Genomic DNA, 72,089 nt, shown 5'->3' on the forward strand with positions numbered 1-72,089 from the left:
TAATACTTATGAAGTATGCTTTAATTTGTAATATTTATGAACTATGCTTTAATTTGTAATATTTATGAACTATGCTACAATTTGTAATATTTATGAACTATGCTATAATTTGTAATATTTGTGAACTATGTTATAATTTGTAATATTTATGAACTATGCAGCAATTTGTGATATCTTTATGCAGATATGGCGGCTCGATAGTTGCTCGATCCACTTATTGATCGAAACATCGTGCATCGCACTTGGAGGCTGACCCGCGAGCATGGAGCCACTTTGCGGACCCGTACTCCAAAGAAGAAGCTGGATGATACACCCTCAATGGGAAGACAGGTACTTGTTCAATTGTTTTGTCTCAAATTTATAAGAACTACATTGGACCTGCTTTAGCTTGTGTATTATTTGTTTTGCGAGGTTGAAGTGGGCAGGACTACTACCTTTCGCTCGATTAGTGGAGGCCCGAGATCACATTTCGCGCACTTTGAACTACGATGCTGCTTTGATCACCCGCTTAGTGGATCGATGGAGGCCCGAGACCCACACGTTCCACTTTCGCCGGGGTGAGATGGCGCCTACTCTACGGGGACGTGTCTATGTTGCGGGCCTTCCGTTGGCAGGTGAGCCCATAGGCCCATTGGAGGAAACCGTGGGCTGGATGCACGGCATGGATGCACGTTTCCGGGGTGTTCGTGCGGACGTTGGGCCTATGACTTTTGAGGCTCACGGGCCTCGCCGAGCATGGCTACACGAGTTCCAGTCCGTAACGGTTTCGTCTTTTTTATCACAACTTATTTACCTCATAATATGTAAGTTCTAACATTGAAATATACCTTGACAGATCGAGCGATTCGGATTCCCCGGATGTACCGATGTTGCGGTTCAGATCACTCGCAGCTTGGAGGCGTACCTCATGTGGCTACTCGGGAAGACGATGTTCCACGGACAATCACGGGAATACGATCGGTGCGCGGTACATCCCTATAGCTCAGGAGATAGCGAGGCCACCGGCGAGCACATCATTCGAGAGGAGCTGGGGTTACGCGGTCTTAGCCGCTACGTACCGAGGTATGTGTAAGGGTTGCCAGCTAACCTCGCATGGTTACGGCATCGTTGGTTGTCCACTCTGTTGCAGCTCTGGTCATGGGCGAGGTTTCCCATCGGCCGTCCACGAGATTAGAGATGGATCTTGGCCGCCGACGAGTTGTACGACGCGAGAGCGCATCGACATGCCGACGTTTGGTTCTCTATGGACATCGCGGAAGGTATTCGCAATATTTACTCCTTCTTTATATTTTTATATAAGATGTAACACTAACTTAGTTGTGTTATGTTATGCAGAGACATTTTGGGCATAATCAGCTAAGGAATTGCTACCCAGCATTCACAGAGCAGTTTGACCTACTACTAGAGAGCGATGTCACACAGGAGCCATACGGTGAGGACCACCGCGACGAGGCATACCCAGGCGGTATATCGAACATGTGTACCAGAGATTGGGCCTACTGGATGACGAAGGCGAAGATCATCTTCGATATCTTCGTGGAGGAGATGTCGCAGCAGAGGGTCATGAGACAGTTTGGACTGCGTCAGCTGATCGAGCCACCACCTCCCACAGTTCCTCTACCACCACGCGTCCACGCGTGAGTACAATTTAAATTTATCCAAAGTTATTACATCATGTTGGACAATCATAATTTTATCCTAAGACATGTTCGTCTTCATTTTTCGAGTACAACGAGAAAAGGAGCGAATAAGGCTGCTTTGGATGGTTGCAACTCCTCGCTCCATACATCACCGGTTGGGCCAATGCGCCGACAGTTTCATGGGCCACCATGGAGGCATTTGATCTTCAGGAATTTGAGCACTACTTGCGGGCATACATGCCTAGGACACGACTTCGGCTGAGCCAGGCGTGTGAACCAGTTCAGAGGGATCCCTCGACAATGTGGGACACCTACCCTCGTCACTCCACTTCAGGCACTCGGCATCACGCAGTAAGTCAAATATATTTTTTCTACATTTGGCCAACACATAACTAATTTGAGCTCACAATTGTAGGCCGTGTTGACGGCGGAGCTGCAAGATGACGCCGCCCAGTATGCACGCTCGCTCTCCTCCGGCCCACTTCTTGGACGGTATGAGCACCACGCCTCCTTTGCACAGCGTCTTCAGGACAAACTACGTCGTATCTACGCGACTATCACATGCACGCGATCTTCGGATGTTGCCGAGTACCGAGCAGCACAGCGGCCACCTCGTCCCTCTTTGCGGGTGCATCGGCCGCGGCACGCCCGCGCCCACGTATGGAGGTACCGCCGAGCCCGAGGCCACCATCTCCTAACCAGGCGGAGGTTACGGGTGGCAAAACCAGCAGCAGCAGGAGCCTACTTACGAGTATTGGCAGCGTGCCGGTTTCGGCATGGAGCAGCAATTTCCCATGCCTAACTTCGGGTGGCGTCCGTATGGATGAGCCGGAGGGTACGCAATTCATCACTATCCATATTAATTGTGCACCATGTGTGAATTTCCTCATGATCGACTAACGGTTTTTATCTAATCAAAGGTGAGGGACATATGTCGACGGGGTCCGGATCACGATCCTTACGGTCCGGTGCTCACGATCGGGACGAAACACGACAGAGCTATCAAGGCGGATTTCAAGTCAACAGCAAACTCCACCTCCAGATCCCACGCAGTACAGTCAGCACGAGCAGGGGTACATGCTTCCTCCCCGACATCGCCAGCCACCTGTTCGTATGTACTCGCCGTCACCTTTTCAGGCTCGACCGCCACCGAGGCGAGGTGGAGGGAGGGGCCGTGGTCAGTGAGATGAGTACTATTTGTATGCACCATGTATGAGTACTATTTGTATGCACCATGTATGACTACTATTTGTATGCACCATGTATGACTACTATTTGTATGCGCCATGTATGACTACTATTTCTATTTAACAAACATTTCATATTGAACTTCAAGCGATAATTAAGATACAACTTACTACTACAACATAACTCTCTGCTAACATATTAAATGGTACACCATCGCTACAACATACTACAAGATCCATGATTACTGATAACTAAAACACTAAGAACGCAGCACACCCTTTCCCTTGCCCTTCGACGATGCAGCTTTCATGGCCTTGGTGGTAGGCTCGAAGTCGTCGTCTGAATCGACGACTGGCGGTGCAGCACTCTTGCCCTTCGAGGACTTGTCACTCTTGCCCTTTGACGATGCAGCCTTCTTCGCCTTGGTGCTAGGCTCGAAGTCGTCGTCCGAGTCGACGACCGGTGGTGCAGCACTCTTCCCCTTCGAGGACTTGGCACTCTTGCCCTTCGACGATGCAGCTTTCTTCGCCTTGCTGCTAGGCTCAAAGATATCATCGTCGTCCTCACTCTCAACCGTCCACAACCATGGAAAGTTGTAATCTCTTTCCCTATCTCGTTCATTCTTCCAAGTTAGTGACTTCCACTTCTCATTCAACCTGATAAGCTCACACCTTATCTCCCGTGGGCTGCGAGCAGGCATCTTCTTCAATGGCCACCCATAAGAATATTTCTCAAACTCCCTACCCACCTTACGGAGCAAGGCGTCGCCTGCGATGAACTCCTCAAATGTGTCTACCTTACTCTCCCTCATCACTTTGCGGGCCTCGTCTAGAAGAGGTTTGGCCATGGATTCGGTGAAAAGATGGGGGATTCTTATATGGGGGATCCATCTTCCGAGAGAATACACTTTGAAACAGAAGGAAACACTGGGGGGTTTTTATAGGCTAGAAGGGACGACTTTCGGCGGGAAAAGGTGAGCGGGAAAAACTGGCGGGAGATTAGGGCGGGAGTAAAAGGCGGAAAAGAAGTGAGCGGGAAAAATTGGCGGGAGATTACGGCGGGGGTAAAAGGCGGGAAAAAACTGAGCGGGAAAAATTAGGCGGGAAACAATAATACTAAAACAGAAATGAAGATACATTGCAGCTGAAATAAAAATAGGATTTATCACTACAACGGAATTTAAGATACAACGACACTACAACGGAATTTAAGATACAACTGAAATTAAGATACATAGCCAATACGACACATCACACTACTTTCCCTGCGTCCACCGTGGCCATTTTCCGGACTTGTCGCCGCGTTCTTCTGCAGCTTGCGCTTCGGCGACTCTTTCCCTTAGTCTCTTCCTTTCCGCTTCACGAGCCTCCTGCGAACCTCTTCCTCTGCAAACCTACGTGCAGCCTCATCATCCATCCTCTTCGATTCACCTCTCGGTTACGAGCTTGTTCCGCCCTTAGTTTACGTATACGCCTCTCTCGCTCTGCTTTCTCATTAGCACGAACCTTTTCCCAACGCTCCTCCTCAAAGAACGTTGCCCACGCACGGCGCTGTTTCTCCTCAACCTCCTCGCGCGCCCAATCCGGCTGCTCCGTGTCTATCCAGTGAAACCATTTGCATAGGGGCGGGGGAGACTACAACACAAACAGTAAGATTAAATCAAATTCACAAACAAATTTAAGCCAACATACAATTATGTCGAAACATACCGGCGGCCTGGTGGACGACGAAGCTGAACTACGGGGTGGATCATGCTCATAGCTCGCACACATGAAAAATTTCATGCCGAACTGGTCGGAGAAATCCTCCACCTGCTTAACCTTACCAACACGGCCGCACCAACAACGCTCATGATCACCCGGGGGCAAACTTGCAGCCTTCGCCTTCACCGGCCTAAACTCCTGGTCAGAGCACGGCACACTCATGATGGCTAAGAGTGAGCAAACGGGATAAAATAGAGATACAAGAACTTGTGCAATCCAGAGTAGCGATGCCTGCTTTTATAGGCAAAAATTCGACAGTGTGGCGGGAAAATTTAGCGGGAGATAGTGGCGGGAGATGATGGCGGGAAGGAGTGGCGGGAAGGGTGGCGGCAAAGGCGGGAGGGAAACACGGCGGTGCGAACGCGAAAAGGCAGGAAAATTTCGTGCTGGGCAGAAAATCGGGTTCAATAAACCCGATTTATTGAAGTCGGGTTCAAATTGCCCGATTATTAGGTATCGGGTTCAACTTACCCGATTTTCAGAAATCGGGGTCAACCACCCCGATTATTACTTTTTTTATTTTTGTTTTTCCATCACGGCGCAGAAGTGGCAGGAGAATCTTATTTTCGGGTTCCCCAACCCCGATTTTGTTTATTCGGGTTCCTCAAACCCGACTTCGTAAATTCGGGTTCCACCACCCCGACGGTGTATTATTTCTGAAATTTGCTGAAAACGGCTATTATTCCTGGAATTAATATTAAAAAGTGTATTATTTAAAAAAAAATCGAGACTCCTCAACCAATAATCCTAGACTTACAGAAATTTGCTTACGGGCTTATCTTACGGGATTACGTGGTGCTACACCATTGGTGCTTATCCTGGATTTCCTGAAGTTGTGGGCCACGATCTGAAACTGTTGTGCCTGGGCTGTTAGTCCGTAAGACTTTTTTTGTAGAGTGTGTCCGTAGATGTAGCATTGTTGCTCCTCAACTGAGTTGACTTGTCTTCTACAGCTGCATCCTTGGCCCGGCAGCAGCAGCCACCCAGGGGAAAGAAAGAAGGAAAAGAAGTGACCTTTGACTCCGTCCATCCACTCGCACCGCCGTGCGTTCCTCACATACACACACCCGGCCGCCGCACGCTATTCGCTTCCCCACCCCTCCCGACCAGTCCCCTTCCACCGCAACCCAGACAATGGCCGCCGCCGCGCCACGCCCGCGCGGGTTGGCCTCCGGCACGGCGGCGCTCGCGCTCCTCGTCCTCCTCGCCGTCGCGGCCCCGCGGTGCCGCGTCGCGCGCGCGCAGCAGGGGTACGAGGCCAACGCGCAGGACGACTGCTACGGCCGGAACGACAGCACCGTGCTCGGCTACACCTGCAACGCCACGGCCGCCGCCGCCGCCCCCTGCTCCTCCTACCTCGTCTTCCGCTCCTCCCCGCCCTTCTACCAGTCGCCGGTCTCCATCTCCTACCTACTCAACCTCTCCCCGTCCGCCGTCGCCGACGCCAACGCCGTGCCCACCGTCTCCCCCGTCGCCGCCTCCCAGCTCGTGCTCGCGCCGGTGCCCTGCCGCTGCGCGCCGCGAGGCTACTACCAGCACAACGCCTCCTACACCATCATCTCCAGCAACGAGACCTACTTCATCATCGCCAACATCACCTACCAGGGCCTCTCCACCTGCCAGGCGCTCATGGCCCAGAACCCAACGCTCGACAGCCGCCGCCTCCTCAAAGATAACAACCTCACCGTCCCGATCCGCTGCGCCTGCCCCTCGCCGGCGCAGGCCGCCGCCGGGGTCAGGCACCTGCTCACCTACCTCGTCGACTGGGGCGACAGCGTCGCCGCCATCGCCGACCGCTTCCGCGTCGGCGCCCAGGCCGTGCTCGACGCCAACAGCATCACCGAAACCGACACCATATTCCCCTTCACCACGCTGCTCATCCCGCTCAAGAACGCGCCCACACCGGACATGCTCGTCTCGCCGGCGCCGCCGCCCGCGCCGTCGCCCCCGCAGACCCAGCCTCCGCCGCCGTCCGGCGGGTCGTCTAGCGGCGTTGCCGTCGGGGTCGGTGTCGGCGTCGGCGCCCTTGCGTTGGCGGGTCTTCTTGGCCTAATTTTCTTCTTTGTCCGGCGGCGCCGCCTCCGCCGCACACGGTCCGTCGATGGGGAAAGCGGCGGCCGTCCGGGGAAGGTCATGGTTATGGACGCACCCTCGTCCTCCGATTACGACCCGCTGGCGTCCGGCAAGCACACCACGGGCACGGCGACGACCTCCTCGTCGTCCTCCTCAGCGCTGGTGTCCGGCGACGCGCGCGCGGCGGCGGAGGCGATGACCCTGTACAAGTACCCGGATCTCGACAAGGCGACGGCGGGGTTCGCGGAGGAGCGGAGGGTCGCCAACTCGTCCGTGTACCGCGCGGTGATCAACGGCGACGCGGCGGCCGTGAAGCGGGTGGCCGGCGACGTGAGCGGCGAGGTGGGCATCCTGAAGCGCGTGAACCACTCCAGCCTCGTCCGCCTCTCGGGCCTCTGCGTCCACCGCGGCGACACCTACCTCGTCTTCGAGTTCGCCGAGAACGGCGCGCTCAGCGACTGGCTCCACGGCGCGGGCGTCGGCGGAGCCACGCTCGTGTGGAAGCAGCGCGTGCAGGTGGCGTTCGACATCGCCGACGGCCTCAACTACCTCCACCACTACACCAACCCGCCGTGCGTGCACAAGAACCTCAAGAGCAGCAACGTGCTCCTCGACGCCGACCTCCGCGCCAAGGTGTCGAGCTTCGCGCTGGCGCGGTCGGTCCCCGAGGGCGCCGACGGCGCGCAGCTCACGCGCCACGTCGTGGGCACGCAGGGGTACCTCGCGCCGGAGTACCTGGAGCACGGCCTCATCACGCCCAAGCTCGACGTGTTCGCCTTCGGCGTCATCCTGCTGGAGCTGCTGTCCGGGAAGGAGGCGACGTTCGACGGCGGCGACAAGAGGGGGGAGACGCTGCTGTGGGAGTCGGCGGAGGGGCTGGTCGTGGAGGGCGAGGACGCGCGCGGCAAGGTGCGGGAGTTCATGGACCCGCGGCTGCACGGCGACTACCCGCTGGACCTCGCCGTGGCCGTGGCGTCGCTGGCGCTGCGGTGCGTGGCGAGGGAGCCCCGGGGGCGGCCGTCCATGGACGAGGTGTTCGTCAAGCTGTCGGCGGTGTACAACTCCATGCTGGATTGGGATCCCTCGGACTACGGCAACTCGCGATCTTCCATCGCCGGGAGATAGATATCAGATTTGTACTACTGTAGTTGCATTTGTATTTAGGCTGCAAATTAAGATGCATTTTCCGCTCATGTACAGATTATTTTGGGTACAATCACTTCACTACAGCGAGAGTGATAAAATAAACATCAGAACTGAGTACGGGATTCAGTTATTGGAGATGAGGGCATTTCTAAGGACACGATGTCAAGATGAACCTATAATTAAAAAATGTATTTTAAATCTATTTAATTTAAAAAAAAATGGAACAAATTTCTAAGTGTACATCCTGTTAGCTCATAAAAGTTTTGCATAAAAAATATTTTGTGTGACCCATAAAAAAGAGCAAGAAAAATATCTCATGAAAAGCTATTTTTGGAGCATAGGCCAATGCACCACCGAGTGGGTGCCAATCACTCAATATGAACCTATCCAACAAGGCATATACAAGCACCGCAGCAAGAAAGGTGGTCACAAATCCTTTGCTATGTTTCATTGCTACAAGGAATTTGAGGGCATTGAGAAGTGGCTTAGGAGAAACTATGGGACCACACTAAAGAGGGCAAGAATTAGCATGGCCAATGCCGTCGAAGATGATGATGATGAAGACCTCAACAAAAGGGTGGAAGGTGTCAGCTAGCAAAAGGGAAGAAGAAAAGAGGAGGTCCGGTCGCCTACATGGATGAGTTCAATGCTATCATTGAGACTAAAAAAGCATTGATGGCCGAACACAAAGAGACCAAGGAGGCTAGGGGGAGAGAGCTCAAAGCTCTTGAGGACAAGAAGTGGCGGTCTAAGTTGGCGGTGAAGGAAACAATGATATCACTAGATGAAGAAAGAATGGTGAAGCAGAAGAAGATTGAGGAGCAAAGGCTTGCACTTGAGGCGTAGAAGTTTGCCAAGGAGAGGGAGGGTGCCGACCGCACCATCATGTTCATGAACCCTAGCTCATTGGATGATAAAGCTAGGGCACATTGGAACATCACCCGGGCGAAGATCTTGGCCTAAGAGAGTGGTGGCGCCGTTGCGGTGGTGGTGGTGTTTGAGGTGGCCGAGGTGGTGGTGGCCTCAACAACATATAGATGCTATGTTGTGCTTTTGGATCAAACTTGATCAATTTGTTTTTTTTATAATATGTATGCAAGTTTGAACTTATATGTTTGAGATGTTTGCAAAATGTTGTCAAATTTTTTTGGTCATTTAAGATTTATGAGTTTCAAGGAGCAAAATTATTCTCCTCTATTTTACCTCGCCGTTTGCTCCTCTAAATTTTTGGGCATCACCTATAGATGCTCTAACAAGCCAACATATGAGCAAGCGGCTTGAGGTGTTCGGAAAGGTTGCACAAACCATGTTATTTGGACATCGGACCCTCATGTTATTAATTGAATAACAGATACATCATCGATTAACAAAGCAACAATAAAACTTGGTAGATCATCAGTCCAAACATAGAGTGTCTGTGTAAAAGAAAAAAGTTAGTCATATAGTGTTGGATAATTAGGCACAATTTCCATGATTAATTCCAGAATATAAAACATGATGGCAGCAACTAGCAACATGTGAAACTCAAACATACTAGATGCATTAATCAACATGAGTAGCAGCAGCGCAAACGGTAAAGCATCCATCGCTAAACAGATCGAGATATGTCGCACGTACCGATCTGGTGGAGGTGGCGGTGGAGGTGTAGCAGATGATGTCGCGGCAGTAACGTTGTTGATGACAACGTTGTTGACGACGGGTCGAAGTAGACGGCGTTGAAGACGACGGTAGGCAGCACCGCCCGACTTGGACGGAAAGCGACCCGTGATGAAGAGCTTGAGCAGTCGCGCAGAGCGCTTCCCAAAAACCTAATTCGCCCTCTCCCGTACAGGATCGCAAGGACGAGTGGTTCCGGAGACCTGCTCTCCCGTTCACCGATGCACGTCGGCGAGCGGGATGGAGTAGGCTACGATGGCGGCGGAAGCAGAGAGAGGTGGAAACCCTAACTCGTGTATTTGATATATTTCTGCGGTAGCCGGGCAGGAGATTATATAGGCTCGGGAAACCCTAGGCAACGTGGGCCACACCCACGTCGCACGAACGTTTCGAGTCGGTTACAGATAGCCCACGATCCGGGAGCGACCCGAACCGACTAACTGCGACGCGTCCGTCTAGGACTCTGTTCGTTTTCCTGAGCTGCAAAAAGTAAGGAAAGTCTCGGCTCGAGGCTCAATCCACTCACCACGAGCGCGGCGCGCGCGTCGTGACGAGTCGAGTCGAGACGAGCGAGCGAGGAGGAGGAGGAGCGCGCGCGTGTAGCACTCCTATTCTCACTCACTTACTAGTGGTGGAACAACCCACCTTATAAGGTGGTCTAACTTCCTCCCAACTTTCCATGTGGGACTAAACTTCCCACCTCTTGCCACTCCCTAGTGAGCTGCCACCAACTTGGGCTCAAACTCACAAGGCTGCCACTATGTGGGCTTTGAGATTTATAGGAAAAACTGAAATCTAATTTGGGCCACTAAAAATGAGCCCAATATTTCAACAATCCCCCACCAGATCTCAAATCCCCATTTAGAGATTTACCAATACTCACTGCTTGTTTATATACCAGTGTTTCAGCGGAGACTGTTAAGTTGAACTTCCGCCTAGAACCTTAAGCTACATCCATTCACACTTGAACAATGGACTAAGCCTTGAATTGCAAGTTTTGCGTGAACAGGGTTTCACTCAAAGTCATGACCAGTACATGGCTGCCAGTAGCCTACCCCGCGGGTGAAGCATATGCGTCATACTTCGTGGTCTCTTCATGAGTTTACTAGAGATCACCCAAATCTCATAGATTGCGACGTTTAACAATCAGACTCATATAGGTGTGTTATTTCAAGAATGCTTTGTAGGACAGCATCTTTGCTAATATAGCCAACATAAACACATTAAGGCTTGTTGCCAACCTGCCTTACAACAATTGAGAGTTGTGCATCTTCACATAGAGAGGGTTACATAATACTCTCCTCAATTAAACCACTAGTTTGTTCTTCCCAGGTCCTAATTCACGGGATCTCCGATCACAAAGGTTGGGTTACCACTATGGTGTAACATCAACGGGTCTCAAACCCATCTCCCTCGATGCACTTTCTATCACATTACGTGATAGTCCCTTTGTAAAGGGATCTGCCAGGTTTTTGTCTGTTTGAATATATGTAACAGTTATTACTCCGGAGTTTCGCAATTTCCTGACAGACTTCAAACGTCTCTTGACGTGTCTTGATGACTTCGCGTTATCCTTAGAATTATTCACTTTGACAATTACAGTTTGATTGTCACAATTCAAAAGGATTGCCGGAACAGGTTTTTCAACCACAGGCAAGTCCATCAAGAGCTCACGCAACCATTCTGATTCAACAGTGGTTGTGTCTACAACAGTAAGTTCTGCTTCTATAGTTGACCTCGTCAATATGGTTTGCTTGCAAGATCTCCATGATACTGCGCCACCTCCAAAGGTAAATACATACCCACTTGTGGCATACAGATCAGCTACATCTGAGATCCAATTCGAATCACTATATCCTTCAAGCACAACTGGGTGCCCTGAATAGTGAATCCCATAACTCATTGTACCACATAGGTAGCGCATGACCCTATCAAGTGCATGCCAATGATCAGTACCCGGGTTTGACATGAACCTACTCAACTTGCTAACAGCAAAAGAGATGTCGGGTCTAGTCGCGCTCGCTAAGTACATGAGTGAGCCAACGATATGAGAATATCTCAATTGATCTATGGCAATCCTCCGGTTCTTGCGTAGTGTCACACTGGGATCATAAGGTGTTGGAGAAGACTTGCTATCAATATAGCCGAACCGGCTCAAAATCTTCTCAACATAATGGGATTGCGTTAGAGTAATCCTACTCTCGTTCTTAATCAGCTTGATGTTCAGAATCACATCAGCTTCTCCCAGATCTTTCATATCAAAACTCTTTGACAAGAAAGACTTGACCTCGTATATTACTCTCATGTTTGTACCAAAGATCAGAATATCATCCACATACAAACATAGTATAACACCTTCGCCCCCACCATAGCGATAGTAAACACACTTGTCAGCCTCATTGACAACAAAGCCTATAGAAGTTAAAGTTCTGTCAAACTTCTCATGCCATTGCTTAGGTGCTTGTTTCAGGCCATATAAAGATTTCAGCAACTTGCACATCTTTCTTTCTTCACCTTTTACTACAAACCCATCAGGCTGATCCATATAGATTTCCTCTTCCAACTCTCCATTAAGGAAAGCTGTCTTTACGTCCATTTGATGAACGATAAGACCATAGGAGGCAGCCATGGATAGTAGTACTCGAATGGTGGTAAGTCTAGCAACAAGTGAATAGGTGTCGAAGTAATCTTCGCCTTCTCTCTGTGTGTAGCCTTTCGCTACAAGCCGCGCCTTGTACTTTTCAATAGTACCATCAGGTCTTAGCTTCTTCTTGAACACCCATTTGCAGCCCACAGGCTTGCATCCATGGGGTCGTTCTGATAGCTCCCAAGTTCCATTAGAAAGGATCGAGTCCATCTCGTTATGGACAGCTTCTTTCCAGTCATCTGCATCTGGAGATGCATATGCCTCTGCAATGGACGTGGGAGTATCATCCACAAGGTACACAATGAAATCATCACCAAAGGATTTTTCAATCCTTCGTCTCTTGCTCCGTTTAGGAGCTTCATTGTCATCCTTCTCAGTAACATTCTCATGTGATTGTTCAAAATACTCATTAGATGTACTGGACTCGGGAATTATCTCAGTAGAAATTCTAGCAATGCTATGCATATCTTTCATAGGAAACATATTCTCAAAAAATATTGCATCACGAGATTCCATAATAGTATCAACATGCATATCAGGTACCTCGGATTGAACTACTAAAAATCTATATCCTACACTCCGAGGAGCATAACCTAGAAAGATACAATCCACTGTCTTTGGTCCAAGTTTGCGCTTCTTAGTAATTGGAATATTGACTTTCGCCAAACATCCCCATGTGCGCAAATACGAAAGTGATGGTTTTCTCCCAGCCCACTCCTCGTAAGGGGTTTTATCTTTATTCTTGTTAGGAACTCTATTCAGGACATGACATGAAGTCAACAAAGCCTCCCCCCACCATGCCTTTGATAAACCAGCAGTGGCTAACATGGAATTCACCAAGTCAGTCAGCGTGCGGTTTTTCCTCTCGACAACCCCGTTTGATTGGGGTGAATAGGGAGGCGTCCTCTCATGAATAATGCCATGTTCCTCACAGAATTCATCAAAGATTTTAGGAAAATATTCGCCACCACGATCCGACCTAAGACGCTTGATCTTTCTCTCTAGTTGATTTTCAACTTCAGCCTTATAAATTTTAAAGTAGTCTAAAGCTTCATCTTTAGTTCGCAACAAATAAACATAGCAAAATCTAGTCGCATCATCAATCAATGTCATGAAATATCTCTTTCCACCTTTTGTCAACACACCATTCATCTCGCATAGATCAGAATATATGAGTTCTAGAGGTGCCAAGTTTCTCTCCTCGGCCGCCTTGTGAGGCTTCCGAGGTTGCTTTGATTGCACACAACTATGGCACTTAGAACCTTTGGCAATGGTGAAATTCGGAATTAAACTTAAACTGGATAGCCGAGACATTAAACCAAAATTAATGTGACATAAACGAGAATGCCAAACACTGGTATCATCACTAACATTGCCACATATATGGTTCACAGACTTATTACTAAAATCAGAAAGCGAAAAGCGGAACAAGCCTCCGCACTCATAGCCTTTACCAATAAATTGTCCAAACTTGGAAACAACTACTTTATTCGACTCTAAGACAACCTTAAACCCATCTCTGCATAGAAGGGAGCCGCTAACGAGATTCTTGTTCATAGTAGGGACATGCTGCACGTTCCTCAGCTGCACGATCTTCCCCGAAGTGAACTTTAGATCTACCGTGCCAACACCACGAACAGAAGCATGTGACCCATTTCCCATCAAGACGGAAGAATCCCGGGCGACCTGGTAAGAACTGAACATGGATATGTCAGCACACACATGAACATTAGCACCTGTATCAATCCACCAAGGGGAGATTGAAATACCGAAAGAACAGTAAAGAGATTACCGTACCCATCAGCATTGCTAGCGGTCACCGTGTTGACTTGCCTCGCCTTTTTCTTGCGGTCTGCCCTCTCTGGACAGTCCTTAGAAAAGTGGCCAGTCTCTCCACATGTAAAGCAGCTCAGATCTGCTTTGTTTATCATCTTCTTCTTCTTGAAGGTTGTAGTCTTCATAGGCTTATTGAAGGAGGGCTTGTTATTCCCTTTGTTCTTGCTGTAGGGTTTCTTTTGCACCATGTTGGCGCTAGACTGACCCTCTCCTTTCTCAGTATTATCCTTAGCCCGAGCTTTCTCCTCAACATCAAGAGATGCTATCAGATTTTCAACTGATATCTCCTGTCTCTTGTGTTTGAGAGTTGTGGCAAAGTTCCTCCATGAAGGGGGCAACTTAGCGATGATGCATCCAGCCACAAACTTGTCAGGTAAGGCACACTTAAGGAGTTCAAGCTCTTTCGCAATGCACTGTATCTCATGAGCTTGTTCGACTACAGAACGGTTGTTAACCATCCTGATGTCATGGAAGCTCTCCATGATGTACGAGTTCATCGCACTGCATCGGTTGCACCGAACTTAGCATTCAGTGCATCCCAGAGCTCTTTACCATCTGTTAAGTGCATGTACACATCACACAGACGATCAGCAAGAATACTTAGAACGCATCCGACGAAGAGAGTATTGCTTTCCTTGAACTTGTTCTGATCTTGGTCAGATATAGTTCCTTCAGGTAAACCCTTAGCAACATCGAACACTTTCAGATGAGTAAGCCAGAGCATGGCCTTATACTGCCACCTCTTAAAGTGCACACCGGTAAACTTATCCGGCCTCAGTGCATCGGAAAAACCAGCCATTGTTAACTCAGGAAATTGCCTACAATTAGGTTTTTGGATTGTTGGATAATTAGGCACAATTTCCATGATTAATTCCAGAATATAAAACATGATGGCAGCAACTAGCAACATGTGAAACTCAAACATACTAGATGCATTAATCAACATGAGTAGCAGCAGCGCAAACGGTAAAGCATCCATCGCTAAACAGATCGAGATATGTCGCACATACCGATCTGGTGGAGGTGGCGGTGGAGGTGTAGCAGATGATGTCGCGGCAGTAACGTTGTTGACGACGGGTCGAAGTAGACGGCGTTGAAGACGACGGTAGGCAGCACCGCCCGACTTGGACGGAAGGCGACCCGTGATGAAGAGCTTGAGCAGTCGCGCAGAGCGCTTCCCAAAAACCTAATTCGCCCTCTCCCGTACAGGATCGCAAGGACGAGTGGTTCCGGAGACCTGCTCTCCCGTTCACCGATGCACGTCGGCGAGCGGGATGGAGTAGGCTACGATGGCGGCGCAAGCAGAGAGAGGTGGAAACCCTAACTCGTGTATTTGATATATTTCTGCGGTAGCTGGGCAGGAGATTATATAGGCTCGGGAAACCCTAGGCAACGTGGGCCACACCCACATCGCACGAACGTTTCGAGTCGGTTACAGATAGCCCACGATCCGGGAGCGACCCGAACCGACTAACTGCGACGCGTCCGTCTAGGACTCTGTTCATTTTCCTGAGCTGCAAAAAGTAAGGAAAGTCTCGGCTCGAGGCTCAATCCACTCACCACGAGCGCGGCGCGCGCGTCATGACGTGTCGAGTCGAGTCGAGTCGAGACGAGCGAGCGAGGAGGAGGAGGAGCGCGCGCGTGTAGCACTCCTATTCTCACTCACTTACTAGTGGTGGAACAACCCACCTTATAAGGTGGTCTAACTTCCTCCCAACTTTCCATGTGGGACTAAACTTCCCACCTCTTGCCACTCCCTAGTGAGCTGCCACCAACTTGGGCTCAAACTCACAAGGCTGCCACTATGTGGGCTTTGAGATTTATAGGAAAAACTGAAATCTAATTTGGGCCACTAAAAATGAGCCCAATATTTCAACAATCCCCCACCAGATCTCAAATCCCCATTTAGAGATTTACCAATACTCACTGCTTGTTTATATACCAGTGTTTCAGCGGAGACTGTTAAGTTGAACTTCCGCCTAGAACCTTAAGCTACATCCATTCACACTTGAACAATGGACTAAGCCTTGAATTGCAAGTTTTGCGTGAACAGGGTTTCACTCAAAGTCATGACCAGTACATGGCTGCCAGTAGCCGACCCCGCGGGTGAAGCATATGCGTCATACTTCGTGGTCTCTTCATGAGTTTACTAGAGATCACCCAAATCTCATAGATTGCGACGTTTAACAATCAGACTCATATAGGTGTGTTATTTCAAGAATGCTTTGTAGGACAGCATCTTTGCTAATATAGCCAACATAAACACATTAAGGCTTGTTGCCAACCTGCCTTACAACAATTGAGAGTTGTGCATCTTCACATAGAGAGGGTTACATAATACTCTCCTCAATTAAACCACTGGTTTGTTCTTCCCAGGTCCTAATTCACGGGATCTCCGATCACAAAGGTTGGGTTACCACTATGGTGTAACATCAACGGGTCTCAAACCCATCTCCCTCGATGCACTTTCTATCACATTACGTGATAGTCCCTTTGTAAAGGGATCTGCCAGGTTTTTGTCTGTTTGAATATATGTAACAGTTATTACTCCGGAGTTTCGCAATTTCCTGACAGACTTCAAACGTCTCTTGACGTGTCTTGATGACTTCGCGTTATCCTTAGAATTGTTCACTTTGACAATTACAGTTTGATTGTCACAATTCAAAAGGATTGCCGGAACAGGTTTTTCAACCACAGGCAAGTCCATCAAGAGCTCACGCAACCATTCTGATTCAACAATGGTTGTGTCTAAAGCAGTAAGTTCTGCTTCCATAGTTGACCTCGTCAATATGGTTTGCTTGCAAGATCTCCATGATCTCGCGCCACCTCCAAAGGTAAATACATACCCACTTGTGGCATACGGATCAGCTACATCCGAGATCCAATTCGAATCACTATATCCTTCAAGCACGGTGGGTGCCCTGAATAGTGAATCCCATAACTCATTGTACCACATAGGTAGCGCATGACCCTATCAAGTGCATGCCAATGATCGGTACCGGGTTTGACATGAACCTACTCAACTTGCTAACAAGAAAAGAGATGTCGGGTCTAGTCGCGCTCGCTAAGTACATGAGTGAGCCAACGATATGAGAATATCTCAATTGATCTATGGCAATCCTCCGGTTCTTGCGTAGTGTCACACTGGGATCATAAGGTGTTGGAGAAGACTTGCTATCAATATAGCCGAACCGGCTCAAAATCTTCTCAACATAATGGGATTGCGTTAGAGTAATCCCACTCTCGTTCTTAATCAGCTTGATGTTCAGAATCACATCAGCTTCTCCCAGATCTTTCATATCAAAACTCTTTGACAAGAAAGACTTGACCTCGTATATTACTCTCATGTTTGTACCAAAGATCAGAATATCATCCACATACAAACATAGTATAACACCTTCGCCCCCACCATAGCGATAGTAAACACACTTGTCACCTCATTGACAACAAAGCCTACGAAGTTAAAGTTCTGTCAAACTTCTCATGCCATTGCTTAGGTGCTTGTTTCAGGCCATATAAAGATTTCAGCAACTTGCACACCTTTCTTTCTTCACCTTTTACTACAAACCCATCAGGCTGATCCATATAGATTTCCTCTTCCAACTCTCCATTAAGGAAAGCTGTCTTTACGTCCATTTGATGAACGATAAGACCATAGGAGGCAGCCATGGATAGTAGTACTCGAATGGTGGTAAGTCTAGCGACAAGTGAATAGGTGTCGAAGTAATCTTCGCCTTCTCTCTGTGTGTAGCCTTTCGCTACAAGCCGCGCCTTGTACTTTTCAATAGTACCATCAGGTCTTAGCTTCTTCTTGAACACCCATTTGCAGCCCACAGGCTTGCATCCATGGGGTCGTTCTGATAGCTCCCAAGTTCCATTAGAAAGGATCGAGTCCATCTCGTTATGGACAGCTTCTTTCCGATCATACGCATCCGGAGATGCATATGCCTCTGCAATGGACGTGGGAGTATCATCCACAAGGTACACAATGAAATCATCACCAAAGGATTTTTCAATCCTTCGTCTCTTGCTCCGTTTAGGAGCTTCATTGTCATCCTTCTCAGTAACATTCTCATGTGATTGTTCAAAAATACTCATTAGATGTACTGGACTCAGGAATTATCTCAGTAGAAATTCTAGCAATGCTATGCATATCTTTCATAGGAAACATATTCTCAAAACATGTTGCATCACGAGATTCCATAATAGTATCAACATGCATATCAGGTACCTCGGATTGAACTACTAAAAATCTATATCCTACACTCCGAGGAGCATAACCTAGAAAGATACAATCCACTGTCTTTGGTCCAAGTTTGCGCTTCTTAGTAATTGGAATATTGACTTTCGCCAAACATCCCCATGTGCGCAAATACGAAAGTGATGGTTTTCTCCCAGCCCACTCCTCGTAAGGGGTTTTATCTTTATTCTTGTTAGGAACTCTATTCAGGACATGACATGAAGTCAACAAAGCCTCCCCCCACCATGCCTTTGATAAACCAGCAGTGGCTAACATGGAATTCACCAAGTCAGTCAGTGTGCGATTTTTCCTCTCGGCAACCCCGTTTGATTGGGGTGAATAGGGAGGCGTCCTCTCATGAATAATGCCATGTTCCTCACAGAATTCATCAAAGATTTTAGGAAAATATTCGCCACCACGATCCGACCTAAGACGCTTGATCTTTCTCTCTAGTTGATTTTCAACTTCAGCCTTATAAATTTTAAAGTAGTCTAAAGCTTCATCTTTAGTTCGCAACAAATAAACATAGCAAAATCTAGTCGCATCATCAATCAATGTCATGAAATATCTCTTTCCACCTTTTGTCAACACACCATTCATCTCGCATAGATCAGAATGTATGAGTTCTAGAGGTGCCAAGTTTCTCTCCTCGGCCGTCTTGTGAGGCTTCCGAGGTTGCTTTGATTGCACACAACTATGGCACTTAGAACCTTTGGCAATTGTGAAATTCGGAATTAAACTTAAACTGGATAGCCGAGACATTAAACCAAAATTAATGTGACATAAACAAGAATGCCAAACACTGGTATCATCACTAACATTGCCACATATATGGTTCACAGACTTATTACTGAAATCAGAAAGCGAAAAGCGGAACAAGCCTCCGCACTCATAGCCTTTACCAATAAATTGTCCAAACTTGGAAACAACTACTTTATTCGACTCTAAGACAACCTTAAACCCATCTCTGCATAGAAGGGAGCCGCTAACGAGATTCTTGTTCATAGTAGGGACATGCTGCACGTTCCTCAGCTGCACGATCTTCCCCGAAGTGAACTTCAGATCTACCGTGCCAACACCACGAACAGAAGCATGTGACCCATTCCCCATCAAGACGGAAGAATCCCGGGCGACCTGGTAAGAAGTGAACATGGATATGTCAGCACACACATGAACATTAGCACCTGTATCAATCCACCAAGGGGAGATTGAAATACCGAAAGAACAGTAAAGAGATTACCGTACCCATCAGCATTGCTAGCGGTCACCGTGTTGACTTGCCTCGCCTTTTTCTTGCGGTCTGCCCTCTCCGGACAGTCCTTAGAAAAGTGGCCAGTCTCTCCACATGTAAAGCAGCTCAGATCTGCTTTGTTTATCATCTTCTTCTTCTTGAAGGTTGTAGTCTTCATAGGCTTATTGAAGGAGGGCTTGTTATTCCCTTTGTTCTTGCTGTAGGGTTTCTTCTGCACCATGTTGGCGCTAGACTGACCCTCTCCTTTCTCAGTATTATCCTTAGCCCGAGCTTTCTCCTCAACATCAAGAGATGCTATCAGATTTTCAACTGATATCTCCTGTCTCTTGTGTTTGAGAGTTGTGGCAAAGTTCCTCCATGAAGGGGGCAACTTAGCGATGATGCATCCAGCCACAAACTTGTCAGGTAAGGCACACTTAAGGAGTTCAAGCTCTTTCGCAATGCACTGTATCTCATGAGCTTGTTCGACTACAGAACGGTTGTTAACCATCCTGATGTCATGGAAGCTCTCCATGATGTACGATTCTTTGCTGCATCGGTTGCACCGAACTTAGCATTCAGTGCATCCCAGAGCTCTTTACCATCTGTTAAGTGCATGTACACATCACACAGACGATCAGCAAGAATACTTAGAACGCATCCGACGAAGAGAGTATTGCTTTCCTTGAACTTGTTCTGATCTTGGTCAGATATAGTTCCTTCAGGTAAACCCTTAGCAACATCGAACACTTTCAGATGAGTAAGCCAGAGCATGGCCTTATACTGCCACCTCTTAAAGTGCACACCGGTAAACTTATCCGGCCTCAGTGCATCGGAAAAACCAGCCATTGTTAACTCAGGAAATTGCCTACAATTAGGTTTTTGGATTGTTGGCTAATTAGGCACAATTTCCATGATTAATTCCAGAATATAAAACATGATGGCAGCAACTAGCAACATGTGAAACTCAAACATACTAGATGCATTAATCAACATGAGTAGCAGCAGCGCAAACGGTAAAGCATCCATCGCTAAACAGATCGAGATATGTCGCACGTACCGATCTGGTGGAGGTGGCGGTGGAGGTGTAGCAGATGATGTCGCGGCAGTAACGTTGTTGATGACAACGTTGTTGACGACGGGTCGAAGTAGACGGCGTTGAAGACAACGGTAGGCAGCACCGCCCGACTTGGACGGAAGGCGACCCGTGATGAAGAGCTTGAGCAGTCGCGCAGAGCGCTTCCCAAAAACCTAATTCGCCCTCTCCCGTACAGGATCGCAAGGACGAGTGGTTCCGGAGACCTGCTCTCCCGTTCACCGATGCACGTCGGCGAGCGGGATGGAGTAGGCTACGATGGCGGCGGAAGCAGAGAGAGGTGGAAACCCTAACTCGTGTATTTGATATATTTCTGCGGTAGCCGGGCAGGAGATTATATAGGCTCGGGAAACCCTAGGCAACGTGGGCCACACCCACGTCGCACGAACGTTTCGAGTCGGTTACAGATAGCCCACGATCCGGGAGCGACCCGAACCGACTAACTGCGACGCGTCCGTCTAGGACTCTGTTCGTTTTCCTGAGCTGCAAAAAGTAAGGAAAGTCTCGGCTCGAGGCTCAATCCACTCACCACGAGCGTGGCGCGCGCGTCGTGACGTGACGTGACGTGACGTGACGTGTCGTGTCGAGTCGAGCGAGGAGGAGGAGGAGCGCGCGCGTGTAGCACTCCTATTCTCACTCACTTACTAGTGGTGGAACAACCCACCTTATAAGGTGGTCTAACTTCCTCCCAACTTTTCATGTGGGACTAAACTTCCCACCTCTTGCCACTCCCTAGTGAGCTGCCACCAACTTGGGCTCAAACTCACAAGGCTGCCACTATGTGGGCTTTGAGATTTATAGGAAAAACTGAAATCTAATTTGGGCCACTAAAAATGAGCCCAATATTTCAACATATAGGTCATCAACTAAAACTATCCCATCCGATTAGTTTGCTGGATTCTGACAAAGACACGGCCATACGTGGTTTCCGATCCGGTATAAAATTCTAGGGAAAATTAGATCATACCATTAAAAGATCTCATCTTTAGAAAAATACCACTGAAATTTTGTGCATCAGAAAAATACCATTGAAAGCTACCTCCGTTATTGTTCTCTACCACTGCCGTGATGTTCACATGATTTGGCCCTTCGTAGCGGCTGTTAGCCATCACTTTACGGCAATGGTACAAAACAGTAACGGATCTATCTGTCAGTGGTATTTTTCTAAAGCACAAAATTTGAGTGGTATTTTTCTAAAGATGAGATCTTTTAATGGTATGGATCTAATTTTCCCAAGATTCTAGAGCCGGAGCCGCTTTCCGGCCCTGTATATTCGATCTCAGCAGCGACTCGCCAATTAGGTTTCGAGAAAGAAAGCCCGTGTCAATCGTGGCATCAGTTTCGACTACGGAGCGCTCATCCTCAAGGGAAACAGAAAGCTTCGACGAGCCATGGCGGCGAACGCGTTCCGACACCTCCTCTCCCGCTGGACGGTCACCAGCCCCATGACCATGAGCAAGGCCGCCGCCAACCTCCCTCAAGTTAGTTCAATAATATATCCCCACATCTCATCCCCATCGATCGTCTCAATCTCTTTCAGTTTCGCTGGGTTCTTTGAAAATCTGACCCTCGGCGCTACGCGATCTGTGGCTGCAGGGTCGGGTTCCATCGCCCCCGCGGTTCTACTTTGGTTTCGACAGCAAGGCGACGACCGAAGCTCGCGAAGCAGCAAGGCGTCTAGGCCACGACTCCTACGCCAAGTAAGTAATTAGCAGACGATTTGTTTTGCTGCCGCGGATCATACCAGAATCCGCTAATTCCCTTACCGCGTTTATGTATGTTATTAACCTGCAGGTTCCTAGAGCAGGAGCTGTCAAGTGTAGACCGAAGATGAAATGCATATGTTGTTTTTGTGTCCTTTTTCTAAGGCAGCTTGGTACTGCTACCCTTGGTTTATTAAAACTGAATTCATCGCTCAGCATCATCCTTCTATCCCTGATATGATTCAAACTTTGCTTACTTCTCAACATCCACAAATAAATGTTACTACTCTTTACACCTTTTTGTGGTGTCTTTGGAAAGCACGGAACGACACTTTATTTTGCAGGAAGAGAAGCGAGCCTTCGCAGGTATATGCAACATCTAATGCAATAATCAGAGGATCCAACATAGAAGTTACCAAATTCTCACATCAGCAAGGACCTGAGAACGCACAGGAGCAAACCCAAACGCCTCTACCAACTTCGCAAGATCAAATTCCCAGCTTCTCCTCAGGGAATGTAATCTATTGTGATGCAGCATGGGAAAGACGAACAGGGACAGAGAACAGCCGAGCTGGTCTAGGCGTTATCTTTCACTTGCAGGGCAATCAACACCTCCAACAGCTGCACGTATCTGCACTTTCTCCGCCAACCTCTTCTCCACTGCAGGCTGAAACCTATGGTTTGCTGCTTGCAACGAAGTTAGCAGATCTTTTGAAGGTTCAAGATCCCTCCTTCTACACCGACAGCTTGGTGTTAGCTTCAGCGGCAGCTTCACCAACAGTGTTTGATGCTCCAGGACATTGGGAGAATAGACCTCATCTTGCAGCAATCCACGCCTCTCCCTCGTTTCAGTGCAACAGGATTGCTCATATTAGCAGGAGCAGGAATGTCAAAGCAGATCATCAGGCTCGACTAGCTCTTAGGATTCAGAATCCTTCTTTAGCCATTCGATGTTTAAGTTCAGATGCAAGCCATTGTCCTGGCAAGGACATCCTTTCTACATGTAGCGTGGATCCCTTCACGCTTGTTTCTGTAAAATGCACCTGAGTTGAATAAAATCTTTAATGTTCAAAAAAAAAGAAGCTTCAAATTTCTGACTAACGGAATTATGGTTAGCGCCGGAGTCGCTTTCGTCAAGCTCATAGCAGAGGTAGCAGAACTACGTCACCAAAGGGTTAGGGAAAAACATTGGCACTGTCATTTGGAGACGGATAATCAAGATGTCCCTTTTATGTGAATAAGATGACTGTTTTTTTAAACGGAGGTAAAAACTTTGCGTCATCTATTAATTAAGAAGAGATCAGTGATCAGTTTTTTGTTGAGAAAACCGAGCGCAAATCTACAACAAAAAGGCCAAGCCCACACAAATAAAGTCTAACAAAAACCCGGACAAGAGGATCACACCCACTAGCCAACACAAGAAATCACAACGCGACACAAACTCCAAACACGACACTCCAACACCGCGTCGATAAAGACATGCCATGGCATTGGGGTGAGGTGCGTACCCATCAACCAATCATGGATCCAGGGTAGACAATAGCCATATGGTGGCGAGAAAAATCGCAAACCTCTTTAGCGACGACAACGCCGGGCATTGTTGCCAACAGTCCCGACTTAGCAACCCCATCACCAAAGGAACCACGGACATGTCGGACTCATGCAAGATAGAGACAACATCGTCAACAACAACACTCTTCTCAAAGCCAAGTGCCTGGCTCGGCGGCGAAGTCACGGCCAAGATCTCGTGCGAGTCGGATGTCAGTTCCTCGATGGAAGGAGGCATAACCACACCACCACTCAACTCTACGAGCTCAGTCACCACAGAAGAATTCCCACATAATTCATGTAGCTCTGGCGTGATCTCAATTGTAGCCAAGCGAAAGCGAAGCCTGCACTGTGGCGAGCTCCTTCCCACCAGAAGAACACACCTCCGTCGGCTCTAAAGATATACCAACGCATGCCAAAAATAGCTTGAGACTTGCCACCTCTTCACGCGGGGGGCGAGACGCCTCCTTGACGCGGTTAACAACCAACTGAGCGAACTCCATGCACATCAAAGCAAACTTGCACTAATGGCGAGAGTCGAAACTCGCGTTGACATTGAACTCCTTGCAACACCTTGGAGAGTCCCTTGACGGTGATATTGCAGGCAACGACGAGCGGCACACAACCTCAACCCAACTCCAGGACACCAAGGGATGATAAGGCTGTGAGGACAGAGAGTTGCTCCACATGAAATTGGCACGTGCGTCCCCGAGAACAAGCACGAGCGTCTGGAGGGCGAGAATGAGCGACGGGGAAGCGCGCACGGCAGAATTGCTCCCGATGAATAGGATGGCGACAACGGATTCATATGAAGGGCTCACGACATGTGCTTCCCTAGTGGTCATGCGCGAGGCACCGAAAGCATCTCCCCCGGACCCAACGCTTGAAGGCGAGACTACGCTCGAGGTCTTCCTTCCAAAGCAAAGACAAAGGCTCACGACTGGGGCTTTAAAGTATTTCTTCAAGTCAAATGTCAAGCATTTCTTAGTCACCCTCGAAGAGCAATGAATTCATCTGATATATAACACAACTACAAGGTGGAGACAAGTTTGAAACTACTTGGATGACTGACCATATAGAATAGACAAAATGGCATTGGAAGAACAAATGCTTGATTGTCTCATCGTGATGACAAAAAACATATTTTGTACTTCCTACTAATTCTGCTTGATAAGGTTGTCTTTCGTAAGGATAACCCACGGAGAGAATACCATGCAAACATTTTAATCTTTAATAGTAATAAAATCTTCATCCTACAGGTAGATCTGACTACACCTGGGCAAAGTTCGGGCTAGACCAGGCCTAAAAAAGGTCGGTGGTAAAAAGTCAGGCCCTCGCCCGGCTCGGCCCGAGTGTTAGGCCTACAATTCTGGCCCAAACCTGGCCCGAATGAGCAAAAAGCCTGACCCAGCTAAAACACGCAAAATTGAAAGCCCAAGCTCGGCTCGGCCCGAGGTTCGAGATCAAATAGCCCGAAGTGCAAGCCCGTGGGCCGGGCTGCCCATGCCCAGCTGTAAGTCTGACAGGATTAGTACTTTATACATAGAATCAATCGAGAATTGTTGTAAAGGGAAAATTTGGTTGTTTCATGGGAATGATGTCCCAAGCATTGTCGTATGTTTCATGGGAATGATGTTGCCTACATCGGTGGCAAAGGGAATCGGTCGTTGGGTTTCTTCAGTCTTGAAGCCCTGCTTCTGAATTAATGGCGATATGATAATTTGCAATGCTCTCCCCAATCCAAACCCCAATGGTGGCGCTAGCGCGCGTAAAATCCCTCCGTCTCCGTCGCTCCATCTGGTCCGACGCCGCTCCCCGTCGTCCCGACACACACCGGCCGCCCTTCTCCGCGCCGCCACTGCAAGACCTCAACGCCCGGCTGAAGCGCCTGGTCCAGTCAGGCCGCCTCAAGGACGCGCAGGCCCTGTTCGACGGAGCGCCGCACCGCGACGAGGCGTCCTACGCCGCCCTTCTCGCCGGCCATGCCGCCGCGGGGGACTCCACCGGCGCCATGGCGCTCTTCTCCCGCATCCACGCCTCCCCGCTCGCGGCCGCCGACCCTTTCGTGGTCAGCCTCGCGCTCAAGGCCTGCGCCGTGGCCGCCGACGCCGGCCACGCCGCCTCGCTGCACGCCTTCGCCGTCAGGTCCTCGGCCGTCTCCTCCGTCTTCGTCGCCACCGCGCTTGCCGACGCCTACGCCAAGGCTGGCCGCCTCGCGCTGGCGCTCAGAGTGTTTGACGAAATGCCAAGCAAGAACGTGGTCTCGTGGACCACGCTCGTGGGCGCGCTGACGCGGGCTGGCCGACGCCACGACGCGCTCCGCCGCTTCGCTGAAATGCGCGCCTCCGGGGTGCCCTGCGACTCGCACGCATGTGCGGCTGTGCTCACCGCGTGCGCCGAGGCCAGGCTGCTGCTGCGCGGCCGTGAGGTGCATGCGCTCTGCGCCAAGCTCGGCATCGATGCTACGCCCTACGTCGCCAACACCCTCGCCACGCTGTACGCGCGCTGTGGCGACGTCGACCACGTGGTGGCTGCGATCGGCCGCATGGGCTCGCGCGATGTTGCCGCCTGGACGACGGTGATATCCTCCTACATGCAGTCTGGTCGTGCCAGGGAGGCCATCCAGGCGTTCGTCACAATGCTTCGTGATGAGGCATCAAACGCCGCAACGCCCAACAACTACACATACGCTGCGGTTATTGCTGCCTGTGCAGATATTTCGCACGTCTGTCTTGGAGAGCAGCTGCATGCGCAAGCTGCACAAAGAGGGTACGCCAGTGCCCGCTCAGTGGCCAATTCGCTGGTCACACTCTACTCACGCGCCGCAGGTCGTCTCTCGGCAGCTGATGCCGTGTTCCGGGAAAGTGCTACCAAGGATGTTGTCTGCTGGAGTGCAATTATATCAGGCTATGCACAGGAGGGGCTTGTTGGGGAGGCTTTCGTGCTGTTTTCTGAAATGCGACGGCACCATTGTTCTAATCCAAATGAGTTTACTCTTGCCAGTCTCCTGAGTGTGTGCGCAACTTCTGCGGCACTGGACGCTGGTCGCCAACTCCATGCACTTGCTTTAGCTGCTGGACTTGAACACCATGCAATGATCACGAGTGCGCTCATTGGCATGTATGGAAAGAGTGGCAGCATGTCAGATGCTGATGTCGTATTTTCCAGTCGTACGAAAGATGATGTGGTTTCGTGGACTGCGATGATCGTTGGGAATGCTGAGCATGGTTACAGCAAAAGAGCACTTGAAATGTTTGAGCAAATGTGCCATGCTGGGTTAAAGCCGGACCATGTTGCGTTCATTGGCGTGCTCAGTGCTTGCTGTCATGCTGGCGAAGTCGAGCTTGGATTAAGATACCTCGATGCAATGAGCAAAACCTACGGACTGGAGCCTGCAAAGGAGCACTATGGCTGTGTTGTGGATTTGCTAGGCAGAGCTGGTAGAATAAATGAGGCTGAGGAGTTGATTGGTAGGATGGCAGCTAATGAAAGAGATGGTGTTGTTTGGACATCTTTGCTTAGGGCATGTGCAGCTCGAGGGGAAGAGGAAATCGGAAAGAAAGCTGCAAAGATGACAATGGAAGCAGAGCCATGGGGATCAGGAGCACATGTGGCAATGGCAAATCTGTATGCCAGCAAGGGACAATGGTGTGAGGCTGCACAGGAGAGGCATATGATGAAGCAGAAAGGGGTTGTGAAAGGGGTAGGGTGGTCATCAATCACAATTGGAGGGGAGGAGAGGGGAGTCGGGGTGTTTGTTGCAGGTGACCGGACACATCCCCAAGACGATGTGATCTGTGAGATGCTTGGCTTGATTTATTATGGAGTTGGAATGGCTCGCTATGTACCCGATCAGATGAATTTAGCATCTGAGGTGGAGCTGGTGGTTAATACTTAAGAGTTAATGGAGTATTATCAGAAGGTGAAAGGGTTGAAATGAAAAAAAATACAGAAGTCCGGCACGTTGAGCACTAATGCAGTAATGAGGCTCAGTAATTCGGCTGCTGTTTTGAAGTGCTGATTGAATAGTTCTTTCATACGTAATGTGGGCTTTGATCTTGGTACCCTCATGATTAGATGGCTCGTTCTCTGCAACATACATGTATGAGGCAAGAGTTTGCTTGTTGGAGCTTCAGCATTCAGGCAGGTGCCAAAAGTAGCAGATCTGCATTTACTACAGACCAGAGCGATGACTTCAAATGCAATCAAATTACCCAAGGTAGTTTTCATGTCCTAAAGGCTAAACTGTGACAAGTCTATATCTGCATCAAAATTGTATTGAAGAAGATCACTCCTTGCTCTATCAACTAATGCAAAGCTTGCAGCTTCGCACAATGGCTTGGAGGTGACAAGCGGTGTGATGCAATTTTTCTCACCTAAGAAGCATCTGCCTGCCCGCTCCATTCTTTTGAAAGAACATATTTCACAGTAGAGAAATTAACATTCTTTCCAGCAACATTGCCACACTGGCATCCAAAGTTGCGTCAACATGTATATCATACTTATTGACTAAGCAGCTTATGCAGCTCTGGAAGGAATGTACTGAAGTCAAGTCCCCAAAAGCCTCATCTACGGGTCACTATAAAACTCCACCTTTGTCATTCCAATATACTGTGAAGTGCTAGTTTCAAGGTGCACATTACTTTATAAAGGTGAGAAACCGTCATTATCACAAAAACAACAGCAGAGGAACTCACCGCCTCAGGTTATTTCAGAACACTTTTTACTTTCTTGAAAAAAAAAATTGAACTTTCCCCCCTTGAACTTATTAGCACTAGCATTTCTTATAAGTGGTTCAACTTGCAGCCTCTAGTTGAATATCTGGATGAGATGGGAGTCCAACCATTCGATTTCACATATGGCATTAGAAAGATCAGAGGACCAAGAGTGGGGAATTTAAAAGGTTTTATAATGCTCTCAGGGTGGCCATAGTGTTACACCCAAGTACAGGTAAGTTGAAAGTCTTTTCTTAAGGTTGTGCTTCTTTATCCATTTGATGACATCAACCCTGCTGCAGGGCTAAGTCCCAGATACAATTGTTTTCTGAAAGTAGAGGGTGACTATTGATATTAATAGTAACCTGTTGTCTTTATTAGTTGTTGATATTTATAGTGACCTATGGTCTTTAGTATTTGCATGAATAATTCACTATGTAATCTCATTGTTCTGAAAATAACTCGATAATTAAGTTAGTTTTCTCTATGCTGTACTGTTTTCCCCTTTTCTTCTTTGCTCTTAAGTCTGGAAACTGTTACTGATGTTTCCTTGGTGGAATGTTGGACAAAAAGGAAAAGACAGATCATTGATGTTGACCATTAGGAGCAAATTGTCACACCCTTAAAAGTAGCAGGAGCACCATCTAGAAAACAAACACTAGCTAGCTTCGTCAAATGTAGTTGCAGGGGTCTCCGCACTTTGTCAGCTTGGAAACTTCACTTGTTGCTTGTTTGATCAGTTTGAACCCCCCACCTGATATGATTTTGCATTTCCTCCTTTCTATGCAATGCTGACCAAAACGTAAGCCAATGATTCATCTGATGAACCACAACAACTGAAACCAGCACCAGTTATGTTCAAAGCATGATTTGTTCCAAAAACTTCAATATAACCCAGAACAGAGCATGTATACCAGTCATAATCATTCCTTTTTCATTTAATCGAAGTTGGTTAATCCACACATTATCTACTGTGCTCAGTAGTTGTGGTAAATTAAAGTTACAACTCAGGGTATTCCAAATGATGATTTTGCAAGGGGGTATTAAATGAATAAATGATTCATGTCCTCCTGTTGTCCGCAAAATTGGCAATCTGAAGATCCTTTCCAGCCGCTATGCAAGTATCCTCACTGAGAATGCTTCTCTTAGAAACTGACCACATAAAACACTAATTTTCAAAAGCATTTAAAGCTTGAACATACTCTTATGCTAGTACATTGTATCAAAGAGCTTTAGGCAATTGTAAAAACATAGAATACTCCCTCCGTCCTGAAAAGGATGTCGCAGATTTGTCTAAATTCAGATGTATATAGACACTATTTAGTGTACAGATACATCCAAATTTAGACAAGTCTCGGGAATCTTTTTCAGGGCGGAGGGAGTAGTAAACATCAGATTAACAGGTGTTCCCCAAGCACAATTATTCGACCTCCACAATGTCCTCGTAAAAGATAATGCAGCTTCCATAACCACTTGCCTAACAAGACATGATTCGCACATCCAAGTATAGCAAATCAGACCACCCCCCTACCCCATGGTCTGTAAGGTTGCAGTATTTCGCAGGCCACCAGATGGTATTTTCTGGTGCCCTTCCCGCCAAAGGAGCCTCTAATGAAGCCTCGTCCTCACTCCAGTTGGAAGTTAAGAAAAATGATAACAATCTGACTCCAATTAACTATTATTTTCCTTGCCAGCAACCCAATATGTTCTCCCCTTTTCCCCCCATTCGTCTATGATCTTTATTATGTAACCTAGTATCTGAAACAGGGTGCACCCAAGTTACCCCATATGTAATTCTCTCCTTTTGCAAGTAAATATCTCACTATACCTCTCCTTATTTCCCTCAGCCCCTTCCAAGCAATACAAATCACTTTTATCGTACTAGTTAATTTTCAATGCTCATATTTGTTCAAAAGCCTATAGTATAATTTTAGATTTTCTGGAAGACATTGTCCTGTTATAATTGTCAAAATGATTGACGCCACAAACTGACCAATACCTCCAGCATATTTGGTCTCAAAATGGAAATAGTAGAACATAACACATTGTTTAGTTTTAGCTTTTATACATTCTTGATTTGTTTTGTTCGCCATACCTCTCCTTATTTTAAGTTTGGGGAAGACACCGCCTTCCATCTCTTCATAGTATAATATAATATTAATATCCTGTATAAAAGCTGGAGCCTTTTGTGGAAACTCAATTCAGTTCCTGGGTGTGTTTGCTCCCTCTACCTCAAAAAACATATTTTGAAATGTCGAAATTTTTTAACAAAAAAAATCTACATGTACGTCTCCATGATATATATGTGTGTTCATCATGTTTCGCAAAAAACTAATTATGTAAAAGAGAGAAAAAATTCTTATGAAAGGCCTTATATTTAGAACCGATTTTTTTCTTCTTTACACATGCCACAAGACAACTCGATTTTTCATGAAAAGACTTTATGAGCGTGTAGCACATGAAAATATATGTGTGAATTATTTATTTCAAAATTTTAACATTTTAAATGTGTCTAACATGTATTTAAAAATAAAGAGATCATATGCTCTCACCGCCAAAATATCACTCTCGAGCCTTTTGCTGCTCGCATAACGATGTGTTCACTCTTCACGTGTATCAGCAGTGCGTGTGGACGGTTCTCCTTTTTTTTTTTACTTTTTGGGATTTTTTTAAATTCCCAGTAATAACCTTTTAAAGTGTGATGGTTTTTTTTTCTGCAGTAAATTGTTGGTAAAAATATTCAACCTCCGCATTAATCTGACGCGTTAACTATTTAGCAGTATTTTTTCGTGAGGCGGTAACTACCTGTATTTTTCTGAAAGCAATTTCTTGGTACAAATCTTGGACGTCAAAGGTAATTTGCTGAGGTCAACTATGAAACAAGTTGTTAACTACCTAATATTAATTATTCGAAGGTGCATATTTCTACGATGGTAATTTCTCAACGGCGCACCAGTCTGGTAATTTTAACCTCAATAGGTCCGACAATAATTTTTCGTGAGGCGGTAATTACCTACATTTTTTCCGAAAGTTATTTCTATGTGGAAATCTTTAATGTCAACAATTTGCGATGTCAACTATAAGTTAAACTACCTAATAGTAATTATTTGAGGTTTGCATATTTATGCGACGGTCATTTTTTAATGGCGTATATGTGGTAATTTTCACATGATTCTTCAACCGTGGTTCTAGACAATAATTACCCATCAATAATTATTCAATATTTCCTGGTGCATAATTCGTCAATGGTAATTCAAAAAAATCCAACATTTGCCCGTCCTTTTACCTTTAGAAAGATATACATACTTCATCACCTCCTACCTCTTTGAGCTGGAAAAAATACTACCATTTCCTTATGTAGCAACATCGGAAACAAAAGTACTAACCATCCACCGCCTCTTTTAGTCGTCAAAAAATACTATTACCTTCTTTCCGGTACCTCTGAAAAAAAGACATGCTCTACCGTATATCACATCTTTCAATCGGTGTGTCCTCGTCCCCGAGCACTGCAACTACTGTTGTAGTGCTACTGGCATACCACCCTCTTTTTTTCAGCATCCTACGACCATCCTGTGTTTTTCATCGCTCCACGGATAGATTTTCTCTTTTCTGATTCCTTCCCTTCGACCATTTAAAATAGAACTTGTAATAGCAAAGGCTATTTTAAAGATATTTCAAAGAAGTGATTTTACACTTTTACATTTCTTGATCATTGCTTTCACACCAGCACTTCAGATTACCCATATATTGAAAGTCTTCTAAAATAATATAGCAAGCAGTCTAACAACTAAGACCATGGTGTGCGGCCGCGACAACCTTCCTACTACTATATATAAAGGCCGGAGGCCTTTGCTCGCTCCTTAGTAGTCAGGCATTCATAATACATGAAGAATGCCCTAGTCTGCATTTTTTCTTCATTTTCATGTAGAATGATTTTTTGCAGTAATTTGCCGGTACAAAAATTCAACTTTCGCGGTAATTTTTCGCGTTAACTATTTAGCACTAATTTTTCACGAGACAGTAACTACATATAGGCACCCCAAAGATCGGGGCATTGTTTCTGCGTTAACTGATTTTCGCGAGGTGGTATGATGAGGACATCTATACCTCACTACCACCTCCGTCATTGCCAAATGAAGATGAACCTGTTGTGAAGCTCAAGTCCAATGAAGTTCGGATTGGACCAATTACAAGGGCTCGTGCGAAGCTACTGAAACAACAGGTGAACTTGTTTCTAAACGATACTTTGATTGATGAGAACTTTATACTGCCTAAGTCCTGTTACTTATGTATCATCAGGTATCAAGAGGAGACGAGCATCGCACGAGGAGAAGAGGAGCAGCTGGACGTGAAGACGGACGTCAAAATGGACGTGAAGCTGGACATGGAGCTGGACATGAAGATATCTCATGGATGCGCGAGGGAGGAGTGGGAGGCATGCGCGAGAGGAGAAGAAGTCGTCCAGGCCGGCCCAGCGCCCGGTCAGACCGGCCGCCAGACCGGCGCGCCCGGCCCCTGGCCCGGTTCAACCGGGCGGCACGCCGGATCCACCCCGGCACCAACCGGGCATCGTACTGGGGCCAACCGGAAGGTCATCTGCGACACTTCCGGTTGCCGCCCGGTCCCTGGCCCGGTCTAGACCGGCCAGCCCGGCCTAGCGCCCGGTCAACCGGGTTCCAGACCGGCCTAGCCCGAGTCTGTTTCGACCAGATCTATTCTGGGTCGGTTATTCTTGTATCTTTTCGACCAGAAGTCGTCCCGGACGCCTATATAAGTGCCCAGGACGCCCCCTAGCTGCTTTAGACCATGTTTAAGATAAACCATAGTTCTTAGTTGTTTGCTCTGCAAAACTATTGAATTCCCTACACCATATTGCTTGATATTGTGTAGATCCTGAAAAAGTCTTGTGTGATCTGCTGTTCCATTTGGAATTAGACGGTTGCAACTTACAGCTTCGTGGTCGGCGGCTACGTGCGCAAGTGTGTGGAGTTGCGAATATCTTGCAGGGTTGAGAGCTGTTGCATTGGCGACAGGGACCAATCGAGAGATCTCGTTGCGTCATACAAGTTATCATCCACTACATCGTCGTGTTCCTCCGCTGCTATCACCCCGTGATCATTATCACCACCGTTGCTTACTGAGAAGATCCGGCCACCCCTTATCATCTTGGTATGAGATTTCCAGTTTTCCTCGGTAAGCCATCCACAATCCACCCCATAGTTGAGTTGTGAGTGTTTTCCTATCCAGAAATGCCAAAAATATTAGGGTTAGGGTTTGCCATAGCCTTAGATTGCACTAATTTCAAGTTTTAGTTGCTTTTCGTAGTTGTTTTTGCGTATCTTTTTCTTGCATCTAGTATTGTTAGGGTTTGAGTCTCTACTATCATCTAGTTGTAGTTATTGTTACTCCGAGTCCACATAGCGTACAGTGTGCTTTTCCCAACCATAGCTACAGCCTATCGATATACGTGACTAGGAACTTCCCGAGAAGAGACTAGTTTTACCGCTCGACAGGCTGCTCATTAGGGTTTTGGTGCTTTGCATATCTTGTTGGCCGTGTTATCAAGGAGTGTGTCATAAAATAAAAAAAAAACAGAAAATTGAAAAGAAGCAAAAAGAGCTACATAGCTGCGTTACAAAAGAAAATACAAAAAGAAAAAGTGAAGTGCTAGAAGAATCAAGTGAAGGCCTAAAGTTTACTTTACTGCACCCGTAGTTGAGCAATCTTGTGCCTATTTCATTGAGCTTTGCTAGCGTCTCTCTAGTGCATTGCAACCTTTCCTTCATATAGTTGCATTGCCCCATCATATCGCCTTGTGTGAGTATCATTGGTTGTCTACGGTCAGCGCTAGAGCTTGTTATTGGTGCAAATAGGTAGCCTACCTACAGCCTCACATATACCCTGCTTTGCCGTGTGATTTGTTCTTCTACCCTTGATATTCGCTTCGCTACATCCGTGCACTAGTTGTTCCTACAAGTGGTAAGCAACACTAATTTACTTTGGAAGGTAAGATCTCCTTTTCTTATCAGTTGTTGAGTGAGTTGTGAGAGTACCACCATATATTTTTGATTTAGTGCACTAATCTACTAACGATGTCTGCTAGTGATCATAAACTTGTTAACCAGGAAAATAAAAGTGCTGCAGACCTCATGACATGGAGGGAGTTTGAGGCTCTTCGTAATGAGATGCGATGTGAATTCCGCGCTCAGGACGATGTGCTTAATGGGAAGGTTGAAGAGATCAACCAAAAGTTGGATGCTACAAATGCGACCGTCACCACAATGGCTGATCAAGTGACGGATATACAGCGCAATATTGTAGATATGCGCCTAGCTATTGAGAATTTGACCGCACAACAACAACAAGACGAAGACGAAGATCCTGAGCTTCAAGATGACGCACACAATGCTCGTGGTGCGCCACGTGGTAATCGTCCTTGAGGATGGGCTCCGCTTGACCGCCATGGTCGTGGACATGATGAGGAAGATGGTTTGGGTAAGCCTAAGTTTTCCATACCCAAGTTTGAAGGAGGAGCTGATGTTGAAGAATACCTCACTTGGGAGCTCAAGATTGAGAAGTTATGGAACTTACATCCGAACTACACTGAAGATAGGAAGATCAAGCTTGCTTCGTCCGAATTTGATGGCTATGCATTGCGTTGGTGGGATGCTTTTGTTCGTAACCGCGATGAGGATGGTGAGCAACCTATACGCACATGGCGTGCCATGAAGGAGGCAATGACTTCTCGCTTTGTGCCTACAAATTACTTGCGGAATATATACGATAAGTTGACTCTATTGAGACAAGGTGTGAAGACTGTGGATGAATACTACATGGAGATGGAGATGCTTATGCAGCATGGTCGTGTCCGTGAGTCTCTCGAGATGACAATGCAGCGTTTCCTCAACGGTTTGAAGTATGATATCAAAGGCATTATTCGTCACTACAGTTACACCAATATGAATCAATTGTTACATCATGCAAGAGAAGCTGAATCACAGTTGGCTGACGAAGCAAAGATTAAAGGTCGAGCTTCAGGAGCTGGGCGTTTCACACCCCGCGCGGCCCCATCTACGGCGCCGGCGCCTTCGACGCGCTCCGCCCCTTACTCTACTCCGCCTAGCAAGCCGGTCTCCAATGTGTCTAATACAAAGAAGTCTGAATCTGCTGCAAGTACGAGTGGCTCTAATGTGTCTACTGCGCGTAACCGTGATATGGCTTGTCATACATGTGGTGGCAAAGGTCACTTCAAGAGAGATTGTCCTAACCGTAAAGTCATGATTATCAATGAGGACAATGAGTATGAGACTGGAGATGATGTTGATCCTAATGCTCCAGAAGATGATGACTATGACACTGATGGTGAAGATGCATATCCGTCTGATGCTCGCACCATTGTTGTGTCGCAGCGTGCTCTTAATGTATTGCCTAGTGTATCTACTCAGCGCTGCAATTTGTTCCAAACAAAGGCTTTAGTTGGTCCTGACAAGGCTTGCAAGGTCATTATTGATGGCGGGAGTTGTCGCAATTTAGCAAGCAAGGAGTTGTGTACCAAGATGAAGTTGAAGTATCTACCGCACCCGCATCCATACTATATTCATTGGTTGAGCGACAATGGTGAGATGAAGATAAACCACATGGTGCGTGTTGAGTTTGCTATTGGACCGTATAAGGATTGCATTGACTTTGATGTGGTTCCTATGAAGGTGTGTCACTTATTATTGGGTCGACCTTGGCTCTATGACCGTTCTGTGCAACACAATGGCCGTGCCAATACATATCACTTGGAGTTCAAGGGCAAGAAAATCAACTTACAGCCTATGACACCACAGCAAATTGTCAATGAGTCTCGTCAGAAAGTTGAAGTAAACTTGGAGGATGCTTCTTTAGATAGGCGAGAGAATTGTAATGTTGTGAGTGATATAACGAAAAGTGAGAGAGTTAATTCCTTAGTCTCATTAGCCACCAAAGAAGACATGAGAGAATTTAGTGAGGATCCTACAGCCATGCCTCTTGTGCTCTTGTACAGGGTACGGTTTTGATTTCTAATGACATGACCCCTCTTCCTCTTGGTGTTTCTAATATTTTGCAGGAATTTAGCGACGTGTTTCCGGATGAGGTACCCGCAGGACTTCCACCATTGCGAGGTATTGAGCATCAAATTGACTTGATTCCCGGAGCTTCACTACCCAATCGGGCACCATATAGAACAAATCCCGAAGAGACGAAGGAGATACAGAAGCAAGTACAAGCGCTACTCGACAAAGGTTATATCCGCATAAGCCTTAGTCCTTGTGATGTTCCTGTTATTCTTGTTCCTAAGAAAGATGGTACATGGCGTATGTGCGTAGATTGTAGAGCTATAAACAACATTACTATTCGATATCGTCATCCTATTTACCCGTTTAGAGGATATGCTAGATGAATTGAGTGGTGTTGCTGTGTTCTCTAAAATTGATTTGCGTAGTGGTTATCATCAAATTAGGATGAAAGAAGGGGATGAATGGAAAACAGCCTTTAAAACAAAAATTGGTTTATATGAGTGGTTAGTAATACCTTTTGGTTTGACTAATGCACCTAGCACTTTCATGAGACTGATGAACCATGTTTTGCGTGAATTTATTGGCAAGTTTGTGGTTGTGTATTTTGATGACATATTAATCTACAGCCGCAATGAATGTGATCATACTATACATATTCGACATGTTTTGCAAGTGTTACGTGATAATAAACTCTATGGTAATCTTGAGAAGTGCACATTTTACAAAGATAAGGTCATATTTCTGGGTTATGTTGTCTTTAAGCATGGAGTAGAAGTAGATGTGTCTAAAATTGAACCTATTCAAAATTGTCCTACGTACTCCCATGAATGTGAGTCAAGTAAGAATATGCTATTAACTCAATTTGATGTTAAAATTCCTGGATTAGAAATACTATGTGATTTGTATGCTACTGATCATGATTTTGCTGAACCATATCGCTTATGTGTTCTTGGTAAAGCATGGAAAAAATATCACATACATGATGGGTTCTTGTTTAGAGCTAACAAACTATGTGTTCCAGAATCGTCTCTGCGATTGCTTTTAGTGTAGGAATCACATGTTGGAGGTTTGATGGTTCACTTTGGGCGTGAGAAGACGCTACTCATGCTCGCTGATCACTTTTATTGGCCAAAGATGAGGCGGGATGTGGACAGGTATGTGAAGAGATGCATTACTTGCAACAAGTCCAAATCCAAGCTGAAGCCTCACGGTTTGTATACTTCTTTACCGGTACCTACTACACCTTGGAGGATATTAGTATGGATTTTGTGTTGGGTTTGCCGCGTACTAAACGAGGCCATGATTCTATATTTGTGGTAGTAGACAGATTTTCTAAAATGTCACACTTTATTGCCTGCCACAAGAGCGACGATGCGTCGCATATTGCTAACCTGTTTTTCAGGGAGATTGTTCGACTACATGGAGTCCCGGAGACTATTGTTTCTGATCGTGATGTGAAGTTCATGAGCTACTTCTGGAAGACACTTTGGGGAAAGCTGGGGACAAAGCTACTTTTCAGTATTACTTGTCATCCCCAAACTGATGGTCAAACTGAGGTGGTGAATCGAACCTTGTCACAACTGTTGAGATCCATGATCAAGAAGAACCTGAAGGAGTGGGAAGAGTGTTTGCCGCATGTGGAGTTTGCTTACAACATGGCGGTACATTCTACCACGGAGCTGTGTCCTTTTGAGGTGGTGTATGGTTTCAAACCCATTACTCCACTTGACTTGTTGCATTTGCCCATACATGAGAGAGTTAGTATGGAGGCATCCAAGAGGGCAGATTTTGTGCGAAAGATCCATGTGAAGACTAAGGAGTTGATAGAGAAGAAAGGCAAGAGCAATGCTGCAAGGATGAACAAGAAGCGTAAAGAGATGTTGTTCAAGCCTAGTGATATGGTCTGGGTACATTTTCGCAAGGATAGGTTCCCGAAGCTACGGAAGTCCAAGTTGCTTCCTCGTGGTGCTGGTCCTTACAAAGTGCTTGCCAAGATCAATGATAATGCATACTCGATAGATCTTCCACTTGATGAGTTTGGTGTCAGTAATTCTTTCAATGTTGCTGATTTGACACCATATGACGGAGAAGACCTTGGAGCGTCGAGGTCGACGCCTTTTGAAGGGGGAAGATGATGAGGACATCCCTACCTCACTACCACCTCCGTCATTGCCAAATGAAGATGAACCTGCTGTGAAGCTCAAGTTCAATGAAGTTCGGATTGGACCAATTACAAGGGCTCGTGCGAAGCTACTGAAAAAACTTGCCCATCATACATCACATCTTTCAACCGGTGAGCGTTGTCCTCGCTCCGGGTGCTGCAGCTTTTGTGTAGTGCTATTGGAAAACTATCCTTTTTTTTTCCATCGTCCTACGATCATCCATGATTTTTTGTCCATACTATACTCTTTTTTCATCGCTTCACAATTAAAGCTTTCCTCTTTTCTGATTTTCTTTCCTTTGGCCACCAAAAATACGACTTTAGTAGCAAAGACTATTTTTAAGATGTTTTAAACAGGGGATTTTACCTTTTGTCCTTTTAATCTTTTCCCAACAAAAGAGTTTGACCCTTCTACTTCTGTCTTTTCTTTCCGTAATTGAGATCCTTGTTAAAAAAAAATCTTGCTCGTGCTTTTTTTGAGTAAATCTCTCTACCTTTTCCAACGATACAAAGGATTGAACCACTACAGTGCCATTTTTACAATTTTTATCGATACTTCCATACCAACAATTCTGCAGTCATGCCCGCATGGAAAGAAACACCTTGGCTGTAAAAAAAAGGAGGCTCACAACTTTCTTTTTGCCTTCTTCTACGGCATCGGCAGATGAGTTGCTAGTTATTTCAATTTTCACATCTAATCTTTTCTATATGTGTTCACAATTCTCATATTGAAGAATATTTTATATTATGTTTTCAGATCTTTTCAGCAATATTTGCAAAAGGGAAAATGTCAGCGCTGCAACGAGTGGCATCTAATCTTTTAGGCTGGTGCCAATGCATCACAGGCTATAGCCTCGCCACGTCAGCTTTTACCCTCACTCTCACCCCACGGTGCCAGTGCACGGGCTATAGTGCCAGCTCTCACTTGTCTCTCCTCCACATCACCATTTCTTTTTCTTTCACTCGATTTTTTTTAGACATTCAAAATAATGCAAGAAAATTATTTTATTCAACTCAAAATGTTACCGATTACATAATAATTAATAAAATTGCATAATAAATTTTAAAAATTACATAATAAATAAAAAATAAATTCTAATCCTCTTCCTCCTCCTCCTCCTCGTCGTCATCATCTTCTAGACCAAGCTCTTTTTCCACCATCTGGATGGCCTTCGCATGTTTGCGCTTTTCTGCTTCGTTCATGTCGGCGGTTGATCGGTCTTTCATTTTGTTCCATTGCTTGAGTAGCTTAGCCTTCACTAAACCATTCCACATGTTCTTCATCGCGAAGGATTTACTTGTTACCTCACTGCTTGATGAGGATTCCTTCCCCTTCCTCCTATCCTTACGTGCCGCGGCCTTGGCCCTATCCCGGCCCGTTGGACGCTCCTCCTCCGTCGTCGCCTCGCTAGAGCTGTACTCACCAGAAACTCCCAGACGGCTTCTCTTGGCAGTGGAATCGGATCCACTACCAGGACCATGTTGTCCTTTCCACTTCGCTTCATTGCGAACAGCTTCCCACCAGTGGTGCCATCTGAACGGCTGAGTCACTCTTTTGTCGTTCGCGTACCTCGCTATTGCCGCCTTCATGACCATTGCATCGTCTGCTCCACTCTGACGTAACGCTTCTTCTTGGATGTGGTATGCAGCTCTATCAGCACTGGTCTGTGTAGTTCCTTCGGTTGCCCTGCCTGAAACAGATCCATAACTCCTAACAAGCCCCAAGTTCGTTGTAGCTGACTTCAGGTGCTGCAGTTTCGCTGCTTGGGGTATGCCCATAATGCCTGACAAGTTGCAAGTTCTCATGTGCTGCGCCATAGGAAGTTCTGAAAACAAAAATACATAAGGCAAAAGCACAATGAATGGTTGGCTTCCAACACATAAAGTATGTATCTGTCCCTGAAGGTAATTCCTTTTCAGGAATGTCTAGATTAGATGAACAATACAGCTTTGAGACATCAATGAGCCGGCATTGACATGTACACAAATTGGTATCCAAAATTAGCATGAATGTAGCGGAAGTACTCCTACAAATTGGTGGCTACCATACATACCTCTCAGAAGTAGTTTCCTGGTAATGAGATTTCAGAGCATCAAATCGATATGGATCATCCCGATTAGCAGCGAAATATGGATCAGTGGAATAGACAGGGTGTGGGACATGTTGTGGCACAAGGTGTTGGGTTTGCACATAGGAATAACAGGAAGGAGGTGCTTGGGTATAGTGGTAGGCAGCCGGCAATGGATCATATGATTCATATCCTGGTTGATATGGATGCCCAGCTGGGGTCGCATAGTAAGCAGGCGCAGTTAATTGAGCAGTCGGAGGAGGTAGGTGAGAATATGGATGTGCATAAGGCTCTTGTGGCACCAGATGAGCAGCCTGTGCAGGAACATAAGCACTTGGGTAATGCACATAAGCAGCTGGCTGTGTTGGGTGATAAGCTGAAGGAGACAAGTAAGCAGTAGAGGGATCAGGATGCCTGTTGATAGCTGGCTGTGTTGGGTGAGAAGCTGAAGGAGGCAAATAAGCAGTAGAGGGATCAGGATGCCTGTTGATAGCTGGATATGTTGGGTGAGAACCTGAAGCAGCAGATGGAGCAGGATGCCTGCTATCAACATAATGCCTGTCATCAGCAGATGATGCAGACTCTGGCAGTACAGTAATTGGCCGGAACAATGCTCTCAGCTTCTCAACCTACAACGCAATACCAACAACAATGAAAATACAACACTGGTAAATGCATGATATAATTCATAGCTACACGCCGGTAAGATTAAGACAGAACGTAAAGATGGAGGATAAATCAGCTATTCCCACCCCCTTCCAACTGGCTGATACACTGATATGGAAGGTCGATATATAACAGTGATTCCAACTAGAAATTGGAGTGAATAAATTTAGAAGAGAAATAACTTGTTTCCATTATATACACTTTTTCACCTCTATATAATGTTTTCTCAAGACAAGAAAATAATTTAATTACCAAACATCTTAAATACAACTTAGAAACCTTATGGGTGCAGTTATACTAGAGAATGTCTACTTCTACAAAATAAAGAGCTGAGATGAATGTAAAGGACACAAAAGATAAATTTTAGCCCTCAAAGTTCAATCATAGTTATAAAAATACATTGCAGTCTCTCTCAATCACGACTTGACTCTATGGCCCTGCATATGCTTACACCACAACAGCAAGTTATGAATTAATGGTTTCCATGTTTCAGGGTTCTTCTGATTATCGTTTTTCCTACACATATCCTTCTCGTCCAGAGTGAGAAACTACTGTTCAAAGTTCAAACTAGGCACTACATGATGTGAATTAACTGGTTTAATGTATACAGAAGACCATACATAAGAAAGAAACAGTGTGCATCTGACAGACTGCCTGAAGTTCGAACAACTTTGTAGAAGAATTACATATAAAAAGAAAGATTTGACACAATTGTTTCACCTCTCCCCAAGTACTGTACACAACATCAGTAAACCCTGATTCCTACTTACTTGCATAAAGGTAAGTTCTGGCCAGAATTTCCCACGGGAATAATTCTCCTTTATAGCACTTCTTACGCTACTCTCTGGGATAGGCATGAAATCACCATCAATCGTAAATTTGACCTGCACATATAATAAGACAGTGAACATTCAAGGTAGAATAATAATGTACAGCTAATCTATGAAGTTTATGGCTGGATGTTAATGGAAACTGAAGGGCACCATATGTGCCAAGAGAAACTGATATTACACAAAACTAAAATTGTCTGGACTCCTTTGGGAGATAAGATCATAAAAGACTTAAAAAACATCCTTCATAGCAGTAGAAATGAGTTCTCACCAAAGAGACTGATGACTGGTTTTCCCACGTTCCCATATTATCGCCAATCACCACAGAAAGGAAGTATAACAAGTGATATTACTTTCATCCTTAACTTGGATCTTGTGGTCCAATACCCCCAAAAAAAATTAGAGAGGAGAGTGCTTTATTGAACAGACAAACTGATAGCATTACAATCATCCCAAGCACAGAAGCAATACAAGCTTTTCTCCCCTTGGATAGATGTGGCTTGAGTAATCAAAAGGGCTTACAATATGCAAACAAAAGAAGTCCACAACCCCAAAAGCAAGCAGAAAATAATTGATAGTGCGGCATTTCAGACAAAATGAAACAATAATATAATCAAAGAAGGTGTGGCAATGTTCATCCCCTAGCCAGTAGTAAATTACTTAATCAGTTAACAATTGGATTGAGAGGGACAGGGGGCTACCAAATTCCTTGCACGGCTTGTGAATGAAATATCACCCATTCTCAGACCAATAGGTTTCAGGTTCTCCAACTACTGTATACAACAAGTCCTAAAGTTACCAACTTCCCATCAATCATCATATCACAAACTTCCGACACTACATGATCCCTATTTGACGAAAACTCGTTTTTTCCTGTCTCTTCATTGTATCAGTGCAGTAAAAAATACACCATTTGGCTTCTGGCAAGCCATAAAATTGGGCGTAACGCTGACGTAAATTTTAGGATTTGATACCATAAAGATTGGGACTTGGTGATGATTTGCCACACTATCGTGCCACTGAAATGTGCCACCACCAGGACCCACATCTCAGTGACGCATCGAATGGCCAAGCTCCAATCTTTGCTCCTGCCATTTTTTTAGAGGGTGTGGAAGGGGCGGTACCTGAGCTGGGTAGCGTCCTTTGAATGCGGCGGGTTCGAGGGCGAGGCCGCCGTCGGAGTCGGCGCGGTAGGGTCCGTAGAGGTACTTGGAGTCGAAGTCGTAGAGGAAGAGCCCCGCGCCGCGCCTGATCCGGGAGACGTCGTTCAGCCTGCCCCGTGGCAGGCCCAGAACCCTGTACCTGAAGCATTCGGGCTTCGTCGCGCCGCTGCACATGAAGATGAACCCCGCCGGCGGCGACGAAGAGGAGGAGGCGTTAGGGCCGGACGCGGCAGTGGCGGCGGCAGAGAGGTCTATCGCATCCCCCGCCGGCCTAGGCTGCGGGCTCTTCCGCTCCGGCGAGGAGGCGGAGGGGGAGGACTGGTGCTTCGCCATGGAAGCGGGTTAGGGCTTTTTGCCCTGCTTTGCTTTGCTTTTCTTTTTCTTGAGCTGTTTCTCAGTCGACCTGGGATGACCAGGAATTTGGGCAGGAATGTGGGGGGGGGGGGGGGGGGGGGGGAGTCATGTGCTTGACTAGGGTTGACGACTACCACATCTTGACTATAGTCTCTACTACTCCCTCCGTCACGTAAAACATGTCGGACGGGTTATTTTGCAAAACACCCCTTGGGGAAATCCCGACACAACCCGACGTCCACCCGCTCTTCTCCCTCAGCCTCCCTCTTCCTCGCTCCTCCGCTCGCACGCCGCTCTTCTCATCAGCTTCTTCCTCGCACGTTCCGGTCCACCACGCGGCTCCCCCTCCGCCGTCTAGCGTTGCGGCGCCGCCGTCTAGGTCGCCCGCGCTCCCCTCTGTCTATCTCCCCCGTGCTGCGCCCCCCTCCGCCTTTTAGCTTGCCCGTGCTACTGCCGATTGCGAAGACAACGCCGGCCAAGGTTGGATTTTTTTTTAAATCCAATCCACCGTCGTCAACCTAGTCATGTGCTTGACTAGGTTGACGACTACCACATCTTGACTATAGTCTCTACTACTCCCTCCGTCACGTAAAACATGTCGGACGGGTTATTTTGCAAAACACCCCTTGGGGAAATCCCGACACAACCCGACGTCCACCCGCTCTTCTCCCTCAGCCTCCCTCTTCCTCGCTCGTCCGCTCGCACGCCGCTCTTCTCATCAGCTTCTTCCTCGCACGTTCCGGTCCACCACGCGGCTCCCCCTCCGCCGTCTAGCGCCGCGGCGCCGCCGTCTAGGTCGCCCGCGCTCCCCTCTGTCTATCTCCCCCGTGCTGCGTCCCCCTCCGCCTTTTAGCTTGCCCGTGCTACTGCCGATTGCGAAGACAACGCCGGCCAAGGTTGGATTTTTTTTAAAATCCAATCCACCGCCGTCGCCTTGCTTCGCCCACGCCTCCTTGCCGGATCTGCGAGCAGCGCTGCTTGATCTACTCCCCGGCGGCGAGGAGAAGATCCAGGTCGTCATCCTCGTTCTTCTCCCGGCGCCGCTGAAACACGGGAGAGGAGATGGCCGTGGCGGCGAGTCAGGGCGCAACTCCGGCCGCGGCGTCGAGACAGGGCCAAAATTCGTCAATGAATTCGTTCCTCAGCGGTGAACCGTGAGGGAGGGCTCAACTTCTGGCCGCGGCGGCGAGTCAAGGCGCAGTTCCTCTGGCCGCGGCGGCGAGGCAGAGCCCAAATTTGTCGATGAATTCGTTCCTCAGCGGCGGATGACGAGGGAACTGCGGAGGTGGGGGAGAACGACGAGGGGAGCAGCACGGCCGTAGGAGGGAGCGCCGCTAGTAGACCGGCCGGTCGCCGGGTCGATCCGCCCCTTCCAGCGACGGGGACCTCCTCCGCGTACACGATGCTGGCGTCCGCGAGCTCGTTCGCGTCCTGGACGATGGAGTCCGGGAGCTCGTGCGCGTGCGGCCGTGTGTGTCCGCCGTATGCTGGCGTGCGCGTCCGCGGTAGGCCGGCGACGGAGCAGCGATCGACGGCGAGAAGAATCCATATTTGTAATTTGATTTGAAGCCCAGATTTAAAATAATTAAAATGTATTACGGGTTTTTTTGCAAGAATGAAAATGAACTGGGTGGAGGGATGGCTACGACATGTTTTGTGTGACGGAGGGAGTACTTAATTAAAATAATTAGAAAGAAGGAACATGTTCCCCTACTTTGATCGTTCTTTTGGTCGTTCCGCACGGCTTAAAGTGGGCTGAAGCCCATCCACCTCATCATGAACCCACCACTCAAAACCCTCGCTCGTCATCCTCCTCCCCCGACCCGAGCCGCCGACCACCATCCGGCACCTCCCGCTTCCAAGTCCTGCGAAGCTCGAAGGACCTCCAGTCCACCGGCCTCCTCCCTCCTCAAAGAAGACGCGCAGCAGCCCGAAGCAAACCTTGACGCCACCTGCCTCGAGGAGTCATGTTGAGGATTGAGATGGGCCGCTGAGGACGATAGTGACAGGGCACAGGAGAGAGTGGGAGGTTGTCTGGCGCGTTGCTGGTGTCGTGGTGATGCTCGGGGCAGAAGCGGAGGTCAAGGCGAGGATGGAGTCGACGGGGCGACGTCGTGCACTGTCGTGTCCAGGGGCGTGTCCGTGCGCGCTCTGGCGCGTCATGGCGTCACTGGGCACGTCCTGTGCTGGACAATGCTAGCATCTCCTTGGTCGATGGCGAGCATGATCAGGTGCAGGTAAGTGAGGGGAGTCTCTAGGACATGATGAGGTAGGATGGAGAGGAGTGGAGAGGGAGTTGGCATGGTGATGTCATGAGTGCATGACATATGCATGGCATTGGTCAAATCTCTCTTTGGAACACTGATGCAAGTGCAGGGTTTGGTCCAGGGGATGAAAGGGAGAGTGAGTGGTGACATAGGAATGGATGGTTTAGGCTAAAATCCATTGGATTATAGCATGTATGCTCAAATCAAAATTGTGCACACAAGGTGTTTGATGAATTGGCCGCAAGAACATTTATTTTGAATTTTGCCATAAAAAATCTTGGGTGTGATTCTAATAATGTTTGACACTTAGTGGTGGTGTTGGTTTGCAATTTGGAGGTGGTTTGGTGAAAATCAAATTTGGTATGATCTATAATCTGTTTCAAAGTTGCCACTTTGAATGCCATTCAAATTCATTTGAATTTTAATTAGCAAGGTTGGTCAACACAAAGTTGTTCACTTTTATGAGTACTATAGATCTATGCAAAAAAAATGAGAATGTTTGGTTTAGAAAATAATAACCACAGGGGTTCAAAGTGGGCATCATGTTAAAAATGGCACAAGTGACCATTATCACATGTGATTAGGTTTTTCTTTTTCTTTTCTTTTGTTTTGATTTTCTTTGAACAAAAGGCATTTTTTGGGTTCATTTAGCGTTAGGTTGAGTTTAGTCATGGTTTGAAACCATTTAGGTCAAGTGAAAATGGCATAGGCCAAGATTTGCAAATATGGCTATATGCCCACATATGACTTTTCTTTTCTTTTTCTATTTCTTTGTTTCTCTCTGGTTTTGAATTGGGGTATGGTTTTTAGGGTTTAGCAAACATGCTCCACACTTCAAACAAAACAATCATGGCAAAGATCACAATATACATGCATTGACACTATGCACACTAAAGCAATTCAACTTAAGTTTTTGTTGGCTCCAAATTTTGGGAAAAGGGGAATTGATCTTCTTTATTGATTTAAAAAGTTGGGATGTTACAGTACGTTGAAGCGGAGGGCAAGCTGTTAGGTTCCGTAGCAGAAAACAAAAAATTCCTACCGATGGAATAACATAGCCAAGGTCTATTCTATGCAGATGTAAGGTAACGGAGGGATTTGATGTCCATATCCATGAAGCGCTTGATACGTCTCCAACGTATCGATAATTTCTTATGTTCCATGCCACTTTATTGATGATACCTACATGTTTTATGCATATTTTATGTCATATTTATGCATTTTCCGGCACTAATCTATTAACGAGATGCCGAAGAGCCAGTTGTTGTTTTCTGCTGTTTTTGGTTTCAGAAATCCTAGTAAGGAAATATTCTCGGAATTGGACGAAATCAACGCCCAAGATCTTATTTTTCCACGAAGCTTCCAGAACACCGGGGGAGATACGAAGTGGGGCGACGAGGCGGCCACACAACAGGGCGGCGCGGCCCAAGCCCTGGCCGCGCCGGCCTAGCGTGTGGGCCCCTCGCGTTGCCCCTAAACCTACCTCCTCCGCCTACTTAAGCCTTCGTCGATAATAACTCCAGTACCGAGAGCCACGATACGGAAAACCTTCCAGAGACGCCGCCGCCGCCAATCCCATCTCGGGGGATTCAGGAAATCGCCTCCGGCACCGGGCCGGCGAGGGGAAGCATCTCCCGGAGGACTCTTCACCGCCATGGTCGCCTCCGGAGTGATGAGTGAGTAGTTCACCCCTGGACTATGGGTCCATAGCAGTAGCTAGATGGTCGTCTTCTCCTAATTGTGCTATCATTGTTGGATCTTGTGAGCTGCCTAACATGATCAAGATCATCTATCTGTAATGCTACATGTTGTGTTTGTTGGGATCCGATGAATAGAGAATGCTATGTTATGTTTATTATCAATCTGTTATCTATGTGTTGTTTATGATCTTGCATGCTCTCCGTTACTAGTAGAGGCTCTGGCCAAGTTTTTGCTTGTAACTCCAAGAGGGAGTATTTATGCTCGATAGTGGGTTCATGTCTCCATTAAATCTGGGGAAGTGACAGAAACCTCTAAGGTTGTAGATGTGTTGTTGCCACTAGGGATAAAACATCAATGCTATGTCTAAGGATGTATTTGTTGATTACATTACGCACCATACTTAATGCAATTGTCTGTTGTTTGCAACTTAATACTGGAGGGGGTTCGGATGATAACCTGAAGGTGGACTTTTTAGGCATAGATGCATGCTGGATAGCGGTCTATGTACTTTATCGTAATGCCCAATTAAATCTCACAATACTCATCATAACATGTATGTGCATGGTCATGCCCTCTTTATTTGTCAATTTCTCAACTGTAATTTGTTCACCCAACATGCTTATTCTTATGGGAGAGACGCCTCTAGTGAACTGTGGACCCCGGTCCATTCTTTAACATCGAATACAATCAACTGCAATACTCGTTCTACTGTTTTCTGCAAACAATCATCATCCACACTATACAATCTAATCCTTTGTTACAGCAAGCCGGTGAGATTGACAACCTCACTGTTACGTTGGGACAAAGTACTTTGGTTGTGTTGTGCAGGTTCCACGTTGGCGCTGGAATCCCTGGTGTTGCGCCGCACTACACTCCGCTGCCATCAACCTTCAACGTGCTTCTTGGCTCCTACTGGTTCGATAAACCTTGGTTTCTTACTGAGGGAAAACTTGCCGCTGTACGCATCACACCTTCCTCTTGGGGTTCCCAACGGTCGTGTGCTGTACGCGTATCAAGACTGTTTTCTGGCGCCGTTGCCGGGGACCTGAAGAAAAGTTACATCACAGGGATCTTTAACTCCCACGTCAACTTTGCGCCAAAGCTGTTTTTAAAGCGCCGTTGCCGGGGAGATCAAGACACGCTGCAAGGGGAGTCTCCACCTCCAATCTCTTTACTTTGTTTTTGTCTTGCTTTACTTTTATTTACTACTTTGTTTGCTGCACTAAAACAAAATACAAAAAAATTAGTTGCTAGTTTTACTTTATTTGCTATCTTGTTTGCCATATTAAAAACACAAAAAATTAGTTACTTGCATTTACTCTATCTAGTTTGCTTTATTTACTATTGCTAAAATGGGTACTCCTGAAAATACTAAGTTGTGTGACTTCACAACCACAAATAATAATGATTTCTTATGCACACCTATTGCTCCACCTGCTACTACAGCAGAATTCTTTGAAATTAAACACGCTTTCTTGAATCTTGTTATGAGAGAGCAATTTTCTGGTGTTAGTTCTGATGATGCTGCTGCCCATCTCAATAATTTTGTTGAACTATGTGAAATGCAAAAGTATAAGGATGTAGATGGTGACATTATAAAATTAAAATTGTTTCCTTTCTCATTAAGAAGAAGAGCTAAAGATTGGTTGCTATCTCTGCCTAAGAATAGTATTGATTCATGGACTAAATGCAAGGATGCTTTTATTGGTAGATATTATCCTCCTGCTAAAATTATATCTTTGAGAAGTAGCATAATGAATTTTAAACAATTGGATAATGAGCATGTTGCCCAAGCATGGGAAAGAATGAAATCTTTGGTTAAAAATTGCCCAACCCATGGACTGACTACTTGGATGATCATCCAAACCTTTTATGCAGGACTGAATTTTTCTTCGCGGACCCTATTGGATTCAGCTGCTGGAGGTACCTTTATGTCCATCACTCTAGGCGACGCAACAAAGCTTCTTGATAATATGATGATTAATTACTCTGAATGGCACACGGAAAGAGCTCCACAAGGTAAGAAGGTAAATTCTGTTGAAGAAACCTCCTCCTTGAGTGATAAGATTGATGGTATTATATCTATGCTTGTGAATGGTAGAACAAATATTGATCCTAATAATGTTCTGTTAGCTTCATTGGTTGCCCAAGAAGAACATGTTGATGTAAACTACATTAAAAATAATAATTTCAACAACAATGCTTACCGGAACAATTCTAGTAACAACTATAGGCCATATCCTTATAATAATGGCAACGGTTATGGTAATTCTTATGGGAATTCTTACAACAATAATAGGAATACACCCCCTGGACTTGAAGCCATGCTTAAAGAATTTATTAGTACACAAACTGCATTTAACAAATCTGTTGAAGAAAAGCTTGGGAAAATTGATATACTTGCTTCTAAAGTCGATAGTCTTGCTGCTGATGTTGATCTTTTGAAATCGAAAGTTATGCCTAATGAAAATAATGATATTAAGTCATTTGCTACATCAAACGCCATCCAAGTTAGAATTAATGAGAATATAAGATTGATGGCCGAATTGCGTGCTAGGTGGGAAAAAGAAGAAAATGCTAAAGAAGATAATATAGCTAAAGTTTGGACTATTACCACCACTAGTAATGCTAATGCTCCACATGTTGCTGAACCTCCTACTATTAATGGTAAAATAATTGGTGTTGGCAATGTTTCAACTTCTAATGCAAAGCATGAAAAACTGCCTGAAACTGCTAAAACTGCTGAAACTACCTGTGATAAAACTGCTGAAATTTTTTCCAACATTGGGGACAATGATCGCATTGCTTTAGATTATAATGGTTTGGATTTTGATGATTGTCACATCTCTGAAGTTATAAATTTCTTACAAAAACTTGCTAAGAGTCCTAATGCTAGTGCTATAAATTTGGCCTTTATGAAACATATTACAAATGCTCTCATAAAAGCTAGAGAAGAGAAATTAGAATGTGAAGCTTCTATTCCTAGGAAGCTAGAGGATGGTTGGGAGCCCATCATTAAGATGAAGGTCAATGACTTTGATTGTAATGCTTTATGTGATCTTGGTGCTAGTATTTCCGTTATGCCTAGAAAAATCTATAATATGCTTGACTTGCCACCATTGAAAAATTGTTATTTGGATGTTAATCTTGCTGATAATTCTACAAAGAAACCTTTGGGGAGAGTTGATAATGTTCGCATTACCGTTAACAATAACCTTTTCCCCGTTGATTTTGTTGTCTTGGATATTGAATGCAATGCATCTTGTCCCATTATATTGGGAAGACCTTTTCTTCGAACTGTTGGTGCTATTATTGATATGAAGGAAGGTAATATTAAATATCAATTTCCTCTCAAGAAAGGTATGGAACACTTCCCTAGAAAGAGAATGAAGTTACCTTTTGATTCTATCATTAGAACAAATTATGATGTTGATGCTTCATCTCTTGATAATACTTGATACACACTTTCTGCGCCTAGCTGAAAGGCGTTAAAGAAAAGCGCTTATGGGAGACAACCCATGATTTTACTACCGCACTTTTGTTTTATATTTGAGTCTTGGAAATTGTTACTACTGTAGCAACCTCTCCTTATCTTAGTTTTGTTGCATTGTGATGTCTACTTCCCCCTCCTTTTCCTGTAGACAGTGTTGGGCCTCCAAGAGCAGAGGTTTGTAGAACAGCAGCAAGTTTTCCCTTAAGTGGATCACCCAAGGTTTATCGAACTCAGGGAGGAAGAGGTCAAAGATATCCCTCTCATGCAACCCTGCAACCACAAAGCAAGAAGTCTCTTGTGTCCCCAACACACCAAATAGGTGCACTAGTTCGGCGAAGAGATAGTGAAATACAGGTGGTATGAATAAGTATGAGCAGTAGCAACGGTGCCAGAAAATAGCTTGCTGGCGTGTAGTTGATGGTGGTAATATTGCAGCAGTAGTAACGCAAGAAACAAGAAACAAGCAGCGATAGCAGTATTTAGGAACAAGGCCTAGGGATTACACTTTCACTAGTGGACACTCTCAACATTGATCACATAACAGAATAGATAAATGCATACTCTACACTTTTGTTGGATGATGAACACATTGCGTAGGATTACACGAACCCTCAATGCCGGAGTTAACAAGCTCCACAATAATGCTCATATTTTAGTAACCTTTAGTGTAAGATAGATCAAAAGACTAAACCAAGTACTAGCATAGCATGCACACTGTCACCTTCATGCATATGTAGGAGGAATAGATCACATCAATATTATCATAGCAATAGTTAACTTCGCAATCTACAAGAGATCATGATCATAGCATAAACCAAGTACTAACACGGTGCACACAATGTCACCTTTACACACGTGCAGGAGGAATAGAACTACTTTAATAACATTGCTAGAGTAGCACATAGATGAATAGTGATACAAAACTCATATGAATCTCAATCATGTAAAGCAGCTCATGAGATTATTGTATTGAGGTACATGGGAGAGAGATGAACCACATAGCTACCGGTACAGCCCCGAGCCTCGATGGAGAACTACTCCCTCCTCATGGGAGCAGCAGCGGTGATGAAGATGGCGGTGGAGATGGCACTGGTGTCGATGGAGAAGCCTTCCGGGGGCACTTCCCCTTTCCGGCGGCGTGCCGGAACAGAGACTCCTGTCCCCCAGATCTTGGCCTCGCGATGGCGGCGGCTCTGGAAGGTTTCTGTGGTTTTCGTCGAACGTATCAGGGTTTTCGATCCAGGGGCATTATATAGGCGAAGAGGCGGCGCAGGAGGGTCGAAGGGCGACGACACCATAGGGTGGCACGGCCGGGGCCTGGGCCGCGCCGGCCTATGGTGCAGGGCCCAGTGCCCCCCCTCTGGTCCTTCCCGGGTGTTCTGGATGCTTCCGATGAAAATAGGAACCTGGGCGTTGATTTCGTCCGATTCCGAGAATATTTCGTTACTAGGATTTCTGAAACCAAAAACAGCAGAAAACAGGAATTGGCACTTCGGCATCTTGTTAATAGGTTAGTTCCAGGAAATGCACGAATATGACATAAAGTGTGCATAAAACATGTAGATAACATCAATAATGTGGCATGGAACATAAGAAATTATCGATACGTCGGAGACGTATCAGCATCCCCAAGCTTAGTTCTGCTCGTCCCGAGCAGGTAAAACGATAACACAGATAATTTCTGGAGTGACATGCCATCATAAACTTGATCATACTATTGTAAAGCATATGTAGTGAATGCAGCGATCAAAACAATGGTAATGACATGAGTAAACAAGTGAATCATATAGCAAAGACTTTTCATGAATAGCACTTCAAGACAAGCATCAATAAGTCTTGCATAAAAGTTAACTCATAAAGCAATAATTCATAGTAAAGGCATTGAAGCAACACAAAGGAAGATTAAGTTTCAGCGGTTGCTTTCAACTTGTAACATGTATATCTCATGGATATTGTCAACATAGAGTAATATAATAAGTGCAATAAGCAAGTATGTAGGAATCAATGCACAGTTCACACAAGTGTTTGCTTCTTGAGGTGGAGAGAAATAGGTGAACTGATTCAACATGAAAGTAAAAGAATGGTCCTTCAAAGAGGAAAGCATCGATTGCTATATTTGTGCTAGAGCTTTGATTTTGAAAACATGAAACAATTTTGTCAACGGTAGTAATAAAGCATATGTATCATGTAAATTATATCTTACAAGTTGCAAGCCTCATGCATAGTATACTAATAGTGCCCGCACCTTGTCCTAATTAGCTTGGACAACGGATCATCACAATGCACATGTTTTTACCAAGTGTCACAAAGGGGTACCTCTATGCCGCCTGTACAAAGGTCTAAGGAGAAAGCTCGCATTGGATTTCTCGCTATTGATTATTCTTCAACTTAGACATCCATACCGGGACAACATAGACAACAGATAATGGACTCCTCTTTTATGCATAAGCATGTGACAACAATTAATAATTTTCTCATATGAGATTGAGGATATATGTCCAAAACTGAAACTTCCACCATGGATCATGGCTTTAGTTAGCGGCCCAATGTTCTTCTCTAACAATATGCATGCTTAACCATAAGGTGGTAGATCTCTCTTACTTCAGACAAGACGGACATGCATAGCAACTCACATGAAATTCAACAAAGAGTAGTTGATGGCGTCCCCAGTGAACATGGTTATCGCACAACAAACAACTTAATAAGAGATAAAGTGCATAATTACATATTCAATACCACAATAGTTTTTAAGCTATTTGTCCCATGAGCTATATATTGCAAAGGTGAATGATGGAATTTTAAAGGTAGCACTCAAGCAATTTACTTTGGAATGGCGGAAAATACCATGTAGTAGGTAGGTATGGTGGACACAAATGGCATAGTGGTTGGCTCAAGTATTTTGGATGCATGAGAAGTATTCCCTCTCGATGCAAGGTTTAGGCTAGCAAGGCTTATTTGAAACAAACACAAGGATGAACCGGTGCAGCAAAACTCACATAAAAGACATATTGAAAACATTATAAGACTCTACACCGTCTTCCTTGTTGTTCAAACTCAATACTAGAAATTATCTAGACCTTAGAGAAACCAAATATGCAAACCAAATTATAGCATGCTCTATGTATTTCTTCATTAATAGGTACAAAGTATATGATGCAAGAGCTTAAACATGAGCACAACAATTGCCAAGTATCACATTACCCAAGACATTAATAGCAATTACTACATGTATCATTTTCCAATTCCAACCATATAACAATTAACGAAGCAGTTTCAACCTTCGCCATGAAAATTAAAAGCTAAGAATACATGTGTTCATACAAACCAGCGGAGCGTATCTCTCTCCCACACAAGCATTTATTCAAACAAAAATAAAAACAAAAGCACACAGACGCTCCAAGCAAAGCACATAAGATATGACCGAATAAAAATATAGTTTCAAGAGAAGGAACCTGATAATTTGTCGATGAAGAAGGGGATGCCTTGGGCATCCCCAAGCTTAGACGCTTGAGTCTTCTTAGAATATGCAGGGGTGAACCACCGGGGCATCCCCAAGCTTAGAGCTTTCACTCTCCTTGATCATGTTGCATCATACTCCTCTCTTGACCCTTGAAAACTTCCTTCACACCAAACTCGAAACAACTCATTAGAGGGTTAGTGCACAATAAAAATTAACATATTCAGAGGTGACACAATCATTCTTAACACTTCTGTACATTGCATAATGCTACTGGACATTAATGGATCAAAGAAATTCATCCAACATAGCAATAGAGGCAATGCGAAATAAAAGGCAGAATCTGTCAAAACAGAACAGTTCGTATTGACGAATTTTAAAATGGCACCAGACTTGCTCAAATGAAAATGCCCAAATTGAATGAAAGTTGCGTACATATCTGAGGATCATGCACGTAAATTGGCTTAATTTTCTGAGCTACCTACAGGGAGGTAGATCCAGATTCGTGACAGCAAAGAAATCTGGAACTGCGCAGTAATCCAAATCTAGTACTTACTTTTCTATCAAAGACTTTACTTGGCACAACAAAACACAAAACTAAGATAAGGAGAGGTTGCTACAGTAGTAAACAACTTCCAAGACACAAATATAAAACAAAGTACTGTAGCAAAATAACACATGGGTTATCTCCCAAGAAGTTCTTTTCTTTATAGCCATTAAGATGGGCTCAGCAGTTTTAATGATGCACTCGCAAGAAATAGTATTTGAGGCAAAAGAGAGCATCCAGAGGCAAATTCAAAACACATTTAAGTCTAACATGCTTCCTATGCATAGGAATCTTGTAAATAAACAAGTTCATGAAGAGCAAAGTAACAAGCATAGGAAGATAAAACAAGTGTAGCTTCAAAAATTTCAGCACATAGAGAGGTATTTTAGTAACATGAAAATTTCTACAACCATATTTTTCTCTCTCATAATAACTTTCAGTAGCATCATGAGCAAACTCAACAATGTAACTATCACACAAAGCATTCTTATCATGAGTCTCATGCATAAAATTATTACTCTCCACATAAGCATAATCAATTTTATTAGTAATAGTGGGAGCAAATTCAACAAAGTAGCTATCATTATTATTCTCATCAAGTGTTGGAGGCATAGTATAATCACAACAAAATTTACTCTCCATAGTAGGTGGCACCAAAAGACCACTATCATTATAATCATCATATATGGGAGGCAAAGTATCATCAAAGAAAATTTTCTCCTCAATGCTTGGGGGACTAAAAAGATCATGAAAACCAGCTTCCCCAAGCTTAGAATTTTCCATATCATTAGCAACAATGGTATTCAAAGTGTTCATATTAATATGTTCCATGGGTTTTTTAATTTTCGGATCAAACCATCCATGTCTTAAATCAGGAAATAGAGTAAAAAGCTCATTGTTGTCCATTATGCCAAACTAGTGTAAACAAGAAACAAAAAGATGCAATTGCAGGATCTAAAGGAAATAGCTTTGAGTACTTACGACAGCGGAAAATAGCTTGGTAGCCGAGGTCCGGAGTGTGAGTACCTTTTACCTTTTCTCCCCGGCAACGGCGCCAGAAAATAGCTTGATGTCTACTTCCCCCTCCTTTTCCTGTAGACAGTGTTGGGCCTCCAAGAGCAGAGGTTTGTAGAACAGCAGCAAGTTTTCCCTTAAGTGGATCACCCAAGGTTTATCGAACTCAGGGAGGAAGAGGTCAAAGATATCCCTCTCATGCAACCCTGCAACCACAAAGCAAGAAGTCTCTTGTGTCCCCAACACACCTAATAGGTGCACTAGTTCGGCGAAGAGATAGTGAAATACAGGTGGTATAAATATATATGAGCAGTAGCAACGGTGCCAGAAAATAGCTTGCTGGCGTGTAGTTGATGGTGGTAGTATTGCAGCAGTAGTAACGCAGTAAAACAGTAAACAAGCAGCGATAGCAGTATTTAGGAACAAGGCCTAGGGATTACACTTTCACTAGTGGACACTCTCAACATTGATCACATAACAGAATAGATAAATGCATACTCTACACTCTTGTTGGATGATGAACACATTGCGTAGGATTACACGAACCCTCAATACCGGAGTTAACAAGCTCCACAATTAATGTTCATATTTTAGTAACCTTATAGTGTAAGATAGATCAAAAGACTAAACCAAGTACTAACATAGCATGCACACTGTCACCTTCATGCATATGTAGGAGGAATAGATCACATCAATATTATCATAGCAATAGTTAACTTCGCAATCTACAAGAGATCATGATCATAGCATAAACCAAGTACTAACACGGTGCACACACTGTCACCTTTACACACGTGCAGGAGGAATAGAACTACTTTAATAACTTTGCTAGAGTAGCACATAGATAAATTGTGATACAAACTCATATGAATCTCAATCATGTAAAGCAGTGATACGTCTCCGACGTATCGATAATTTCTTATGTTCCATGCCACATTATTGATGTTATCTACATGTTTTATGCACACTTTATGTCATATTCGTGCATTTTCTGAAACTAACCTATTAATAAGATGCCGAAGTGCCAGTTCCTGTTTTCTGCTGTTTTTGGTTTCAGAAATCCTAGTAACGAAATATTCTCGGAATCGGACGAAATCAACGCCCAGGTTCCTATTTTCACCGGAAGCATCCAGAACACACGAGAAGGACCAGAGGGGGGGCACTGGGCCCCCAGACCATAGGCCGGCGCGGCCCAGGCCCTGGCCGCGCCGCCATATGGTGTGGCCACCCCTTCGACCCTCCTGCGCTGCCTCTTCGCCTATTTAAAGCCTCCGTCGCGAAAACCCTGATGCGTTCGACGAAACCCACAGAAACCTTCCAGAGCCGCCGCCATCGCGAAGCCAAGATCTGGGGGACAGGAGTCTCTGTTCCGGTACGCCGCCGGAACGGGGAAGTGCCCCCGGAAGGCTTCTCCATCGACACCGCTGCCATCTCCACTGCCATCTTCATCACCGCTGCTGCTCCCATGAGGAGGGAGTAGTTCTCCATCGAGGCTCGGGGCTGTACCGGTAGCTATGTGGTTCATCTCTCTCCCATGTACCTCAATACAATAATCTCATGAGCTGCTTTACATGATTGAGATTCATATGAGTTTTGTATCACTATTCATCTTTGTGCTACTCTAGCAATGTTATTAAAGTAGTTCTATTCCTCCTGCACGTGTGTAAAGGTGACATTGTGTGCACCGTGTTAGTACTTGGTTTATGCTATGATCATGATCTCTTGTAGATTGCGAAGTTAACTATTGCTATGATAATATTGATATGATCTATTCCTCCTACATATGCATGAAGGTGACAGTGTGCATGCTATGCTAGTACTTGGTTTAGTCTTTTGATCTATCTTACACTAAAGGTTACTAAAATATGAGCATTATTGTGGAGCTTGTTAACTCCGGCATTGAGGGTTCGTGTAATCCTACGCAATGTGTTCATCATCCAACAAAAGTGTAGAGTATGCATTTATCTATTCTGTTATGTGATCAATGTTGAGAGTGTCCACTAGTGAAAGTGTAATCCCTAGGCCTTGTTCCTAAATACTGCTATCGCTGCTTGTTTACTGTTTTACTGCGTTACTACTGCTGCAATACTACCACCATCAACTACACGCCAGCAAGCTATTTTACGCACCGTTGCTACCGCTCATACTTATTCATACCACCTGTATTTCACTATCTCTTCGCCGAACTAGTGCACCTATTTGGTGTGTTGGGGACACATGAGACTTCGTGCTTTGTGGTTGCGGGGGTGCGTGAGAGGGATCTCTTTGACCTCTTCCTCCCTGAGTTCGATAAACCTTGGGTGATCCACTTAAGGGAAAACTTGCTGCTGTTCTACAAACCTCTGCTCTTGGAGGCCCAACACTGTCTACAGGAAAGGAGGGGGAACGTAGACATCAAGCTATTTTCTGGCGCCGTTGCCGGGGAGGAAAGGTAAAAGGCACTCATACTTCGGTCCCAGGTTAAGTACTTTTCTGGCGCCATTGTGTTTGTGCTCGAAGCTATTTCCTTTAGATCCTGCAATTGCATCTTTTTGTTTCTTGTTTTACACTAGTAAGGCATAATGGAAAACATCTGTGAGCTTTTTATTCTATTTCCTGAGTCAAGACATGAATGGTTTAATGCGAAAATTAAAAAACCTATGGAATCTTATTTGCATGCTAGTAGCAATGATATTAGTATGAACGCTTTGAACACCATTGTTGCTAATGATATGGAAAATTCTAAGCTTGGGGAAGCTGGCTTTGATGAGCATGATATTTTTAGTCCCCCAAGCATTGAGGAGAAAATTTACTTTGATGATACTTTGCCTCCTATTTATGATGATTATAATGATATTGGTCTTTTAGTACCGCCTGTTATGGAGGATAAATTTGATTATGATTATATAATGCCTCCTATATTTGATGATGAGAATAATAATGATAGCTACTTTGTTGAATTTGCTCCCACTACAACTAATAAAATTGATTATGCCTATGTGGAGAGTAATAAATTTATGCATGAGACTCATGATAAGAATGCTTTATGTGATAGTTATATTGTTGAGTTTGCTCATGATACTACTGAAAGTTATTATGAGAGAGGAAAATATGGTTGTAGAAATTTTCATGTTACTAAAACACCTCTCTATGTGCTGAAATTTTTGAAGCTACACTTGTTCTATCTTCCTATGCTTGTTACTTTGCTTTTCATGAACTTGTTTATTTACAAGATTCCTATGCATAGGAAGCATGTTAGACTTAAATGTGTTTTGAATTTGCCTCTGGATGCTCTCTTTTGCTTCAAATACTATTTCTTGCGAGTGCATCATTAAAACTGCTGAGCCCATCTTAATGGCTATAAAGAAAGAACTTCTTGGGAGATAACCCATGTGTTATTTTGCTACAGTACTTTGTTTTATATTTGTGTCTTGGAAGTTGTTTACTACTGTAGCAACCTCTCCTTATCTTAGTTTTGTGTTTTGTTGTGCCAAGTAAAGTCTTTGATAGTAAAGTCAATACTAGATTTGGATTACTGCGCAGAAACTGTTTTCTTGCTGTCACGAATCTGGGCCTAGTTCTCTGTAGGTAACTCAGAAAATTATGCCAATTTACGTGAGTGATCCTCAGATATGTACGCAACTTTCATTCAATTTGGGCATTTTCATCTGAGCAAGTCTGGTGCCATTTTAAAATTCGTCTTTACGAACTGTTTTGTTTTGACAGATTCTGCCTTTTATTTCGCATTGCCTCTTTTGCTATGTTGGATGAATTTCTTTGTTCCATTACCTTCCAGTAGCTTTGAGCAATGTCCAGAAGTGTTAATAATGATTGTGTCACCTCTGAACATGTGAGTTTTTTATTATGCACTAACCCTCTAATGAGTTTGTTTCGAGTTTGGTGTGGAGGAAGTTTTCAAGGGTCAAGAGAGGAGGATGATATACTATGATCAAGAAGAGTGAAAGCTCTAAGCTTGGGGATGCCCCGGTGGTTCACCCCTGCATATTCTAAGAAGACTCAAGCGTCTAAGCTTGGGGATGCCCAAGGCATCCCCTTCTTCATCGACAACATTATCAGGTTCCTCCCCTGAAACTATATTTTTATTCCATCACATCTTATGTACTTTACTTGGAGCGTCTGTATGCTTTTATTTTTGTTTGTGTTTGAATAAATTGGATTACATCATGCTTGTGTGGGAGAGAGACACGCTCCGCTGTAGCATATGGACAAATATGTCCTTAGGCTTTACTCATAGTATTCATGGCGAAGTTTCTTCTTCGTTAAATTGTTATATGGTTGGAATTGGAAAATGATACATGTAGTAATTGCTATAAATGTCTTGGGTAATGTGATACTTGGCAATTGTTGTGCTCATGTTTAAGCTCTTGCATCATATGCTTTGCACCCATTAATGAAGAAATACATAGAGCATGCTATAATTTGGTTTGCATATTTGGTTTCTCTAAGGTCTAGATAATTTCTAGTATTGAGTTTGAACAACAAGGAAGACGGTGTAGAGTCTTATAATGTTTATAATATGTCTTTTATGTGAGTTTTGCTGCACCGGTTCATCCTTGTGTTTGTTTCAAATAAGCCTTGCTAGCCTAAACCTTGTATCGAGAGGGAATACTTCTCATGCATCCAAAATACTTGAGCCAACCACTATGCCATTTGTGTCCACCATACCTACCTACTACATGGTATTTCTCCGCCATTCCAAAGTAAATTGCTTGAGTGCTACCTTTAAATTCCATCATTCACCTTACAATATATAGCTCATGGGACAAATAGCTTAAAAACTATTGTGGTATTGAATATGTACTTATGCACTTTATCTCTTATTAAGTTGCTTGTTGTGCGATAACCATGTTCACTGGGGACGCCATCAACTACTCTTTGTTGAATATCATGTGAGTTGCTATGCATGTTCGTCTTGTCTGAAGTAAGAGAGATCTACCACCTTATGGTTAAGCATGCATATTGTTAGAGAAGAACATTGGGCCGCTAACTAAAGCCATGATCCATGGTGGAAGTTTCAGTTTTGGACATATATCCTCAATCTCATATGAGAAAATTATTAATTGTTGTTACATGCTTATGCATAAAAGAGGAGTCCATTATCTGTTGTCTATGTTGTCCCGGTATGGATGTCTAAGTTGAAGAATAATCAATAGCGAGAAATCCAATGCGAGCTTTCTCCTTAGACCTTTGTACAGGCGGCATAGAGGTACCCCTTTGTGACACTTGGTCAAAACATGTGCATTGTGATGATCCGGTAGTCCAAGCTAATTAGGACAAGGTGCGGGCACTATTAGTACACTATGCATGAGGCTTGCAACTTGTAAGATATAATTTACATGATACATATGCTTTATTACTACCGTTGACAAAATTGTTTCATGTTTTCAAAATCAAAGCTCTAGCACAAATATAGCAATCGATGCTTTTCCTCTATGGAGGACCATTCTTTTACTTTCATTGTTGAGTCAGTTCACCTATTTCTCTCCACCTCAAGAAGCAAACACTTGTGTGAACTGTGCATTGATTCCTACATACTTGCATATTGCACTTATTATATTACTCTATGTTGACAATATCCATGAGATATACATGTTATAAGTTGAAAGCAACCGCTGAAACTTCATCTTCCTTTGTGTTGCTTCAATGCCTCTACTTTGAATTATTGGTTTATGAGTTAACTCTTATGCAAGACTTATTGATGCTTGTCTTTAAGTACTATTCATGAAAAGTCTTTGCTTTATGATTCAGTTGTTTACTCATGTCATATACATTGTTTTGATCGCTGCATTCACTACATATGCTTTACAAATAGTATGATCAAGGTTATGATGGCATGTCACTCCAGAAATTATCTGTGTTATCGTTTTACCTGCTCGGGACGAGCAGAACTAAGCTTGGGGATGCTGATACGTCTCCGACGTATCGATAATTTCTTATGTTCCATGCCACATTATTGATGTTATCTACATGTTTTATGCACACTTTATGTCATATTCGTGCATTTTCTGGAACTAACCTATTAATAAGATGCCGAAGTGCCAGTTCCTATTTTCTGCTGTTTTTGGTTTTAGAAATCCTAGTAACGAAATATTCTCGGAATCGGACGAAATCAACGCCCAGGTTCCTATTTTCACCGGAAGCATCCAGAACACACGAGAAGGACCAGAGGGGGGGCACTGGGCCCCCAGACCATAGGCCGGCGCGGCCCAGGCCCTGGCCGCGCCGCCATATGGTGTGGCCACCCCTTCGACCCTCCTGCGCCGCCTCTTCGCCTATTTAAAGCCTCCATCGTGAAAACCCTGATGCGTTCGACGAAACCCATAGAAACCTTCCAGAGCCGCCGCCATCGCGAAGCCAAGATCTGGGGGACAGGAGTCTCTGTTCCGGCACGCCGCCGGAACGGGGAAGTGCCTCCGGAAGGCTTCTCCATCAACACCGCTGCCATCTCCACCGCCATCTTCATCACCGCTGCTGCTCCCATGAGGAGGGAGTAGTTCTCCATCGAGGCTCGGGGCTGTACCGGTAGCTATGTGGTTCATCTCTCTCCCATGTACCTCAATACAATAATCTCATGAGCTGCTTTACATGATTGAGATTCATATGAGTTTTGTATCACTATTCATCTATGTGCTTCTCTAGCAATGTTATTAAAGTAGTTCTATTCCTCCTGCACGTGTGTAAAGGTGACATTGTGTGCACCGTGTTAGTACTTGGTTTATGCTATGATCATGATCTCTTGTAGATTGCGAAGTTAACTATTGCTATGATAATATTGATGTGATCTATTCCTCCTACATATGCATGAAGGTGACAGTGTGCATCCTATGCTAGTACTTGGTTTAGTCTTTTGATCTATCTTACACTAAAGGTTACTAAAATATGAGCATTATTGTGGAGCTTGTTAACTCCGGCATTGAGGGTTCGTGTAATCCTACGCAATGTGTTCATCATCCAACAAAAGTGTAGAGTATGCATTTATCTATTCTGTTATGTGATCAATGTTGAGAGTGTCCACTAGTGAAAGTGTAATCCCTAGGCCTTGTTCCTAAATACTGCTATCGCTGCTTGTTTACTGTTTTACTGCGTTACTACTGCTGCAATATTACCACCATCAACTACACGCCAAAGAAGCTATTTTACGGCACCGTTGCTACTGCTCATACTTATTCATACCACCTGTATTTCACTATCTCTTCGCCGAACTAGTGCACCTATTTGGTGTGTTGGGGACACAAGAGACTTCTTGCTTTGTGGTTGCAGGGTTGCATGAGAGGGATATCTTTGACCTCTTCCTCCCTGAGTTCGATAAACCTTGGGTGATCCACTTAAGGGAAAACTTGCTGTTGTTCTACAAACCTCTGCTCTTGGAGGCCCAACACTGTCTACAGGAAAGGAGGGGGAACGTAGACATCAAGCAGCTCATGAGATTATTGTATTGAGGTACATAGAAGAGAGATGAACCACATAGCTACCGGTACAGCCCCGAGCCTCGATGGAGAACTACTCCCTCCTCATGGGAGCAGCAGCGGTGATGAAGATGGCGGTGGAGATGGCAGCGGTGTCGATGGAGAAGCCTTCCGGGGGCACTTCCCCGTTCCGGTGGCGTGCCGGAACAGAGACTCCTGTCCCCCAGATCTTGGCCTCGCGATGGCGGCGGCTCTGGAAGGTTCCTGTGGTTTTCATCGAACGTATCAGGGTTTTCGATCCAGGGGCATTATATAGGCGAAGAGGCGGCGCAGGAGGGTCGAAGGGACGACGACACCATAGGGCGGCGCGGCCAGGGCCTGGGCCGCGCCGGCCTATGGTCTGGGGGCCCAGTGCCCCCCTCTGGTCCTTCCCGGGTGTTCTGGATGCTTCCGATGAAAATAGGAACCTGGGCGTTGATTTCGTCCGATTCCGAGAATATTTCGTTACTAGGATTTCTGAAACCAAAAACAGCAAAAAAACAGGAACTGGCACTTCGGCATCTTGTTAATAGGTTAGTTCCAGAAAATGCACGAATATGACATAAAGTGTGCATAAAACATGTAGATAACATCAATAATGTGGCATGGAACATAAGAAATTATCGATACGTCGGAGACGTATCACATTGTTGTGCCAATTAAAGTCTTTGATAGTAAGGTTCATACTAGATTTGGATTACTGCGCAGAAACAGATTTCTTGCTGTCACGAATATGGGCCTAATTCTCTGTAGGTAACTCAGAAAATTATGCCAATTTACGTGAGTGATCCTCAGATATGTACGCAACTTTCATTCTATTTGAGCATTTTCAGTTGAGCAAGTCTGGTGCCTCTTAGAAATTTGTCTTTACGTACTGTTCTGTTTTGACAGATTCTGCCTTTTATTTCGCATTGCCTGTTTTGCTATTCTTGATGGATTTTTCTATTCCATTAACTTTCAGTAGCTTTGTGTAATGTACAGAAGTGTTAAGAATGATTATGTCACCTCTGAACATGTGAATTTTGATTGTGCACTAACCCTCTAATGAGTTGTTTTGAGTTTGGTGTGGAGGAAGTTTTCAAGGATCAAGAGAGGAGGATGATACAATATGATCAAGGAGAGTGAAAGCTCTAAGCTTGGGGATGCCCCGGTGGTTCATCCCTGCATATTTCAAGAAGACTCAAGCATCTAAGCTTGGGGATGCCCAAGGCATCCCCTTCTTCATCGACAATATTATCAGGTTCCTCTAGTGAAACTATATTTTTATTCCATCACATCTTATGTACTTTGCTTGGAGCGTCTGTTTGTTTTTGTTTTGTTTGAATAAAATGGATCCTAGAATTCATTGTGTGGGAGAGAGACACGCTCCGCTGTTGCATATGGACAAATATGTCCTTAGGCCTTACTCATAATGTTCATGGCGAAGGTTGAATCTTCTTCGTTAAATTGTTATATGGTTGGAAACGGGAAATGCTACATGTAGTAATTGGTAGAATGTCTTGAATAATTTGATACTTGGCAATTGTTGTGCTCATTTTTAAGCTCTTGCATCATATACTTTGCACCTATTAATGAATAAATACATAGAGCTTGCTAAAATTTGGTTTGCATAATTGGTCTCTCTAAGGTCTAGATAATTTCTAGTAAGGCTCGAACAACAAGGAAGACGGTATAGAGTCTTATAATGCTTACAATATGTCTTTTATGTGAGTTTTGCTGTACCGGTTCATACTTGTGTTTGTTTCAAATAACCTTGCTAGCCTAAACCTTGTATCGAGAGGGGATACTTCTCATGCATCCAAAATCCTTGAGCCAAACACTATGCCATTTGTGTCCACCATACCTACCTACTACATGGTATTTCTCCGCCATTCCAAAGTAAATTGCTTGAGTGCTACCTTTAAATTTCTATCCTCTATCTTTGCAATATATAGCTCATGGGACAAATAGCCTAAAATCTATTGTGGTATTGAATATGTACTTATGCATTTTATTTCTTATAAGTTGCTTGTTGTGCGATAACAATGTTCCTGGGGACGCCATCAACTACTCTTTGTTAAATATCATGTGAGTTGCTATGCATGTCCGTCTTGTCTGAAGTAAGGGCGATTTACCATGAGTTGAATGGTTTGAGCATGCATACTGTTAGAGAAGAACATTGGGCCGCTAACTAAAGCCATGATCCATGGTGGAAGTTTCAGTTTTGGACAAATATCCTCAATCTCATATGAGAAAATTAATTGTTGATGAATGCTTATGCATTAAAGAGGAGTCCATTATCTGTTGTCTATGTTGTCCCGGTATGGATGTCTAAGTTGAGAATAATCAAAAGCGAGAAATCCAATGCGAGCTTTCTCCTTAGACCTTTGTACAGGCGGCATAGAGGTACCCCTTTGTGACACTTGGTTAAAACATATGTATTGCGGTGATAATCCAGGTAATCCGAGCTAATTAGGACAATGTGCGGGCACTATTAGTATACTATGCATGAGGCTTGCAACTTGTAGGATATAATTTACATGATGCATATGCTTTATTACTACCGTTGACAAAATTGTTTCTTGTTTTCAAAACCAAAGCTCTAGCACAAATATAGCAATCGATGCTTCCCTCGTCGAAGGGCCTTTCTTTTACTTTTATGTTGAGTCAGTTCACCTATTTCTCTCCATCTCAAGAAGCAAACACTTGTGTGAACTGTGCATTGATTCCTACATACTTGCATATTGCACTTATTATATTACTTTATGTTGACAATATCCATGAGATATACATGTTACAAGTTGAAAGCAACCGCTGAAACTTAATCTTCCTTTGTGTTGCTTCAATACCTCTACTATGAAATTATTGCTTTATGAGTTAACTCTTATGCAAGACTTATTGATGCTTGTCTTGAAAGTACTATTCATGAAAAGTCTTTGCTATATGATTCAGTTGTTTACTCATTGCATTTACATTGCTTCGAATCGCTGCATTCATTACATGTGCTTACAATAGTATGATCAAAATTATGATGGCATGTCACTTCAGAAATTATCTTTGATATCGTTTACCTACTCGGGACGAGCAGGAACTAAGCTTGGGGATGCTGATACGTCTCCAACGTATCGATAATTTCTTATGTTCCATGCCACTTTATTGATGATACCTACATGTTTTATGCATACTTTATGTCATATTTATGCATTTTCCGGCACTAATCTATTAACGAGATGCTGAAGAGCTAGTTGCTGTTTTCTGCTGTTTTTGGTTTCAGAAATCCTAGTAAGGAAATATTCTCGGAATTGGACGAAATCAACGCCCAGGATCTTATTTTTCCACGAAGCTTCCAGAACACCGGGGGAGATACGAAGTGGGGCGACGAGGCGGCCACACAACAGGGCGGCGCGGCCCAAGCCCTGGCCGCGCCGGCCTAGCGTGTGGCCCCCTCGCGTCGCCCCTAAACCTACCTCCTCCGCTTACTTAAGCCTTCGTCGATAATAACTCCAGTACCGAGAGCCACGATACGGAAAACCTTCCAGAGACGCCGCCGCCGCCAATCCCATCTCGGGGGATTCAGGAGATCGCCTCCGGCACCCTGCCGGAGAGGGGAATCATCTCCCGGAGGACTCTTCACCGCCATGGTTGCCTCCGGAGTGATGAGTGAGTAGTTCACCCCTGCACTATGGGTCCATAGCAGTAGCTAGATGGTCATCTTCTCCTAATTGTGCTATCATTGTTGGATCTTGTGAGCTGCCTAACATGATCAAGATCATCTATCTGTAATGCTACATGTTGTGTTTGTTGGGATCCGATGAATAGAGAATGCTATGTTATGTTGATTATCAATCTATGTGTTGTTTATGATCTTGCATGCTCTCCGTTACTAGTAGAGGCTCTGGCCAAGTTTTTGCTTGTAACTCCAAGAGGGAGTATTTATGCTCGATAGTGGGTTCATGTCTCCATTAAATCTGGGGGAGTGACAGAAACCTCTAAGGTTGTGGATGTGCTGTTGCCACTAGGGATAAAACATCAATGCTATGTCTAAGGATGTATTTGTTGATTACATTACGCACCATACTTAATGCAATTGTCTGTTGTTTGCAACTTAATACTGGAGGGGGTTCAGATGATTACCTTAAGGTGGACTTTTTAGGCATAGATGCATGCTGGATAGCGGTCTATGTACTTTGTCGTAATGCCCAATTAAATCTCACAATACTCATCATAACATGTATGTGCATGGTCATGCCCTCTTTATTTGTCAATTTCCCAACTGTAATTTGTTCACCCAACATGCTTATTCTTATGGGAGAGACGCCTCTAGTGAACTGTGGACCCCGGTCCATTCTTTAACATCGAATACAATCAACTGCAATACTCGTTCTGCTGTTTTCTGCAAACAATCATCATCCACACTATACAATCTAATCCTTTGTTACAGCAAGCCGGTGAGATTGACAACCTCACTGTTACGTTGGGACAAAGTACTTTGGTTGTGTTGTGCAGGTTCCACGTTGGCACCGGAATCCCTGGTGTTGCGCCGCACTACACTCCGCTGCCATCAACCTTCAACGTGCTTCTTGGCTCCTACTGGTTCGATAAACCTTGGTTTCTTACTGAGGGAAAACTTGCCGATGTACGCATCACACCTTCCTCTTGGGGTTCCCAACGGTCGCGTGTTGTACGCGTATCAAGACTGTTTTCTGGCGCCGTTGTCGGGGACCTGAAGAAAAGTTACATCACAGGGATCTCTAACTCCCACGTCAACTTTGCGCCAGCAGCCCTGTGTTCCAAACGAACATTGTTGATGAAGGTGTACAACGGCGCCGATCTCAAAGTATAAGCGATGAAGTGCTCGAAGTGTCCACCTCCGCAGTTCTACACACGTACGATGTATAGACGTCCCTCGGGTTTTGGTCCAGCGAAGCAGCAGAAGAAGAAGATCCGGACCTAGAGATACAAACATCACAATGGCGTGCGTATGGTGGAGAGCTTGCACCCCGTATGCACATTCTAAAACTCGGGAACCACACCTGAGGGAGACAGGGAGAGTGATACGTCTCCAACGTATCTATAATTTCTTATGTTTCATGCTAGTTTTATGACAATACATACATGTTTTGTTCACACTTTATATCGTTTTGATGCATTTTCCCGAACTAACCTATTAACAAGATGCCGAAGTGCCAGTTCATGTTTTCTGCTGTTTTTGGTTTCAGAAATATTACACAGGAAATATTCTCGGAATTGGACGAAATCAAGGCCCACGATCTTATATTTCACGGAAGCTTCCAGAGCACCGAAGAGGGGCCAGAGGGGAGCCAGGGGGGCCCCACCCCACAAGGCGGCGCGGCCAAGGGGGGGCGCGCCCCCTACTGTGTGGGCCCCCCAGGACCCTTCCGACTCCGCCTCTTCGCCTATTTAAGCCCTGGTGACCTAAAACTTTGACACCAATAAGCCACGATACGAGAAAAGTTCCAGAGCCGCCGCCATCGCGAAGCCAAGATTCGGGGGACAGAAGTCTCTGTTCCGGCACGCCGCCGGGACGGGGAATTTCCCCCGGAAGGCATCTCCATCGACACCACCGCCATCTTCATCACCGCTGCTGTCTCCCATGATGAGGAGGGAGTAGTTCTCCCTCGAGGCTAAGGGCTCTACCGCTAGCTATGTGGTTCATCTCTCTCTCATGTACTTCAATACAATGATCTCATGAGCTGCCTTACATGATTGAGATCCATATGATGAGCTTTGTATCACTATTAATCTATGTGCTACTCTAGTGATGTTATTAAAGTACTCTATTCCTCCTCCATGATGTAATGTTGACAGTGTGTGCATCATGTAGTACTTGGTATAGGTTATGATTGTAATCTCTTGTAGATTATGGAGTTAACTATTACTATGATAGTATTGATGCGATCTATTCCCCCTTTCATAGCCTGACGGTGACAGTGTGCATGCTATGTTAGTACTCGGTATAATTGCAATGGTCTATTATGCACTCTAAGGTTACTTAAATATGAACACCGAATGTTGTGGAGCTTGTTAACTCCGGCTTGAGGGAGCTCTTGTAGCCCTACACAATGAATGGTGTTTGTCATTGATACGTCCAATTTGCATCACTATTTTATATCATAATTTGCTGTTATTCATTGATATATTTCATATTTGGAGATGCTACTTATGTTATTTCATCTATTTTGCATGTTTCATGATTATTGGAGGATCGCGCACCGGAGTCAGGATTCTGCTGGAAAAAGCACCGTCAGAATGCAATATTTCGGAAGATCAACAATTGACGGAAATTATATGAAAAATCATATTTTTACAGAAGACGAAGGGAGCCAGAAGGAGGAGCCGAGGAAGGCCGCCGTGGGCCCACCTCACAGGCCGGCGCGGGCCAAGGCCTGGCCGCGCCGCCTTGTGGGGAGGGGGCCCACAGCCCCCTCTGGCCTCCTCTCCTTCGCGTACATCTTCGTCCCGAAAACCTAAGCTCCAGGGAGACAGTCGCGAAGAGTCACAGCCGCCTCTGCGGGGCGGAGAACACCAGAGAGAAAAGAGCTCTCCGGCAGGCTGAGATCCGCCGGGGAAATTCCCTCCCGGAGGGGGAAATCGACGCCATCCTCACCGTCATCGAGCTGGACATCATCTCCATCACCATCGTCATCATCCTCATCATCATCACCGCCATCTCCACCGCTGCACATCGTCACCGCTGTAACAATTTGGGTTGGATCTTGATTGTTTGATAGGGGAAACTCTCCCGGTATTGATTTCTACTTGTTATTGATGCTATTGAGTGAAACCATTGAACCAAGGTTTATGTTCAGATTGTTATTCATCATCATATCACCTCTGATCATGTTCCATATGATGTCTCGTGAGTAGTTCATTTAGTTCTTGAGGACATGGGTGAAGTCTAAATGTTAGTAGTGAATTATGGTTGAGTAATATTCAATGTTATGATATTTAAGTTGTGGTGTTATTTTTCTAGTGGTGTCATGTGAACGTCGACTACATGATACTTCACCTTTATGGGCCTAGGGGAATACATCTTGTATTCGTTTGCCAATTGCGGGGTTGCCGGAGTGACAGAAACCTGAACCCCCGTTGGTATATCGATGCAGGAGGGATAGCAGTATCTCAGAGTTTAAGGCTGTGGTTAGATTTATCTTAATTACTTTCTTGTAGTTGCGGATGCTTGCAAGGGGTATAATCACAAGTATGTATTAGTCCTAGGAAGGGCGGTGCATTAGCATAGGTTCACCCACACAACACTTATCAAAACAATGAAGATTAATTAGCTATATGAAGCGAAAGCACTAGACTAAAATCCCGTGTGTCCTCAAGAACGTTTGGTCATTATAAGTAAACAAACCGGCTTGTCCTTTGTGCTAAAAAGGATTGGGCCACTCGCTGCAATTGTTACTCTCGCACTTTACTTACTCGTACTTTATTCACCTGCTACATCAAAACCCCCTGAATACTTGTCTGTGAGCATTTACAGTGAATCCTTCATCGAAACTGCTTGTCAACACCTTCTGCTCCTCGTTGGGATCGACATTCTTACTTATCGAAAATACTACGATACACCCCCTATACTTGTGGGTCATCAAGACTATTTTCTGGCGCCGTTGCCGGGGAGTGAAGCGCTATTGGTAAGGGAAACTTTTACTGTTTGTGCTGATTTTATTTCTGCCTGCTGCCATAATTCATTATGGAGAGATCTTCTCTTGAATTTTTATTTGGAAAATCTACTACTACTGCAAAGGTAGTGGATGAGGCGCCAGGTGAGGAAGAAATACCATACAAAATACCTATGAAAATTATTGAACGTGTAGTGGATAACCGTTATACAGGGGATGGAACTGTCCACCCTGGAGATCATTTACTGTTCTTACATGAATTATGCGGTTTATTCAAGTGTGCAGGTATTGCTATGGATGAAGTGAGGAAGAAATTATTCTCTATATCGCTGTCTGGTAAAGCGGCGCATTGGTATAAATTACTGGATAATGGGGATTCTCTTGAATGGAATGATATTGTGCCCCGGTTTTATTCTAAGTTCTATCCTCCAAGTGAAATTCATAAGGATCGGAACAGCATATATAATTTTTGGCCTCATGATGGAGAGAGTATTGCCCAAGCGTGGGGGAGATTGAAGTCTTTAATGCTCAAATGCCCCATTCATGAGCTTCCTGGTAATATTATTATTGATAATTTCTATGCAAGACTTTCTTTTCAAGACAAGACCTTGCTGAATACTTCTTGTTCTGGATCATTTACACGCAACAAAGAAGAGTTTAAAAGGGATCTTCTTAATCGGATCCAGGATAATACTGAAGGATGGGAGAACGACAAAGATATAGAATCAGGTATAAATTATGATTATAAATGCATTGAAGCTTTTATGGATACT

At 45.0% G+C, this 72,089-nt stretch overlaps 2 protein-coding genes and 1 pseudogene across 2 annotated transcripts; 2 read left to right on the forward strand and 1 right to left on the reverse strand.

Moving 5' to 3' along the window:
* The first annotated feature begins 5,607 nt into the window (after positions 1 to 5,607).
* Positions 5,608 to 7,945, forward strand: LOC127307533 (protein LYK5). The gene has a single exon (XM_051338255.2). It carries the CDS (start codon positions 5,726 to 5,728, stop codon positions 7,787 to 7,789), a length of 2,064 nt encoding a protein of 687 aa, XP_051194215.1. The 5' UTR covers positions 5,608 to 5,725; the 3' UTR covers positions 7,790 to 7,945.
* Positions 7,946 to 25,345: 17,400 nt separating this feature from the next.
* Positions 25,346 to 33,340, forward strand: LOC127307538 (putative pentatricopeptide repeat-containing protein At3g47840). The gene is made up of 2 exons (XM_051338259.2): positions 25,346 to 28,472; positions 28,574 to 33,340. Exon 1 carries the CDS (start codon positions 25,494 to 25,496, stop codon positions 27,663 to 27,665), a length of 2,172 nt encoding a protein of 723 aa, XP_051194219.1. The 5' UTR covers positions 25,346 to 25,493; the 3' UTR covers positions 27,666 to 28,472; positions 28,574 to 33,340.
* A 6,332-nt stretch (positions 33,341 to 39,672) lies between these two features.
* On the reverse strand, positions 39,673 to 43,842 carry LOC127310379 (uncharacterized; annotated as a pseudogene).
* Between the last annotated feature and the right edge of the window lie 28,247 nt (positions 43,843 to 72,089).

The sequence above is a fragment of the Lolium perenne genome, chromosome 6 (genome assembly GCF_019359855.2).
Source record: "Lolium perenne isolate Kyuss_39 chromosome 6, Kyuss_2.0, whole genome shotgun sequence".
Lineage (NCBI taxonomy): Eukaryota > Viridiplantae > Streptophyta > Magnoliopsida > Poales > Poaceae > Lolium > Lolium perenne.

Excerpts from the sequence above, each read along its gene's own strand:
- LOC127307538 (XM_051338259.2), top strand. The coding sequence starts at position 25,494 with ATGCTCTCCCCAATCCAAACCCCAATGGTGGCGCTAGCGCGCGTAAAA.
- LOC127307533 (XM_051338255.2), top strand. The coding sequence starts at position 5,726 with ATGGCCGCCGCCGCGCCACGCCCGCGCGGGTTGGCCTCCGGCACGGCG.